Source organism: Lagenorhynchus albirostris, chromosome 9 (genome assembly GCF_949774975.1).
Source record: "Lagenorhynchus albirostris chromosome 9, mLagAlb1.1, whole genome shotgun sequence".
In the NCBI taxonomy this organism is placed as follows: domain Eukaryota; kingdom Metazoa; phylum Chordata; class Mammalia; order Artiodactyla; family Delphinidae; genus Lagenorhynchus; species Lagenorhynchus albirostris.
The window spans coordinates 24,292,887-24,364,975 of NC_083103.1; the positions used below are offsets into that span (position 1 = coordinate 24,292,887).

The window sequence follows — 72,089 nt, forward strand, 5'->3', positions numbered from 1 at the left end:
CCATTAACTCTTTTAGAAGGGATAAGCTCAAGGGCAATACTGATTCTTTTGATATAACTTATAGTCAATAAAACTTCAGAGTTCTTAATAAGAACTCAACTGGGATGGGGATTCAGAAGCTTAAAGATGAACTGAAGGGTTTTAACTGTGCTTACCTGTATCCCATTTCCCCTAATAAGATATATTACTGAAAATATAATGAACAATACAAATTTCCTAAGACACTTAGGCTGACTACTCAACTACCTTCTACATTTTATGAACTGCTTGTCGACAGAACATCTCAGTGCATGAGCCTTCTGAGAATAAACACACATTCTCATGTCTCTAAGTGAAGTCTCCCACATAACAGAGTCATATACATAGGAGACAAAAAAACTGCAGAAGCTAACTGATTAAAAATATTTAACGGATTTCATTTTAATATCAAGATATGATGATCAGAAAAACTTTCATATTCTTTAGGGATATTAGGATCTGAAAAAAAAAAGCCTTAACCAAGGTAATCAATGACACTCTACCTTAAAGCTTTAAAATAGAAGTCTCATTGTCCACATGAGATGACTGATACTGTGCATTTACTTGAAAGTACTTTATATATGGAGTCTTGCTATACCAAGAAGCTACAGGGCCACGTGTGATAATCATTTTCTTTCAACTCTGCTAGAATATGCATTTGCCCAAACAAGGCCTTCTGCAGGTAGGACAAGTATTCACATTTTATACAGAACACCTAGTACCAAGACTCAGATCTTAATGGGACTTTTTAAAAAGTTATCTGCCCCATAATGAGGCACTGCTTTAAAAAATATAGTCTGAATTGAGGCATAAAATTGAGGCATAAAAGCTTTAGATTTAGACTACAATGGTAGAATGCCAAAAAAAAAAAAAGCATAGTATCTCAAAAGGAACAAACGATTCTTTTAAAACATACATAGAAATAATCAAACTACTAACACCTTTACATATTCACAGCATCTGCACTAATGCATAGAAGTCTGAAACCTAGAAAGCATTTCTCCTCCATCCCATCTCTGAACTGATTCATAGAGATCACTGTATAAATAACTTGCTTCAATTTTGATTTTAAATCTCATGAAATTTTCTACACAGATAGCAAATTTAGTTTTATATATAGGATTGTAAGCATACATCATCTATAGGGATTACCCAGTAAATCACGAATATTTTATCTATCCCCCTAAAATACAGCAAACATATGGTTGTGGTACATCCCAGGCAGATGTCATTTAAAGCACACAAGGGGAGGTGCTAGCAGAAGAAATACTTATTTGCAAAAGTAAACAGATAACCCTTCCAATATGATGTACCACAACCACACATGAGAAAAGAACTTCTTTTATTTTAAAATAAACATTGAAGATTCCCCCCCTTCCCCACCACCCTACAAAACTTCTGAATGTGGAATGTTCAATAGCCTAACCATTTTAGTAGGTTACAAAACCAGCAAATACTCCAGTTGTCTAACGATGAACGTTTGAGAATGGTTTTGTGGGGTTTTTTGTTTTTCTTTTTTTAAAGTAGCTGAGCACCTACTGGAAAAATTCCTTAGCTAAAGGCTGAAGACTAAATTCAATTTCTGCACAGAAAATACCATTAACTTAGTAGCCTTTGCTTAATAGGTGGGATTAATTCTCCATGAAGTCCAAGTGGGATACAACAAGCAGCATTAAGTTCATAGGCACACAAAACTAGTGCTCCAACTGCTAGCACAAATTTCAACATAGTACATAAATTACTAAACTGTCCTCTTCATCAAACTTGGGACTCTCCCTATACATCTATGGGAAGGAATCACCACTTTGAATATAAATACCTCCATGAGAAATGGATAATTCAATTAGGGTTAGACAAAAGATAAGTGCAAGTACTATAGAAATAGCTGCTGGAGATAACCATAAAATTTGGAACACTAACTGCATGGGGTGAACCACATAAGCTGCTAGCTGTTGAACACCAGTGTTTCAAGATACAACTTTTATAAACATGTTTTATTTGTTTGCTTATACCATCAGAACTGAAACTACTGACTGTCGTTTCCCTAAAATAGGGAAATCAATCTAAAACACATACTGGTGCTTTTCAAAAGATAGCAATTTAAAAGGGTGGTAGCAGCAGGCATTTGATATCTTTTTCTTTTAAAAACTTTCAGGCTTCAGGAAAAACATGTGACCAAGGTTGTTACGATTATCCATTAGAGATTTTCATCAGTACCTGTACCAATTTAGGTGACAATACAGCAAGATCCAAGGATTAGTGACAGACAATGTACATCATAAGGAATGATATATAGTACCAATCCTTACAAAAGTCATTGTCAAAGAAACTGTTAAGTGTCCAAAAAGGTATCTAAATATTTCACATTAAGTACAGAAGCGGCCATCCAGATTAGATCCCTTATTTGTTGCATATTTTTCAAAAAGTGCCAATCAAAGCCTAATTTTGCATTTTGGCTTTGTCTTATACAGTATCAGCTGTTAAAAAGCAATTTGCATGTGTTTTCAACCACAGTCGTCTGGCCAGAGAATGAACAGTGCTGTGTCAAACCCTAAGGCTGGTAGCCAGCCTTATATGTGTGATTAAGGACCCATGCATAATTTGGTATGCATCTAAATGTTCAGTGCTCCAATTTAACTGGAAAAGCTGTGAAATGCAGTTGTTATGCCAAACCACACTCTATTCCTTCCATCTTCCTTTCAAGGGAAATAGTTTTGTCAATTACCACTGAATAATAGGGCTGATTTGTAGATTTTATCCAAAGTCAAGTCAATCTTGCTTTTTCCAAGCCACTTAAAATAACTATGGAGATACCACCCCGTTAAAGTATATGATGTTTTACTCCTAAGCAAGGGTGAGGAATCTGAGTATCATGTGCAAGACTCAAGATGACGTTTAGGACAGAACATGCAGAGTAAAAATAGTTTCCTTCCATATCCAGGTAATATAAAGCTGACAACTGTAGTCCTGTCTTTATGGGATGAAAACAGTCCCTTTACAATAAGTTTCCTGAAAGGGAGAACAAATAGATAATAACTCTTCTGGTAACATATTATGGTACACTGGCCAGTGTGTTTTTGGCGATTAAACATAATCCTGTGAATCAGATTAATTCACTTGCTGAGTGTTCATTTGCGGCATCCCTCTGTTGGGTCTTGGGGGCCCTCCACGACCTAGAAGACAAAAATGGCATTTGGTTTTTCTTTCAAATATTATTTATTTTGCCTTCAAGCAGATTTTCATCTGAAGTCAAGAAGCATGTGGGCAGCTTGTCACCACATTATTAGGTTTAAGAGGTCAATTCTTCAGTGTTCAAGTTTCACCTGTTCTGGAAGTTGTCATGCGCAAATTTGCTCATGTTCTCTAGCTAAAAGAAGAGTAGAGCTAATGGAGTATTCCACCAGTACTCATTCATTCATTCATTCAACAAGTATTTATTGAGTGCCTACTATGTGCCAGGCACTGTCATCAGGTGTTGGAAATAGATACAGCAGTGAAGACAGACAAGGTACCTGCTCTCATGGAGCTTACATTCTAGTGTACACTCTAGCTTACATTTCAGTAAGTAAGTAACATCATACTATCAAAATTAATAAAAGCACCAGAATGAAAAACAGACCTTATTACCTAAACTGTTAAAAAGAAACTACATAACATTCAAAATTGTATAATGACTTGTAACAGATAAAGTAACTTTTTACATGCTGTTAAAACAGATTTTTAGCTACCAGTCAACTCAACTTTCATAGAATATGCTACAAGGTGAGAAAGAACATAACCCACATTCACATGCAAATATCCTTTGATACTTCAAGTCAGTAATTCTCAAGTGATCCATAAATTTTTTTGAAAATGCACCCTTTTTGCTGGCCAGTTTCTACTAGCATTGAAATCAAAGTACTTTGTAATTCCTCCTTAACATACATTTTATACATGTTATGGCCAATATCTAGAGGAAATCTATTCAATTTTACTTCCCTCCAATCAGAGAACCATTTAGAACTTCAGACCATATGAAACGATACCTCTAATTGTTACACAGATTGACTTCCTACCCAAATAGTAAGTAGTTTTCCTATGGTAATAGACAAAAGCCAAAAACTCTTAAAACCTATAATTTTTAAGTATAGTTCTGTAAGTTAGTTAGGAATTTGGAGGTTTTGTTTCAAAGTCAGAAATAATTTGACATTTATATCACTAATAATGGTCCAAAAGGCATTGAAATTTCAATTAGTTCTATTACTTCTAAATGGTTCTCTTAATGTAACTATGGCTTATCCGGCCATTAAAGGGTTTCTGGCCCTAAAATATAATATGCATGTTTGAAAAATGAAAGAGGAATAATAAATTTATATAAATGTTTAATCTCATTCCAAAAATGTCTTACAAAAATGTTTTGGTAAGTACTTCCTAAAAACATTTAGCAGGTTTTAGGACCTGAAAAATAATTTGCAGTTGGAAAAACACTTTTTCTGAGGAGGAGAGATGTTCTAGTTTTCAAGACAGTTTATATAGTAACAGGGAAAGTCATTCAAAAAATTAAATTTGGGTTCAAGATAAGTTTTAGAAACAAAGCATTTCATTTAATCCCTAGCAACAAGTCTGGAAATGATAAATGTATTCCTAACATGTAACCTACATGCAGACTATGAACAGCTCTTCCAAGGCCAGAACAGAAGCTCCACTTAGGAGCTAGGATCACCACCACAAAATATTACCTCGTGGGGCTCCCCGTGGTCCACTCTGCCCAGAGCCTCGCTTGAAATTCTGCTGATATCCATCCTAAAAGACAAGCTAGTTAGTACTGAAGAAAAGGCAATTTTTTAATGCTTACCCATCTATCTCTATTCTTACAGTCTAACACTTGTAGAATACAGAATTCTTTATTCTTTTAGACATTTAAATATAGCATTACTACAAGTTATTCTTTAATCGTACTTCTATTCTCAAGATCAATGAGATATATTTCTCAGCTCTTAAAAATCACTGTTTTTACCAGCCTCTATTAAATGAATACCTATATTGAGTGCTAAGAAAAGCAAAAATCATTCTCCATAAGGAAGTATCTTGTACAAGGTACAAAATTAGCCCCAAATTACTTAGTTGCTCAAGTGCATCAAGCAACTACATTAGTCCCTTTCATTTGGGGTATTTAGGTCAGGTTTATATTTTATAACAATTTTACCTACCCGCTGATAGCCAGAGTAGTCCCGGGGAGCACTGAACTGAGACTGTGTATATCCACTGTTTGGAGTGTTAGAGAATGAAGGGCGGTAACCATCATATCCTCCTAAAATTTAGGACAAGAAAAAAAACAACTTTCTTATCTTCAAAGGGAATTTTTACTTTCTCATTACTGACCAAGGGAAAAACTGAAAAATTGTAAGCTATGCTAGTTATTCAAACTAATCTACTATCCTGATCCAATCTGTTTATACATTAACTGCCTTACAGGATAAAATTTTCACCCATCCATGCACATACACAAAAAAAAAATAACAGAAAATCTCCATAAGGTCTGACAATTTATAGAAAGCAATATCCCCTACAGGACAGTGGTAGACATGGGTTTAATACATACAAAAAAACTCAGTTCCAATTTTGCCAATTTAAATGACGGTATCAACACATACTAAAAATGTTTATGTTGTACATAAGAAGCTAATGCAGAGAGATACATATTTTTCCTAAAAATCATATGACATATTTCTATATATTGTGCAAGTCAGAAAAGAACAAGAACTTGCTTTCTGGGGTTTTTCTGTTTTTGTTTTTACCTCTGAATCCATTAGCAGGTCCCCTGTATCCATTCATCAAGCCTCTAGCACCACGGGAGCCTCCACGAGACACACCACGACTGTTGTAATAGGGCTGACTGCTACGTGGAAATCCAGTGTTCTGCTGGGGAGGCTGCTGGTGGTTACCAGTCACTTGATGGGTCTGGTCCTGGGAACCATGGTAAGTGCCAACCACTATAAAAGAAAAAAATACGTACTTACATACATATGTATATACACACACACAGATATACACACACAGCTCATTATAATTTGTCTGATTTCCTACATGCTTTCTGGTTTAAGAAATGTCTTACACAGTTTCCTCAAAGTTTAATTCTGTCTTTAAATTTTCATATTAACAATAGGGAAAACTACACATTAATGAAGTCCCTGTCTTTCTCCTATATTAAGCTAAAGGGAATAAAATTCTGCAACAAATTCCAAACCTTTGAAAGCGCACATTGTGTGAGAGCACACAATTCTATCCTTCCAAATGACTTGAAAGGCTATATTATTAAACATCTTCTGAGAGGCATCTGCTTATAGCACAAGAGACCCGCAACAGTCAAAAGATCTTACATACTGAAACACCTACCATCTTGTACCATTTAATTATTTCATTATAAAGCTCCTACTGGTAGTTTTCTTATTCTTTTAAATTTTCCTTGATACTTATTAAAACATACAAAAACATACTCTCCCATAGCTAAGCAGCTATATGCTAGAATACTCAATTACAAAGATAAATCAGCAGAGAGAGGCCTTCAACTTACACCCCACCCTAATACTTGAGTACATTTCAAGTACTTTTAAAGCACAGTCAATTTAGAAGAGAGTTAAATGGTACTCACACGGGCACTCAACCCCCTGGAGTGAAGGGAAGGTTCTAGAAGGTCCACACTATCTTATACCCCCTCCTCCTTCCACAATGGGGAGAAGTCTAAAATCTAGAAACCTTCAAAAATGAAATACCAAGGTACATTTCAGGTATTACCCCAATGTTCATAATTTACAGGGGAGAAAAAACAGTGCTAACAGTATCTTCGGGAGGTGAGGAAGGCATAGACCAAAGGAAGGCCCACACCCCAGGAACAAAAACAGTCAGCAGCCTTTAGTCAGCCCAATTCTCCCGTGTTTGGGCAGAGAGAACAGGTGAGTCTTGAAAATATTTAGCTGAGCTATTTTATAACCTCAAGAAACCCACATTTATTAGTTCTTCAAATGATATTTTGCAATGAAAAAGCTAGAGAATGCCTAGGAACAGAAGGGGTCATGGCTCCTTTTTGAACTATGTAATGGACCAGATACACTATTCACAGTGTGCTCTTTCTACATAAATTACCTTTTACTACGTTCCCAAAATTTTAACTTATAAGCAAATATCACAAGTACCAGTAACATTTTCTATCTAAAAAGATTCAATCAGGGAATTCCCTGGTGGTCCAGTGATTAGGACTCTGCACTTTCACTGCAGGGGGCATGGATTCAATCCCTGGTGGGGGAACTAAGATCCCACATGCCATGCGCCATGGCCAAAACATAATAAAAATTTTTTAAAAATAAAAAGATTCATTCATATGCAAGTAAAAAGTAGAAGAACTGAATTTTCGACTCACTTTTTATCAATAAGAATTCTATTATGCCTTTTGGTCAAATCTCACTGCAAGAAACTCAAAGTAGAACAATTAAAGGGTGATCTTTATTTAAAAATACCAGAATTCCTATTTGAGTGCATGTAAAGCATAAACACTAGTCCATAAAAAATAGCCAAAGATCCTTGCCAGATCCTTTTTTTATGTTGTTCCTGACTAGATACTAATTCAGATTAAAACAAAACTTCTGGAATGATGGGATACACTGCCTTGTTCAACAAATATCAGAATGCCCTCAACCTGCCAGGCCTGGTCCTAGACACAAGGGATGAGTTAGCTGCCAACACATAATCTTTGCCCATAAGGAAGTTTTAATAATGGGAAATAATAAGTAAATAAAATATACATACAAGTAAAAACATCTATACTGTATCAGGTAATAAGTGATTAAGGAAAACACCGAGTAGAATAAATGAGTGACCAAGTGAGCACATTACATTTGGACAAGGCAATGAAGGAAGGTCTCTGTGAGGTGATATCTGAGCATAGACCTAAAAGTCAAGAAGCAAGCCATGGAAACATCAGTGGAAGAAAGTTTCAGGCAAAAAGAAAAGGAAGTGTAAAGGCCGTGAGAAAGGAAAGAATTTGTGTTTGTGGCTGGTATGGGCACATAAGGAAGAAAATAGGATATACAACCAGAATCAAGGCAGGGGCCAGATCATGGATCTTGTAAACCAAGGTAAAGACTTTGGATTTCTTTTCTAAATGTAATTGGCAGTCACTAGGAGGTTCTGAACAGGAGAGAGACATCTGATTTACATTTTAAAATAATCACTCTGGCTACTGTGTGGAGAACAGACTGGACTAAAATAAGAGTCAAGGGAGACAACTGCAATATTCCAGATAAGAGCTGATGGCTGCCTAGATCAGAGTGGTAGGGTGGAGGTGTCTGAGCAAAGCAGATGGGCCGATTTGGTTTTTTACTGAAAATATCTGTAAATGTTATGAAGTTAAGTTTCATAAATAATGTGTATTTTGAAATGGTAACAAAAGTTATCTAGCCCAGTGCTTCAGTCAATTAGTAATGTCAGGTAGAATATAAGAACAAGACAGCTCGAAATCAGCTGGCACAAAGGGCCAAACTAACCAAATCAAATGATATACAGTAATTTTTAATTTCATTACACCATCTGAAAAAAAGGTAAAACAGCAAGCATGTTAGCATAATGTCTAAAGGCACCAAATACATCCGCTCTACAACCAACTTATGAACACAAGCATGCCTCATTTTATTGTGTTTCTCTTTATTGCTCTTCACAGATACTGCATTTTGTTTTGTTTTGTTTTTACAAATTGAAGGTTTGTGGCAACCTTGTGTAGATCAAGTCTATTAGTACCATTTTTCCAACAGCACTTGCTCATTTCATATCTCTGGGTCACATTTTGGTATTTCTTGCAATATTTCAAACTGTTTCATTATTATATTTGTTATGGTGATCTGTAATCAGCGATCTTTGATGTTACTACTATGACTCAGTGAGGTCTCAGAGGATGGTTAGCATTTTTTGACAATAAAGTATTTTTAAATTAAGTCATGTACACTGTTTTTTCAGACATAATGCTATTATTGCACACTTAATACGCTATAGTATAGTGTGAACAGAATTTTTATATGCACTAGGAAACCAAAAATTTCACATGACTCACTTTGAGATATTTGCTTTATTGCAGTGGTCTGGAACCGAACCTGCAATATCCTCAAGGTACGCCTGTACATGGCAATGAATAATTAAAGGAGCCTGAGAACAAGAAGTCCAGTTTTATCATTCAAAAACACAGATAGCATAACTGCCAAATTTCTGTCAGACTGTGGTTGATTCAACCTCCCTGATTAGTGATGCTGAATACTACAGTGATATGTAAGAAAAATCAATGTTGACCCAGGTCTGTCAAGAAATTAGACAATCAGAGATAGTTACTCACATCAGTCAGTCCAGTTACTCACATCAGTCAGTCCAGTAAAATTAAAGTATTAACGCCTATGGTTCTTAATAGGGTTTGCTAGCTTGTTATGGAATTCCAATTAAATCTCTTAAGAATTAAATAACCAAAGACCTAAAAAAGCTATTTATGTCTTACAAATGTAAGAAATCTAAAATATCTATATCCACATTATTATTGTGATAGGTATGACAACTGGCCAAATTATGACCTTACTTGCCAACAAGGACCTTGTTTCAACCTAGTCCACCAAATGCAGCCACACCAACTCCTTTACTGCTTAATTTTGTATAACCAACTTGCTGCCAGGTATCATGCCAGCAGGCTTCAAATAATTAGCAATTAAGAGCAAAGTTGATCACAATGTGAATAACAAGTTTAATTCCTCTAAAATCACATAATGAAATAAGATAGGATATTATGAAAACTCACTAACCAAGGGAAAATGGGCATAAAGCCTCCAAAAACTGCAATAATTCACATAGAGCAAATATGGGCTTGATTTTACTCAGGATCAGCAATGAAAAATTCATATGGTCTACTACCAAAACAAAAACTCCTGGACACTGCCACTCAAAAGTCCAAACTCTCCTAACACTGTCAATAACTGCACTGCAAAGCAAGTAGTCAAGGAGGTGACACTGGTTTTCCTACCTGTTTGAAGCTGTTCTTGCTGAAGCTCTGTTTGTTCTACTTGGTGAGGCTGACTGGAAAAGCTCTGGTTATAACTGGTTTGGTACTGATTTTGCTGTTTTAAAGTTTCTGGTTCATTAACAGGAGGAACTGGGGCATTCATATTGAACACCTATAAGTAAATAAAGTAAATGATTAGTTCTTCCCTTTATGCTAATCATTTCCCTACTTTTAACATGGCCATGGCAGATCTCAATTCTGGTTTTACCTGAAACGTAAGAAAGACCATTACAGAAGTCTCAGACATCTCTCTCTCTCTCTCTCTCATACACACACATACACACACAAACACACACACACACACACACACACACACCCCTCAGTTCATGCACTTCAATGTTGAAAATACATATATACCATATAGCACTTAAAGCAGAGTATAAATGGGGATTAAAAATCTAAAAAGACATATAATCAGAAGCCTTGGAAATGCTATTATAAATGAGAAATCTTTTTAAAAGATGCAAACCCCTGACAAAATATCACTTACAGAAATTAAAAATCTAAGAACTTTAATTTAAATAGTTATTTTATTTTTATTGATACTTTCATCAAAAATTAAGCATTTAACTCTGAATTTTCCTGTGAGCACTGTTTTGGCTGTATCCCATCAATCACAGTATTTTCATTATCATTATTTTCTAGAAATTCTGCAATTTAGAGATGCTTACTGAAGAACCAGGGTGAAGTATCAAAATGTCCATTACTTTACTTTGAGATATACTTCAGTAAAATAAAAGATTAAGCAAATATGGCAAAGTGTAAACAGTTGTTAAATCTAGGTAATGATCTATATATATAATAGATGTTATACTAGTCTACTTTTTTCATGTTTACAGTTTTGTTAATCAAATCAAAACGGTGAAACTACAAAACAAGAAGACATGGGCACATAACTCCTAAGACTCAAATTTATCTCTGGGAACAGAAAAAAATGAGAGTCTGTCTTCAATTAAATATACCCTACAGTTAGGGTAGATGCAGACTCAAGCGCAAAGTTAAATAAAGACTTTCTGTTGAGACTCTAGCATGAAGGTAGTACACACCAGGCACTTAATGTTAGTTGGATTAATTTGCTTACCGTTTGCATGGATTGGAATGGAGCTGCATTTACATTGATTCCACTGCTATGTAAAGGTTTGCTTGTCCCAGCCTGGAACACCTGAGGCTGAGAAGCAGCAGGAAGGGATGATGATGCTGTAGTCTGGTCTGTATTTAAAGAGATTGTTGCCTAAACACAAAGTGAATAATCACACTTTAGTGGTAAACTAAGCCAAGTCTACTACCCATACGTATGTTAACAAGCTCAACTATTTTATGAAACAAAAATACTACAGTGCATGCATTGGGTCCAAAACGAAGAGACACTGTATTAACAGTTATTTACCTCCACCCAATTCATGTATAATTGCCTCATCAAGTTTACATGACCTGGTAACAGAACTTGCCTGAATCTGGTCAATTGGTTCCTTTTGTGGTCGTTGCTCGGTAGCATGAGAAGGCTGGTACAAGGGTTGAGATGCTGTATATCCCTCACTTGTAGATGAAACCAAAGGAACCTACAAAGAAGTAAAGAAATCAAAGCTTCATTCTGTTATAAACCACCTTTAATACATACAGGGTTAAGAAACAGATATGATAAAGAGACTATAAAACCTAACAACTGCAAGAATATATACATTATTAAAGCTCAAAGTTAAATAAACCCTAGTCCAGTTATGAAGCTCCCCACAAATGTAGATAACATCTACACTAAGTTTTAAAATTATGAAATCTAAAATCTCAGTTCAAAATTAAAAACCTTCTTCCTTCATTATAATTATAAAACACAAGGATTAACAAAAAAATTTTTTTAGTTCATCAAAAGAAAAATAAATGTAAAGATGGAAATAAAGGCCGATAGCTAGCTACCCATGCCAGACTTGGACACTTATCAAATTCCTACCTGGTTTTCATAAACTAACTAAGAAAGAGACCCAAGAAGTGATTAAAAACAAAAAGCTGTAAAAATATTTATATCACTCTTACCTGTGTAGCTTCTGGTTGTACAGAAACTTGATTAGGTTGAGCAAGTCTAGATTCAGAATGAACTGCAAAATTGATCAAACGATACTATCATACAAAATCAAATTTCTTCAGAAATGTCTAAATACATTTACTTGCTCTTTAAAGTCAATTTTCTATAGCCAAATCCTATATAAACTTTTCAACAATCATGAAAATAAATGGGGAAGTATAGGCAGGATTTTAGCTTTCAAGTGAGCATTTTCAATTAATTGATAGTCACTGTAAGTCAACTGTCACAATGGCCTCCACTTTGTTTTGCAAAGTGTTAGTGAGACAGTACTAATGAAGAGGTGTAGAGCAGAATGGTAAGAATCAATGCTAATGTTACCCACAAAGAGCCTTTTAAAGCAGTAACCATAAAGCAGCATTACTCTTACTCAAAACTTTTAGATAATATTCAGTAACATTTTAACATTATCAACTTTCAATACAATTTCAAATGTTGCCACTGGAAAAAATAAAAACATACCTTTAAAAAGCCTATATTCAACTCAATGTGCATATTATTGCCAACTCTCACCATCCTTCCACTACACTCCCAAATCACCGTTAGATAATAAAAAATACAGTATCTTTCGTTAGCCATTTAGAAATCATCCGTTTTCACTGGAGAGTCTAGTGAACTCAGCCTTACCTGAACATCTAAACAGCTTTACAGGTTACATCAGTACTGCATGTGTTGACTAGCGCAGCTAAGAAAACTATGTATTTTCTTCCTCTGGTAGAGCTCAAAAAATGAACACTGATCCGTTTTCTACTCTTGGTAGAGAGATATGAGCTCCCTTTACTTTAGAGAAATCCTAACTACCTTAACCATATTAACTGTGTTCATTAAACATGCTATTACCAGCAACTCCTTTTATGACACTTAAGATTAACAACATTAGGGCTTCCATGGTGGCGCAGTGGTTGAGAGTCCGCCTGCCGATGTAGAGGACACGGGTTCGTGCCCCGGTCCGGGAAGATCCCACATGCCGCGGAGCGGCTGGGCCCGTGAGCCATGGCCACTGGGCCTGCGCGTCGGAGCCTGTGCTCCGCAACGGGAGAGGCCACAACAGTGAGAGGCCCGCGTACCGCAAAAAAAAAAAAAAAAAAGATTAACAACATTAAATGCGTTACTTTACATGGTTCCACTTTTATGCCCTAAATGCTGACATGCTGTAGGAAAAAAACAAGACTCAAAATTACTTAAGCTTAAGCACTTAAGCTGATACAAAGGCACCAACCATATTTAGTATGCTGCTGTTTCAAATAATGGTGTAAGACTAGTAAGAGTTTGAAACTTACTATCTCTTCCACTTTCCTCTTGAGCATTCCCTTACCCACTCCACTATTTTTTACCGACTCCATCTCATTTTTTATTTAAGTAATAAAATGTTCAGAAATTCTCCTAAAAAGCTTCAATCATCCTTCAGAGAAAGATACCTGTTAATACTAGATTTATTCTTAGATTAATTTTGAAATTTAAACAGCCAAGCAAAATTTCATTTATACACAAAAACAAGCAAAACAGGTCTACAGTTTTACAAGTTAGGAAGTGGTTACTAATGGGGCAAGGAGAGAGGTAACTACTGACTAAAAGGGAACACAAGTAGCCTTCTGGGGTACTGGTAAAGTTCCACTTTTGGGTGCTAGCGTGTTCAAGTTTGTGAAAACTCACTGTGCTATAAATTTGCTTGTACTTTTCTGTATGTCTGTATGCCAATAAAGTTACAAAAAAAAAAATCCACCACCACCACCAATGATGGAACTACAGATATTATTCATATTACAGGAAAAAACAGTAACATTTCTCATCAAATTAAAAGATACAGAGACTTCCCTGGTGCTCCAGTGGGTAGGACTCCACGCTCCCAATGCAGGGGGCCCAGGTTCGGTCCCTGGTCGGGGAGCTGGATCCCGCACACATGCCGCAACTGGGAGTCCGCATGCCGCAACTAAGAAGCCCGCATGCCACAACTAAAAAAAAAAAAAGGATCCCGCATGCCACAGCGAAGATCCCGCGTGCCACAACTAAGACCCGGCGCAGCCAAAGTAAACAAACAAACAAATAAATATTATAAAATAAATAAATAAAAATAAAAGATACAAGATCTAAAAGTTAAGCATTAAAAAGAAAAAAATTAATTTTCATAAACTTTACAAAACCTGAAAGCATTGGCTCTATACTTTCTTTCTCACATAAACATGTATCATTACTAACCTGGAGGGCAAACCAGCTGGGGCATGTCCATGTTCTGTGCTGGATTCATAGGCTGCGCAGATACAATGGCAGGATCAAGGGTCTGGTTTTCAAAATCCAGCATTGAATCCTACAAGTTTAGGTAGAATGTAATGGAATTAAGTTAAATAATGTAAACACTTAACCCTTCTGTCATAGTGTTTGACTAAATAGCACCTACCTGTATGAAATTATAGGGCCCCTGCATTTGCGCCATAAGGTCCTGTACTCGCTGTCTTCTCACGAGGGGATCTGCCTGAGCCACTGGGGTCAAAGAGTGGGGCTCTGGTACTGAAGGAGATGCAGCCTGAGGTTGCTGCTGGAGTGAATTTACCACCTAAAATGGGAGAGAAGGAGAGGGGACTGGGTTGGTAGAATGACAGAGCTCCACTCATTATCATCATGACTGGTCCCCAAATTACATACACCACCTACACTGTAAACAGAATAGCAGACTGGAATGTATTCAACCTGACCAAATTATGCCAAATTTAACACTCTGATCAATGCTATCACTTCTATAGTGTTCCCAATTCCACAGGGTCACCATGTTGCATTTCAGATTTACCTTGTAAACTGCTTTCAAGAAAGACTACCTGTTATAACTTCCTAAAATTATGTGTTTTGCTTAAACTGTTAAGCCTTCTATATTAAGCAAACCTATATATCTATACCAAATATATATCTATCTCAGTACATGATATATAATGAGCATTCAAGAAATGTTAGCTATTATTATCATCAAGCTTTGAGTTCCCATCATTTCATTCTCTCTGGCAATACCATAGGATCAAGCTCTATCACCTCATCAAAACTGTTACAAAAGCCAAAGCTCACTCTGTCATTTTTCTAGCTCTAATAATTTCTGATTATTGTTTTTAGTAATTCCCTGCTACTGAAAAATATCACTAATTTTTATTACATCAAATTGATATTCCTCTGTCTGGCTTTTAAGTCTGGGCAAGCCATATCTGTTAAGCCTGGGCAAGTCACAACCTTATTTCCTTTGTAAGCAATACTGAGCTAACAGAGCCTGGTAACCAAACAGCACTAGGGTGAAGGAGAAGTCTAAGATGACACTCCAACGTACCCCTGTAAGGTAGTCTTTCTGAAGGCTATCCATGTGGGAGCCCAGATTTTTATAGAGCAACCTGATAACAGACAAATCATGTACTTTAACAGACAGATTAACCCCATAAATTATAAATAGATATTTGTATATTTTTTTGTAATTGTATCAGCAAAGCAGTGATTATATTAAATATCCTCAAAGACAAACAAATCACCTTTTAAACAGAACAGTCTTACATGATGAGTTTGTTATTCTAATAAATGTACTAAGAATGCAAAAGACTTAACAATCTAAAATTGTTCTTAGGAGAGATAAGAATTACTAACTAAAGACAAAAGACATCAACCTTGTAACAGAGAGCTCTTACCTCAACTGTTTCAACTGTCCACTCATCTACCTGCTCCTTTTCACCACTGCTGAACTGTGTTTCTGCCATAAATTGTCTATTTACATACTGCAAAGCAAAGTAAATGTTTGAGACCTCTGTTTGAAAGGCAGAAAGGGAAAGCTAGCATTAAATAAAAATCATACCTCTGTTGATTCAACTTCACTTTGTTCAGTGTATTCTTCTGCAGGCTCAGGTTCTAAGAGGTTAAAAAATGATACAAAAGAGTGTAAGAAAACTTTTTTTAAGTTAACAATTCATTTAAATCCAAATAAGTAAACAGTTCACCATCACATAGTCTGAATTTATTTACAAAGTTATAGTTAACAGTACGTTTCTGTATTTTATTATTCTTACAATATATTCAGAAAGTGTTTTCTTTACCATTTATTCCACAATTATTTTAGTTTCAATAGTAATTATTCTGGATCAAGTATAATGCCAATAAAGCAGCATCCTAGTCTCTATTTTAATCTACTTGGTAAAAGTGGTAAGGGGGGAAAAAAATGTCTTGGGAATTCCCTGGCAGTCCAGTGATTAGGACTCGGCACTTTCACTGCCTGGGCCTGGGTTCCATCCCTAGTTGGGGAACTTAGATCCCACAAGCCTCACAGCACAGCCAAAAAAAAAAAAAAAAAAAAAGACTGCCTTACTGCCTTATATTGATCTGCAACCATAAATTCCATTGATGTGCAATGTTCCCTTCTAGTTTCAACCTAATGCTTACCATGTGCCAGGCACTGTATACATACTTTACAAATTACTTCCTAAATGAAGAACCTGAGGTACAGAGAAGTTCAGTAGGTTGCCCAAAGTTACACAGCTAATACGTGTTGTAGCCAAGATTCTATCCAGGCAGTCTGATTCTGGAATCCATGCTTTTACCCATTATAAAGTTTATGCTCCAACAACACTCCCTACAGTACTCAAAATTTTATTCATCATCTTACATTATCATAAAAGTCCTCACAGTAAGTGCTTACCTACCTATTAGTGATGTGCTAGGTGCCAGAATAGATCTCTGGTGACTGAGGAATTTATAGTTCAAGATCATGGAGTTATAATCACTCCATCATAAAAAAAACCAGAAAACCTCATACCATTCACCTCATATACTGGCATTGCAAGCAGCAATAAATCTGTGTACATCAGCCAAAAACCTATTTGAAAAACCTTACAACAGTTGCTCCCTCATCCATACTCCAGCCTAGCAATACTGCAGCAAGAGAAATACCAGTCTGTAACAATGATCAACATAAACAAGATAGGGGCTTCCCTGGTGGCACACTGGTTAAGAATCCACCTGCTGATGCAGGGGACATAGGTTCGAGCCCTGGTCCAGGAAGATCACACATGCTGTGGAGCAACTAAGCCTGTGCGCCACAACTACTGAGCCTGTGCTCCAGAGCCCGCGAGCCACAACTACTGAGCCCACGTGCCAGAACTACTGAAGCCCACACGCCTAGAGCCCGTGCTCCGCAACAAGAGAAGCCACCACAATGAGAATCCAGCACACCGCAACAAAGAGTAGGCCCCGCTCGCCGCAACTAGAGAAGAGCTCGCGCGCAGCAACAAAGACCCAACACAGCCAAAAATAAAATAATTTTAAAAATAAAACTAAAAAAAAGATAAACAACTGATATTTAATGCCTCTGGGAATTACTCTTAACATGATTTGTCTTAATATTTGGTCATGCTTAAAGTTTCTTTAAAGATCTAAGTGTACAAATATAACTAAATAAATGTATAGCTTGAACTTGTGGCAAAGGAAAGTAAAACCAGGACCCTAAACTAAAGCTCATATCCACCTGAGTACTCACCAGCTTCAGCTACCTGGTCTTCAACTGCAGGTGCTGAGGCTGCCTCTTCTTCCTCACACAGCCCATTCTGGTGGTTGTGAGTGCTGTCAAAGTAGTTTGACTGGAAAACACGCTCAACAATTTCCTTTAGAGCTTTATCTAAAAACAGAATATTAATTATAGTCTTGGACTATCTGAGGATGCCTGACTTAAAAGATTCAACATTCTACAAAATATAGTGGTAAGAAAAAAAAACCCATCAACTGTTACTTAAAAACATAAAACCATTAAATTCCAACAGAAATTTATTACAGAATAGGGAACAAGAAATTATTTGTATTAAATTTTTAAGTATTTTAAATAAGTTAGTCCAAAAAAACCCTGACAATTATCATTTATTCATTCAATAAACATTTACTTAGCACCTAACTGTATGTTAAGCAATGAACTAGGCACTGGGGCTACAGAGAGGTATGTAAAGATACAGTATCTGCCCTCACTAAGTGAACAGTCCAATAAAGAAGAGTTATCAAATACTCACAAAAACAGTAAAATTACATCTGTGAAAAGTACTACACAGAAGTACAATGGACTGGACCTAATCAGGGAGAGACCATGAGAGGCTTTTCTGGTATAAGGGCTGCAAGAGCTGGGATCTGAAAGGTGAGTAGTAGAGAGGAAACAAGTGTTTCAAGGCAGAGGCAACAGCATCTACAAAGCCCTGTACACAGGGTGCCAAATACAAGAAAATTAAAGTATGCATTGTGGCGGGAGCATAGGGAGTGAGAAAACGCATAAGGAAAGATGAGTCTGGAGAGACGGGTAAGAGCCAGAATATGCAAGGTCTTACAAACTAAGGGCAAATGTATATAAAATGTGATTAAAATAAAACCATTAAAAGATTTTAAAGAGGAATGGATGGTGAATTCAGTTAAGAGACTGCATTAGACAACAGAAAGGCAGAAAAGTAGAGAAAAAGAAGTAGATTCAAAAGATATTTAAAAGGAAAATAAAATTGTCAGAATTTGGTACGTAAAGGGGACAGGGCGGTGGGGGAAGGTTTGTGTCAGGAGTTAATCTCCATTTCCTGGCCTTGTATAGTAGATGTAGAGCAAGACCATTAAATAGGTCACTATACAGAAAAATGAAACTTCAGGGACATTATATCAAAGTATTATAAAATTAATGCTATTAAAAGTAAAACTATAGGGGGACTTCCCTAGTGTTACAGTGGTTAAGACTCCACGCTCCCAGTGCAGGGGTCCCAGATTCGATCCCTGGTCCAGGAACTAGATCCCACACGCATGCCGCAACTAAGAGTTCACAAGCCACAACTAAGGAGCCCGAGAGCTGCAACTAAGACCTGATGCAACCAAATAAATAAATAAATATTTTTTTTTAAAAAGTAAAGCTATTGGGAATTCCCTGGCAGTCCAGTAGTTAGGACTGCGCTCTCACTGCTGAGGGCCCGGTTCAAGCCCTGGTCAGGGAACTAAAACCCCGCAAGCCACACAGCACAGCCAAATAAATAAATAAATATTGACTTTTTTATATATATATATATATATATATATATATATACACATACATATACACACACACATATATATATTCTCACACACACACACACACATATAATATATATGTTTATTTATTTGGCTGTGTCGGGTCTTAGTTGCAGCACACAGGATCTTCGTTGCGGCATGCGGGATCTTTCACTCTTCTCTAGTTGTGGCACGTGGGATCAGTTGCCCAGCAGCATGTGGGATCTCAGTTCCCCGACCAGGGACCAAACCCGTGTCCCCTGCATTGGAAGGCGGATTCTTAACCACTGGACCACCAGGGAAGTCCCAATAACTATTAACTTTTGAATGCTGAACACTTCACATGTTTTCCTTCCCCTGCTTCAGAATCTCCTGCCTCAGAACTATTTTAAAAAAACTTATGAAAACTGAATGCACATAAAAACACTAATATGAGTAAATTATATCTTTCCATTAACTATAAAGATGTTACATTCCTCAGATGCAGGAATGAGGCCAGGTAGAAAATAACACCAAAACAAGCTACGGCTTAGACTTTAACCCTTGTTACTCCTCAACAGTGCTCATGAAAATTTTATCAGGCTTGACCTAAAGCTACTTTTTGAAGCTAACAAGTTTATACACGTCAACTGCTTTCTAATCAAACTTCAAGTGGGGAATTCAGTACATATTTGTAGCAGAACTAAAATCAAGAAGCCAAAAAGTTTTTTTTTAACAAAGAAATACAGACAACACAAGTTAACACACCAAGAAAATGATTTCTTACATGAAAAGACACAAAAGCATTGGTTCCTCATATTTGATTTACCCATCTCCTTAAAGCAAATACACTCCAAATTACATCATACAATTTTGCCAGAAAAAGTATAAGCTCTTTTCAACCAAATAGCTAAAAACAGGGTATAAACAGATATTTTTGCCTTAATATGTTCAAAAATCTACTTCCCTAAATCGACATTAAAAATAGCTAAGAATCTATTCCCTGACTAAGGGGTTAAAATCTAAAATTCCTAATTTACTGAGGTAGTGTAACTTAAAAATATCCTTTAAAAACAAAAAAAAATCAACAGGGCTTCCCTGGTGGCGCACTGGTGAGAGTCCACCTGCCAATGCAGGGGACACGGATTCATGCCCCGGTCTGGGAGGATCCCACATGCCGCGGAGCGGCTGGGCCCATGAGCCATGGCCGCTGGGCCTGCGCGTCCGAAGCCTGTGCTCCGCAACGGGAGAGGCCACAGCAGCGAGAGGCCCGCGTACCGAAAAAAAAAAAAAAAAATCATACAACTGCATATTTACAGTTAAGGAGTTCACATATAGAATACTGGCCTAGATATTAGCTTTTTAAAAAACATAGGAAAAAATGAATGTCCCAAATTGGCAGAAGTTTAAGAAAAACTAAAGATAGACTAAGGCTATGACCATGAGTAGAATGTACAGGGTGCAGTAAATGTTTTTCACAAAATTTCATCTGTAAGGAAAAACCAGTCCCCATCTAGTACCAAAAACAATGAAAGTCAATTTGGTATTAATCTGTCCACCTCAAGCAAAATAAGTTATGAACAAAACCATGTTAATTTAGGACTCCCATCTTTATAGATTTTTGATTGGTTGATGCTGGTGTTTTGACTTACACACAAAAAAAATTGCAAAAAATAAATAAATAAAAAGATACAAAAAGGAAATAAACCAAAAAGTAAACAGTGGATTAACGTTATTTACACAGTTCTAAAATTTCTTTAATATTTATTTTTATTTTATTTTATTGTGGAAAGAACCCTTAGCATGAGATCTACCTTTTAACAAATTTTTTTTTCAACAAAATTTAAGTGTACCATATATTATTGTTGACTACAGGTGCAATGTTGTACAGCAGACCTCTAGAATTTATTCATCTTGCTTGAATGAAACTTTATGCCCAGTGATTAGTAAGTCCCCATTCCCCCTCCCCCCAGCCCCTGGAAAATAGCATTTCCTTCTTTGATTCTATGAATTTGACTTTTTTTTTTAAACATCTTTATTAGAGTATAATTGCTTTACAATGTTGTGTTAGTTTCTGCTGTATAACAAAGTGTATCAGCTATATATCCCCATATCCCCTCCCTCTTGCCTCTTTCTCCCACCCTCCCTTATCCCACCCCTCTAGGTGGTCACAAAGCATGGAGCTGACCTCCCTGTGCTATGCAGCTGCTTCCCACTAGGTATCTATCTTACATTAAATTTTAAAGATTCTTAGTCACAAAATCAAAAGTTGTCAGTGATACTCACAGGTTGTTCCACATACAGGTTTTTCCTTCCCTTCCAGCAAGTCCCACAGGTGAATGGAGGCATGTTCATACTGCTCATTCAACCTTGTAGTAATAATAAAACAGCTAGTTAATTACCTTTCGGTTGTCTACTCAACACAACATTTAGAAATTTCTATTATCAAATACCACTATACCTCAAGCTCATGTCCCGTTCAGGGTCTGCTAACTTGTAGAACTCATCCAGCAACGACAGTTCCTCTTCTGACAATATTGGCACTCCATTCAAACCTTGCTTGAGGTCAGTTCTCACTTCGTCATCTCCCAATTTGTCCAAAACATACTGCAGCTCAAGCACAGTTTTTAAACGTTTCTGTTCAGCTTCTTCTCTCATAAGCTGCTCCCGACGTGCTGTCTTCTTTATTGTTTTCTGAATCTGCATAAGAATATAAACATAGACGTAGCAATAAGTTTTACGAAACTCCTTTACATCAATTTCAGGTCCAATGTAAATAAGACATATTTCATTCACTGAGTTAAATGAGACCCTGATATACAAAAGAATGACTCCCAACTTAAAAACAATTTAATAAGTAATCTGTTTTAAGTAGCTGCTGGAAATTCAAAATACATCTTTTCCTAGAAGGTATTACACTATGGAAATGGTATCAATGAAACAATATATTGGGGATTTGCTTCAAAATAATCTAGCAGGCAGGGAGCAAGGGAGTAGGTGTATAGATGAAATATAATTGCCCATGAAATCATGGTAACTGTAAAAGCTAGGTATAGGTAAATGTGAGCTCATTATAGTCTTTTCTTTAGTTTTTAAATTTTCCATAATAAAAAGTATAAAAACTAAAAATTTTAATTAAGGTTCTGAGACAATTAAAAAAGAAACCCAACCAACAGCCACAATAAAAAAAAATCTTATCTATGTCTATCTCTATGAAAAAATGGTTCAAAATACTAATTTAAATTGCCTACTATTGACTCACAAGAAGATGTCAAACCCACTACTCATCCCAACAATCCACCACTTCCATTCTAGGAAGAAAGGCAGGAATGAGAAAATAAGTCAAGAAAGCAAAAGTAAGATAATAAAGAAAGCCACTTTGGATGAAATGAGGAGTTCAAGTAGGGAAGACTATGAAGACTTGAAAAGGTAGGCTGGAACTAGGTTAAAGAAGCTCTTGAACCAAAACAAAAAAAGCGTTTAATAACTGTGGAAAGTGCAACAAAGGATCAGAGTTAAATAAAAGGACTGCCAATGAAGTTAAAGGCCCAGTGAAAAGTTCCTGAAAACACCAGTGTTAAAAAAAGAAGCAAAGGAGAATACAAGTATTTTCATTTACATAGTGACAGTAGCTTCAAAAATAGATTCTATATTAAATTGTATATAGCAATTCTACTTCTGTGACCCATATTTTTTTTTTTAAATCAGAAACAAGAAATTGGACAGGGTTCTTCAAGCCTGAGGCTCTGATCTAAGCCAAGTGGAACAAATCCCTACTTGGGTGTAAATTAAATTTCCCTTACTCTGTTTTGAGGGGTATCAATATTTTCCACCTTTAATCAAATTTAATAAGTAACAATAATATTAAGTGCATGAAATAGTTATACGTCAAATACGGTTATAAGCATAACCCTATAATGAGGTAGGCACTATTACTGCCATTTTTACTGTTATAAGCACAACCCTATAATGAGGCACTATTACTGCCTCTCCCCTCTCCCTTTTTCTCCCATCCTTTCCTTTCTATCCTACTGGCTCTGTTTCTCTGGAAAACCCTGACTTATACAGGTATAGACTCTTTCAAAGTCATACAGCTATTAAGTGAAAGTGGCAGAATCAGGATTCAAATCAGGCAGTTTGGTTCCAATCAGAACTCTTCATCTCTGTACTGCATTGTCTCTCATCACATAATAAACTGTTTTGTTTATTCATTTCACCAAATCAGAGACAACTTTAAATTTCAACGTTGTTATAAGCCTTTCTCCAAATAAGCTAACACTAATTCACAAGGATATCAATTTTCTGGTCTCAACTTTCAACAACTTATTTGACTTTGTTCATATTTAATTTTATCCTGTTCCCAAAGGCTTCTGTCACATCAAAAGATGTTTGGGGAAAAACACACCACTTTGTTGGATCAAGAGTTGATACAAGTGCAATATATTAGTCGGCCGCATCCCTTAAGATCTCTATGGAGAAAGTAGTTACCTATTATATCAACAGGTTTCTTTATTTTCTGATAGTTAACGGGATTGTAACATAGTCATGAGGCATAAGGAATACATGGAAGATAAATGTCTATCACGTTTATACAGTTATCTCTCCGTAGCCAAGGGGAATCGATTCCAGGACCACCCCCCACCCCACCCCCCGTGGATACCAAAATCCATGGATGTTCCAAGTCCCTTACAGTCCACACTCTGTATCTGCAGATTCAACCAACCTAGGATTTCGATCCTTGGATGAAGATCCCGTATATACAGAAGGCTGTTATATTTGCATAAATAATTTTTTAAACCAACGATACATGTCTGTCATATATAAAACTCAGTCCTTTTAAAAGGCATCTTTCAGGTGTTACACTAAACTTTACAGAATTGGAAAGCATCTTAGATATAACTGGATCCAATCCTCTCCCCCTTGCAGAAAGCTTATCAACAGTAATGCAAGAATTAAAATTCGAAGAGACAAAATTTTCTGCCCTTCTCATTTTTAATATTTCATAAACATATGCTATTTTTTACTTACATCTTGGCTTAATGCCATGAAACTCCTCTGTAGTTCTTTTGCAAACTCCAAGTTATTTGTGACTTCCTGGTACTTAGATACAGCATCCTAAAATAACAAAGAAAGAACCCGACTTTACTGGAAACACAAAGAAACACAAAATTAATTTTCCTATTAAAATTAATGAGCATAAAATCTTAATAAAAATATAACATCTTTACCAGCTGATCTTGATTAAGCCTTTCCCCTTTGTTCATTCGTTCCTGATAATCATCAAGCTTGCCCTATATTAAAAGAAAAAAAAATTATATTCCATAACTGAAAGTATATACCAGCTTAACCATGCTAAAATAACAAACCCACATAATTCTCTAAGTTTATCTCAAATCTTGCTATAAATATACTTTTTAGATATACTACAGTTTAAGTTAGTATATAAAATAGCTTTAATTGTGAGTTAAAAAATGAATTTAAATACCCCAGCCATGCTGAATGATACCAAATACTGTTATTATAAGCCAATGAAAAAAACGCTGCTTATTTTTTAGGTTTCTCAAAAAAGATATGCATCAGATGGCCCAGGCATATAATACTCATCCACATAAGTGAGGGCCACAATTTGGTGAAAATCCCAGTTACACCCAAGTGAGCATATCAGACATTTTATTAAGTGTTAAATTTTTGTCCCTCCCTCCCCCTGCCAAAGAATTCATGTAAGTGACATAAAAGAGTTTATTTTTCCTGAATAAACACACATGCATATTGTCTTTGATATGCCTCATTCATTTCCCTTGAACTGAAATAATTTCAAGCTATCATATCACCTACAGGCACAGTACACTAGTCAACAGCTTTTCTTTTATTATTTTCTCACAGATGTCATTAATGTGCGGGGGGGGGGGGGAAGAAGTTAAGCCTCTGGTTCAAGGTCATCTCCCTCCCCGCCACCCCTAAGTTGAAAACTTTGGAGGTTTCCTAGGCTACTACTATTAGATAAGCACCCCCTGCCCACCCCCCGCGGAGATACTCAGGTACTGAAGCACAGTTAAAAATTCAGATATTGTTTTAATAAGTTGAAATCTAAATTGAGGGGCGGGGGGGGGGGCGCGGGCAGAATTCCCTGGTGGTCCAGTGGTTAAGACTCCATGCTCCCAATGCAGGGGCCCGGGGTGCCATCCTTGGTAAGGGACCTAGATCCTGCACACAACAACAAAGATCTCACATGCCACAACTAAGAGCCAGCGCAGCCAAATAAGTATTTTTTTAAAAAATAAAATAAAATAAAATTTTAAATAATCACAATAAATTACAAACATATATAATACTTTACCCTTAGCAATAATAAAATAATGAAGAAACCAAATACAAAGTAAGGGTCTGATAAAATTCAGAGGCACAGAAACAAGTTTAAAAGCAACGCTAGAAAGGTGTTTTAGGTCAAATGATCCATTTTCTTTATGGCAGAAAAGACAGTAGTCAACTTTCATAGCCATTCTACCCTAAATGAAACAGCCTATCACAATTCCTTAGTTATACGGAAGGTAAATAAAATCAATACAATCATTAAAACATTAAAGGATGATGAAACTATCCAATTTTATTTAGGTGAACTATTTACACAATCAACAAGTTTCCAACTAAACACATATAAAATTCAAGTCTACCAGATGAAAATCAAGATTTTTACACTGATATGACAGGCCTAACCCCATGTGCAAAAGATAAGCTCAACTGCCTCAAACACTCTGAGGATGGAACAAAGACAGTTCATTCATTTTTTTAAAAGGGTAGGCTTATTTTTCTTTAAGAAATAAAAAACAAGTTAAGATTTGCTTTTAATTATGATTTAGGATGTAATAACAGCGTTATAATCTGCATTTCACTATTTAGAAATATACAAATAGAAGATATGCAGACAGAAGGGGGGCCTGAAATTTAGTGTCAGTACACAGTTAAAATTCTAGCAACCAGGCAAAAGAAAAACTACTATTAGCTTATACCTTGCATTTATTATCTTCCCTTTTTATGGTATTATACATTTTTCAAGGAAACTGTTGCTAGATCAGGACATTAATACACAGTGAATGTCCTACATATCCCACAAGGGATAGTTTTTTGTTTTTGGTTTTTTTGGGGTTTTTTTTTTTTTTGCAGTACGCGGGCCTCTCACTGTTGTGGTCTCTCCCGTTGCGGAGCACAGGCTCGGGACACACAGGCTCAGCGGCCATGGCTCACGGGCCCCGCCGCTCCGCCGGGGCACGAACCCGCGTCCCCTGCATCGGCAGGCGGACTCTCAACCACTGCGCCACCAGAGAAGCCCAAGGGATAGTTTTATATACCTAGATTTTTTTTAAAAAAAATAAATTTGGGCTTCCCTGGTGGCGCAGTGGTTGGGAGTCCGCCTGCCGATGCAGGGGACGCGGGTTCGTGCCCCGGTCCGGGAGGATCCCACGTGAGCCACTGCCGTGGGGCCTGCACGTCCGGAGCCTGTGCTCCGCAACGGGAGGGGCCACAGCAGTGAGAGGCCCGCGTACCGCAAAAAAACAAAACAAACAAAGTATTTATTTATTTATTTTTGGCTGCGTTGAGGTGCGCGGGCTTCTCATTGTGGTGGCTTCTCTTGTTGCAGAGCACGGGCTCTAGGCGCACGGGCTTCAGTAGCTGTGGCTCGCCGGCTCTAGAGCGCAGGCTCAGTAGTTGTGGTGCCCAGGCTTAGTTACTCTGTGGCATGCGGGATCTTTCCGGACCAGGGCTCAAACCCATGTCCCTCCCCTGCATTGGCAGGAGGATTCTTAACCACTGCGCCACCAGGGAAGCCCTATACCTAGCTTTAACTTTGTCATTTAATGTCTCGAGAACTTAAAACTCTTGAAAAATGCCTATATATATATACACACACACACACACACACATATACGTATGAAAAACAAAGATTTTTTTAAATGTTAAGAATGGTACCTGAGTGGTACAATTATAGGTGGAATCTTTTTCCTTTTTTTGTACACTTAGATATTCTGCAATAGACATATAATAAAAAATTAAAACCTTGTGCTATATAAAAGATGTTATTAAGATTGTTAGATTTCAGGATATTGTCAGGACCTTCACCTATAATAATCCTTGAGTATGAATCTATATTATCCTAGGACAAGATATCCTATAGCAGAAAAGCTCCAATTTTCTACACAACAGGAAATTTACTATTCATCTAACCCAGAGATCTATGGCAGATTACATTTTCTAAAGATGGCTCCCACGTACTGTTCTACAATGTGACCTTGGCACTTCCCCATTAAGAACTAATCCAATTCCTCTGCAATTTTATTGAGTGGATGCCAACCAACAGTGTACAGTGGAAGTAAATCCCGTATGACTTCCAGGGTTGAGTCATTAACAGCACTGCATCTCTGCCCTGTTTGCTGGTCACTAAAACCAATCATGTTTGGAATCCTGAGCTAACATATAAGAAGTTCAATAACCCCGAGGCTGCCATGCTATGAGGAAGCTAAGCCATGAAGACAGGTCTCATGTAAGAATTCTGGTCAGCAATCCTAGTGTTAAGTCATCCTAGCCCAGGCATCAGACATGGGAGTAAACAAGGCTGAGTCTTCCCAGCTGAGGCCCCAGGCATCATAGAGCAGGTCAACCCCGCTGCATGCCCTGTCTGAATCCCTGACAGGCATCTTCTGTGCTCATGATGCGATGAGGTAAGTGTTGGAGTAATCTGTCACACAGCAATAACTGGAAGGTTAAGAGGTAAATAAACAGAGAAAGCAGCTACTCTGTGAAACTCAGCTTCATAGTACACATCTTCATGGAATACTGTCATCAAAAAAGGATGCAAAAAGACCTCTGTGCAGCCAAAATAAAGATCTATGCATTAAATACAAGTAGAAAAATTGTTCATTTGGGGTTAAAATTGGTAGTATGAACTTAGTCACTACATAAATAAGGACTTGGTTGTCAAACTGACAGATCCAGCATTAACCACAACAAAAACAGAGAGGCAAAGACAGGAGTGAAGGACTCCAGACAAACACAGCTTTTTTTCTTCCCTAAGCTAGAACACGGTTCCTAACTTATAAAGTGGTAAAGACAAATTTGTGGTTCCTAACTTATAAAGTGGTAAAGACAAATTCTTTCTCTACTCATATCATCCACATAAAATGAATATTAAGGTTTTTTTTTTCCAGGAGAATGTAGTCGTTTTTCTAGCATCAGATATCTTAATCAGAAAGCCTACCACAATATTGATATAACTGAAACCTGCCCTCTTAGATTCTATCTTGAAATATCTATACTGAAAATTCAATTTAGGGTTCCTTTTTCAACTACTGAGCAGCCTGAATGTATTAAAAATTCATTTATAGCACCACATAAGAGCAAGATAAAAAATCAGGCCATTTTCCAGACTACTCAGAGTCTCTAAAGCAGAACCATGGGATAGCAGTGGGACAGACATTACCCAGTAAATGTCAAAAGACTATATAGTCATGTAGTACTAAGAAATAATTGTCCCAACAAGTGCTGTCCAGTCCTACTCTCCTGTTTCTTTGTTGCCTATAATAGTTGACAGTGTTTGTTATGTGACAGACCACATTCAAATTTAAAGTATCAGGGAGGCACTATTATCAATCATATTTCATCTAAATGGAAACTGAAAGAATGGGCAATTAAATAACTTGCCTAAGGTCATATATCCCAGAAAAATTATGTGTGCCTCAACACTTGCCCACTCTGTATTCCAGCCACCGCTACATTTCATTTCTGCCCTCCTGCTGCTGTTTTCCTCCTTTTCCTTCTCCAGAATCACAGTACACCCAGATCCTCCATTCTTCCCAAAGATTTTTTCATCACCACCAAAGTTACTTTATTGAAATGTTTTTTAAAAATTCGCTACAGGGCTTCCCTGGTGGCGCAGCGGTTGAGAGTCCGCCTGCCGACGCAGGGGACACGGGTTCGTGCCCCGGTCCGGGAAGATCCCACATGCCGCGGAGCGGCTGGGCCTGTGAGCCACGGCCGCTGAGCCTGGGCGTCCGGAGCCTGTGCTCTGCAACGAGAGAGGCCACAACAGTGAGAGGCCCGCGTACCGGAAAAAAAAAAAAAAAAAAAAAAATTCACTACAGTGCCATGAGGGTGCCATAAGATAAATATCCAAAATAGCTGTTCTCCAGAGACTTCCTGCCTGTGATAACCAAGAAATTACACAGATGGATAATTTTTTAAATATTTTTAAATTGAACAGTTCAAAAGAAATGGCAAAAGAGATGACAGACTCCAAAAAACCAAAAATTCTTCAACTAGACAACTGTAAACAGTCACAACAAGGAAGATTAGGAGAGACAACATCTTTAGCTCCACTATCTGGGAAACTATGTAACTTTTGTTCTCAATTAAGGGGATCTCCAAACTGAGGCAGAATACTTAAAAATGAAGTCTAAAATAACAAAAGTGGTAAGAACGCCTAGCTATATCTTAAATTATTTCACGTCTCCAGGCCAAATAAATCACTTCTGTAGTATTGAAAGAACCTGTAGAATGACGAATGGAAACACAGAAAGATTTCTCTTCCTCTCATCTTCCCATAATCTTCAGTGGCCCTTCTACACATTATTTCAACTCCCCAATCCCTGCATTCCTGTTCTTCACCTAGAAACATCAGTTCTGACTTTGCCCACACAGTGGTAGGCAGCTGACCCTGCCTCCAATTCACCTTCCACCAATTCAACTGAGACTTAGTTGTTAGTAAAATTCATAGAAGACAGGAAAGGTAGTAAGAATCAAGTTTCTTCAATTTTTAAAGGGAGGTAGAGAGAACATACAGTACAATCCATTGATGATTCATAACAGCTCTCTTCAAATGCTGGAAACCTTCACATGCAGAAGTCTGAATTGTTACAGAAAACAAAGTAAGTATTAAACAGTGGTGGCAGGGACGTAACTCTAACATCATGAACTTAAAGAGTTGTCCAAAAATGAAATACTTTCACTGAAAAATGAGCATTCTACCAGGCCCTAGAAGAATGATTAATGCAGAAGCTCAATGAATACCTGTCAAGACTGCAGGATTCCTGAACACTGAAGAACAGAAAAAGGATGCTAAACTAGATATTATCTAAGGTCCCACTGTAAGATAATTTTTCAGGCAGATAACTAACCAGGAGTTTAATTTGACAAGATTTTTGTCCAACTGAGAAGAGAAAAAAAAAAAGTTTCTGTAAAAACCTTCATTCCTTGTCCATGGCAGTAAATATGTAGTTAAATCTGAATGAATGGAAGCACCCTAGCAGGAAAATGAAAAAGTTTAAAGAGTTTCAGCATCACCTACTTTGAATTATATTCTTATAAAGTCTAAATAAAGCTTGTGCATTTGAAAAACAAATGATCAAAACAAAAAAAGAAAAGAAAAACAAATGATCATAGATAATCTTAACAAGTGTCTTTTGAATTATTAGTTGCTTTAACCAAACTACGCATTAGGAAGAGTTGGTACAACTGGTTTATATACTCTGGTGGGAGTATATAAATGTAGAAAGATGTGAACTGTAATTCATTTAAAATGGAGACCAAAGATTTTTTTCCCAATGATTAAGGTATATTTCAGCTATTTCTATGTGTGGATAAGAGTATTAAGGGGAATGCAATGAAATTTCTAATAATTTACAATGGTTCAAATACCAACCTATTTGCCTACTTATCAACTTTACTCACTTAAAAAAATCCTTCAGGAAAAATCCCATTTCAATAAAAAACAGTGCAAGTAAACAGTACAAAATGTACAAAAAGCATTTTCCCCCTCATGGATTAATCCATTTTAACACGGTTTTACTGATGAAGCTACAAATACTTCTATGTAATGATTTACCCAAACTAGCAAATACTGATTTAGCATATGCCCTATGCAAGGCACGGTGTGATGTTAGTAATAGTCTCTGCCCTCCAGGAGCTTACCACCTATTTAGAAAAATACATAAGGTAAGAACATAAGGCAATATAAAAATGTAAAGGAAGTGTACAGACAATGGGTAGCCCAGAAGTTAAAGGAAGCAGACTGCATGGTCAAGAAGCATACCTTCCCCTTTCCCCAGGAAATACCAATTCTGAACTCTGCTCAATAAGGTCTCTTTCATCTATGTTTTTATACTTATGCTCTATCCAACAAAAGCACTGGTATATAGCTAGTGGGAGAAATAAAAAGATGAGAAGTCAAGCACCTTATAATTCCAACTTTGGCTGACATTCTCTTCTGCTACTCCTCTCATTCGTCTCTACCGCATACATACTATTCATTTCCTCCCCCAAAAGAAACCAATTATTAAAAAATATCCAGAAGCTTGCGAAACAAGAATTAAGATGTAAAGGTTGACACACCTCTGATTTCTCTACTGGTGACGCTATCCCCAAATCTTCTGGTCTATAACATACCAAATTTGAGGAGACTGGCAAATGTGCATTTGGGGCTTACCTAAGCACAAAGAGAAACTTCAGAGTTTAAACTTTAAGAGTTCATTTCATTACAACAATAGGGATGTCTCAGTGATACCTGGTACAATGGGACTTCAGCTGTACTGCTAGTTGCTGGAGCCCATTACCTAGACAGCCTACAAACACAAATTTAACAATGAGACATTAATAAAGGTCTATCAAAGAAAAAATTGAAAGGTTTTTTCTTTTGCTTTCAACGTTTTTAAACAGAGGAACTCTTAACATTAAAGTATTTGAAGTAAAAGGCTTTACTTGGTTCTACAGGATCAGCTTAAACATGAAAAATTACACTTACGTTGCAGAGCATTACAAATTCTAATTATCCCTCTAAAACATTACAAGAGACCTTGGAATTCACCCATTTCAACCTGGGTCATTTTACATGAGCATCTCAATTTCCTCTTCTGTAAAATAAATTGGAATAAATTCTCAGATGGCTTTAAGCTCTTAAAATATCTTAGATTCTGTAATAGTATGAAAATAAAATTAAGGCCATATTGTTTAAGTTTAAACTTTTGTAAGTATTTATTAATTTTTTTTAAAGATGAAGTAGTACTAGTCTAATCCTCATCTAGTTCTAAATGTAAACTAAGAAATTAATTACGTAAAATTATGACAAATTGTATGCTTAATCTCTAAGTCACACAAAATGTATTCTGATAGAAATATCTGCCACATGGGAATGATCCTAGAGTAAAGTAATATGGCCAGGTTAAGACAATACATTCTCATTATCATGCTTAGGACTCTACTCTCATTCTAGGAAAAGGTAGTGATGTTATCACATGATGGAATTCACACCTTTTCCTTTCCAAATCCAAATTTTAAACACTTCTCTATGTCACACACTCACAGAGCACACCCAGACAGGCAGAGAGAAACAAATTAAGCATTATACTTTTTTTCTCTGTGACAAGGTGAACGCAAAACATAGTAATCTTGCCCTCTGCATTGCAGAGGAATAGTTCATGCAACCAATGGAGAAACCAACACATCAGAGATTTTAACTGTCAACAAAAACTTCAGATGTTATCCCCAAGAAAAGATTTTGCTTATAAAACAATTATGAATGCTTTTGTTCAAAATACTTAAAAGAATTCTGTACAACAGCTGCACTGAAAATTCTAAATAGAGGCATACTGCATTGCTCTGGAAAGAAATGTTATCCTTTCTAACACTGATAACATCCTTTTTCAGAATAATGTTAACTGCAAAGATATAAAGAGCAAAAAGACGTTAGGAAGTATGAAAAACAGTATACTTTGGCTATCACTTCTGGTCACCTATTGGTTACAAAACTGCCAGGCCATTGTGTTAGACAACACTGATTAATCTTTCACCTCCCAAAGTCACCACTGTCTGAACTTAATGTATCTGAAAAGAGTACAACAATTTTAAATGTCATCTATTAAAATGTCCTCTATTCTACATCAAAACTGATTACATCTTACCATATAAATGAGCTCTCTCTTGAGTTAAAATTAAGACCTGGTTTCAAAATATCATCTTGCATAGCCTAGGGCCCAGTTCTATGCCAAGAAACTGATGAAGAAAACTAGGCAATCACTCAATTCATTATTACTTGTCCTTTAATCAGGTGAAAGATTGGTGAATGGAGTTTTACACTTGACTTTTTATTACAGCTGCATTTCTTCTCTATGCTAAACACTCATGAAGTCTTTATAAGCCCAAATTTCAAAAAACCACCAGGCCATTTAGTTGCATTACATAATAGGATCATATTTCATCAAAGCTAAGCATGCATTCTCACTGGACAGATGCTTAGCTTTCCTCTAATGGCTCAACTTACTAAAAAATTAACAAATAACTTTGTTTTTTCAATGAAGTGCAATAAAATTATTCCAACTCTCTATGTCTCGTTGTGATGTTACTTATCAAGCAATAATTTTTATCAGAATACTTGATTTTAGAATCCCTGGAAAAAGGCATTTTGTCCAGAAGGCTCCTATGAAAAGGTCAAAACTAAAATACTACTCAAATATAACTTGCTTAAGGAACTGAAGTAAAAAGGAATCCAGTTATAAATAGTCTCTTCCTTTACTCCACAAGCATTTCTAAAAAGGTTCAAAACTACTTTGTAAAGTAAATCCTACTTTAGGTGTGTTAGAAATGCTCACTGTTAAAAAATGAAGCACAGTTAAATCCTTTCATACAGTAACTCATCTAGATATAGAAAAAATTCCATTTAAACTAGGAACTAGATGTGCTGAGAGGAAAACCCAAATGCCTTGAGTTTCTCAAAAAGTAAAACCTATAGTTTTAATAGTAATTAAGTCACAACATCAGTACTGTCAACTCAACTAGTTAACATGTGGCTCAGTCTATTATCAAAACGCCTCACTTAACTGTCATTTGACATTTCCGCTATCTAGCAACCAAACACTGAGAAGACAGAAGATATGAAATTCATTTCTTACTTTGTGTAGTACGTTAAATCTCCATCACTACAAGGGAATTTTTCAGTATTTACTAGCCTAGTCTATAATCTCTGCAATAATAATTACATTACTTTCTCCTCTATAATTGGGGGGAGGGGGTAGGCAATATACAGTAATACAAACCTATACATGTGAATGACCAGTCATGGTTCAGGGCCTCACAGGGCTTATGAAACTAGATTTCTAATATTTTCAGATGCATACTAGAATCTAACAGCCACCTCACAACTAAGGTACCTGCTAATCAGTGCTTGATTTTTATTATAAACACCTTACAAGAATCGTTTTTCAGCCATTAAAATATAAATATCTATATTAAGATGTCCACACTTAAAATATTACATCATTAATATTTATCTTCTGATTCCCACCCTAGAAGAAAACAGATTTCTTAGGAATTCTGAAAACAAAAACCATTCAAGCAACAACCAGATTGAGAGGATTATTTGCTGCATTAAGATATTTTTAAAAGGTACCTAAGTCTCAATTTCAAATACAGATTACAAAAACTAAATCAGATGGCAGACTCAGAAGACACTGGTCTTGGGCGTGCTTTTCCTATTACATATTTGAATGCAGCTCCTTAACAATTAAAATGCTTTTGTTGCTTTGTTAATACTGATAAATCTACTATTTAAATCATTTATAATAAACCACACAAAAGACAGAATTTTAAAACTCTAAAAATGTTTTAAAACTCCCCCCAAAATGTAAAATGAATCATTAAACACGCAATTAAAATAATTAAGGCCTAAATATCACCAGTGTTCTTCAAGTTATTTCCCAGAGCCCAAATTTTAGCCAAGTAGTTACGATCTCAACATCTTAAGTAACACTATTAGGTGTCTGGCTAATTCAACATTTTAAAATGACTTCTTCAAAATTCAAGATGCTGTAATAAATGTTTTACTAGAGGCAGACAAGCAGAACCTATTAAATGAAAGTTATTTTCTTAAGGTAAAATGCAAAAGTTTGCCTAATAGTCACAGATGTAATTACCCCATTTGTGTGTGACCTAGACTGGCTGAACACTGAATCCAAAAAATTGTGGGTGTGGCTCGATTTTTCTTTTTGGTGGGGGATTGAGGGAGGCCAGTTGGGGCCGCTGCCTGGTCTCTGCCCTCCCCCTCTGCTTTCGCTTTGTGCTCACAATGCAGCTCCTGTAAAGCTCTTCCCTCTCCCCGCAGCCGCCGCCATGTTAGACGCGCTCTCCATGTGCCCAGAGACCCAGCGAGCCCCTCCGTCTAACCCGGACCCACCCCCCCTCCCCCGAGTCCCGATCGGTACAGCCTCCCTCCCATCCCTCTTTATAGTGTCCCAGAGGGACAAAAAGCCGCTGCAAAAAATCTTCCCGGGATCGAGTGGAGCGTGAGGCTCGCGGGGGCACCCAGACAATTGAAACAAAGAAGGCAACGTTAAGGGCGCCCGTCAGATGGGGGCGGGAGTAGCAAATCGAAGACCTCCTCTAGAAGGGCCGGATGGAGAAGCCATCCTCCGTCCACTTCCCTCCCAACGGATAAGAGGGGCCACGGCGCAGGCCTCAAGTACCTGGTAACGGAGCGGACAAGCCCCAAGGATACAGGACGCAGGCCACCCCAACTCCACGAGGCGGTCGGGTGGACCCTGAACGCCCCCCACCCCGGGACCTCTTCATTTTCCCCCGCTGACCCCTCGAAGAAATGGGGCCACGGAGAGAGGGGCATCCATCGCACAGTTACGCCCGGCGACGGCACAGGCCCCCACCCTCACACAACCCAGTCCCAAAGACCAAGGGCCCGGCCCCCAGCACGAGGAGAGTCATAAAGAGACCTGGGGGCCAGCGCCGCGTCCGGGTCAGGGTCAGGTGACAAGCACCTCCCCGCGGAGCCCGCTCTCTGCGCACGAAGCTCCGGTTTACTGGGGAAGCCGGGCTTGGGGGCTGGGGGCCGGGTGGAGGGGAAGCGTCCGAGACGGGGAGAGTGAAGGCTGCGGTAGTCGGGGTCGGAGCATCAAACCCCCCCTTCCCCGCCAACTCGTGGCACCTTTTTCTTCTCCAGGTTCCGAAGTTTCTTGTCGATCACCCCGAGAATCTGCTTCATGGCCTCGGTCTGGACAGCGCCGGTGCCGGTCGTGGGGTGTTGAGAAGCCGGCGCGGCGGCCCCGGCCCCCGCCTCACTCCCGGTGGAACCCGAAGGAGGTGGCGGTCCGGACGACTTGCTGCCGCTTCCGCTGTGGCTGGTGGCCGAGGGCATCTTGAGACCGTAAGGAGAGAGAAGAAAAAACGGGAGGAAGGACAAGAGCGGCGAGTCAGGCGGCGGACGGGGCGAGACGCGGGACAAAACGCGTAGCGGGCGGGAGCTTGCGCGAGCGGGTGGGGGCGGGGACGGGGATGGGGCCGGGGCCGGCGCGCGCCGCCGGGGCAGGAAGGGGCCGCGGGCGCGCGCGCGACCCGCCAGCGGGGCGCCCGGACGGGCCTCGCCCCGCCCCCCGCCCCTCCCCCGCGCGGGCTGCCGGCTCGGCCTACCCGCCCCGGGGCACCGAGGCTCGCGCCGGGGGCGGGGCCTCGCAGGGCCAGCGGCCAACGGCCAAAGCAACGGTCCCCACCGGGGAGGGCCGGCTCTCGCCGCCCTGCGAAGAAGGGAGGGAAGAGAGAGGTCGGGGCGGAGAAGGGTGAAGAAGGGCACTGGAAATGACCGGGGGGTGGGGGAGGGGGAGACTTGAGGAGCGAGCCCCTCGCGAAGATCCAGCCGATCCGGAGGTAAAGGACACTCCGGGCAGCGGCCCGCTTCCCCTTCAGCGCCTTGGTCCGGGGTGGCGCTCACCGTGCACGCGCGGAGGCCGCTGGAGATCCCGAGTGGGCGGCTGAGGGGGCAAAGGTGGCGGTGCGTTCCGAGCAGTGTCGTGCGCTCCTTGGGCACAGGCCGCTGCGCCCGGTCCCCGCTGCACCGAGAGCCGCTGCTAGTGAGGCGGAGAACCGGGAGCGGGAGGGACTTAGGCAGCCAGCCCTCTGGGGCGGAGGGGGCGGGAGAAGCGGCGGGCGGGGGCCTTCGCGGCCGCTCGGGCTGCCCGGCGCGAACGCCTGCGGGGAAGGGCCCGCCCGGCCTCCCGCCCGGCCTGCCCAAGCCCCTGGCCTGGGGCGCGGCCGCCCGGTGCAGCTCGGCACGGCCCCCGGGAGGCTGCCAGAGCGGTGCCTGCAGTTTTGGGCGAAATCGAAGCTAGGGTCCTTCAGGCGAAGTCGCTTGACGTCCAAACGGGGACAATAGGTGTCAAGCCGCTGGATCTGGAGCTGGCGACTTCCCTGCGAAGAGCCCTTATTGGGTGGGGGTTGGAGGGGTCGGGGCGGCGGGGGGGGGCAAAGGTTTCCGCAAGTGAGGGGTGCGTGAGGGTGGGTGGTGCAGTCCCACCTTCTAGAATTCCTTCTGTATGAAGAGCATGCAAACTCCCACACCCCGAAAGGTCTGAAGACAAGTTGCCACTTCCCCCACAAAACAATCACCTGGTAACTTAGGAGGTCTCTGTAGAACGCGTTTGAAATGAGCAAGATGGATTTTTTTTTTTAAGTCTTAAAACTCTGGACTCATGTGAAAAATAATATTCAGCTCCCTTAAGATGACATGTACTCAACAGGCCTGAGTATTACGAATCAGACTTTTTTCCTTTTGTTTTAGATTTACCTAAAACTTAAGAGAATGTTAAATGAAACCGAGACATCTTTTTTTATTTTTCTCCAAGAGAATTATTACAGCCTTGTAATAAGGCTGTGAACGGTGAACAAAAAAGAGGCCAAGTGCTGGAAGAAAATGTATTAAAAGGAATATAATCAGTGGGAAAGTCAGCAACATAATGTTGTATGACAACAGTAAATGACCAATTTATAATTTAACTTTCCTGAAAAGGGGATTTAGAAAAGGATTCTACCAAACCACTGTTCCCTGGGAATAAAATGAGTAATACTGGTTAGCACAGTGTATCCTGAGGGAGCCTAGAGAAATAGCAGCAGCCTGCAGCCTCAAGATATTCCAGTTAACTGCAGTCTGTTATCTATGCATTCAAATATTCATAGAGTACCTATGTCTTAGGAACTCTGTAATGCTAGGGACTGTGAACAAAACAAAAAATTCTATATTCATGGAGCTTACATTGTAAGTGGAGAGAAAAGTAAATAGTGGAGAGGTAGAGAAAAAAAATAGGGTGGTCAGGAAGAGCCTTACTGAGTGACATTTAAGCCAACACTGAAGGAAGTGAGGAAGAAGGTCACGCACTTATCTTGGAGGAAGAATTTTCCAGGTAGAGGGAAAACCAAGTGCCCAGGATCTGAGATGGGAGTGTGCTTGGTGGGTTCAAGGGACAGCAAGGAGGCCACAGTGGCTAGAGCAGAGTAGGAGATGAGGTCAAAGACAAAAGAGGGCCAGTCAGGTTAAACCTGATAGGCCATTGTAAGGACTTTGGCTTTTACTGAGTGAAATGGGGAGTCACTGCGTGCATAGTCTTAAGCAGAGGAGTAACATGATCAACCTGTGTCTTAAACCCTCTTGCTGCTATATAAAGAATTTACAGTAAGTGTGTATTAGAAGTGAGAGGGAGGGTGGAGCAAGCGCAGAAGCTGGGAGCCCAATTAGGAGGCTGGTGAAATAATCCAGCCCAGAGATGGTGGTGGACAAGGTCAAAGTGTTACAGTAAAGGTGGTGACAAGTGGTTGGATGCTTTATAGTTATGATAGTAGAACCAAAAGGATTTGCTAACCAGTTAGGTGTGAGTGAAGTCAAAATGGACCTGAGGTTATTCAAGACTTAAGCACATGAACTGTGCTTGGCACTAAGCTAAACACTATGCTAAGCCTAGGGCTAAAAAGGGAGATTAGAATCCTTCAGCTCAGAGCAGCAATTAGTGTACTCAGCCTGACCACTAATCACTGTCAAAATCTCAGGCCTCGGGGCTTACCTGGTGGGGTGGCGCAGTGGTTAAGAATCCGCCTGCCAATGCAGGGAACACGGGTTTGATCCCTGGTCCGGGAAGATCCCACATGCCGCGGAACAACAAGGCTCACGTGCCACAACTACTGAGCCTGCGCTCTAGAGCCCGCGAACCACAACTACTGAGCCTACGTGCCACAACTACTGAAGCCCGTGCGCGCCTAGAGGCCGTGCTCTGCAACAAGAGAAGCCACCGCAATGAGAAGCTCACGCACCACAACCAAGGGTAGCCCCTGCTGCCGCAACTAGAAAAAGCCTGAGGACAGCGATGAAGACCCAAGTAGCCAAAAATAAATAATTAATTAATTAAATTTAAAAAAATCTCAGGCCCCACCTCAAATCTACTGAGGTAAATCTGCATTTTAACAAGCTCCTCAGCCAATTTGTATGCCTGGTGAAGTTTGGGGGAAAAAAAAGTTACTGCTTTTTTAGAACTTGATCACTGTCTTTAAGATCAGACACGAACTACACTACCAGACAAATTCTTCCCAAACCTACAGAATCAAAAATTCTGAGGGTAAAACCCAGCAATCTGTGCCCTCTGGGTGATTCTGATGCCTGCTAACATATGAGAACCAATGACTTGCCGACCTTTGGTGATTCAGGTTTGAGCTGAAGAGGCCTTGTGATTAGGTGTTAAGAAGGAAAGGCCTTTTCTGCCTTTCTTTCGCACATTATGAAATAGTAGTTACTGAAACAAAGATTCTGGCCAGTTAAATTAGGCTTGAAGAAAAGAGAAAGTGCATTGTTGAGAGGGAGCAGGATAGATGACAACACAGATGATGAAGACTCATTTGGGGGTTCATGTCACAGCTGACAGTATATCACGATAGGCTAGGTTATGCTGCAGTAACAATCCTGAAACCTCTGTGACTTAAAATAGGGATCTGCAAAATATAGTCCCTGGGCCAAGTGGCCCTCTGTCTGCTTTTGTAAATAGTTTGGGGTTGGGGGAGATACAGCTACATCCATTCAGGTACATATTTTTTCATGGCCGATTTCATGCCACAGGACAGCAAAGTTGAGTAGTAGTGATAGAGACATTATGATGGGCAAAACCTAAAATACTATCTCACCCTTTACAGAAGAAGTTTGCCAATCCCTGGCTTAAAACAAGTGATACACATCCATCATGTTTCAGCAGAGGGCTCTGCTCACAGCACTCACTCAGATTCGGGCTGATGGAAAAACCATATCTCAAGTGTTGCTGATTACTATGCCACGAGAAAAAAGAACTCGAGGGTTTCTCAAGTAGTCAATTAAATACTCCAGACAGGTAGACTTGTGTCTTGTGTGCTCGCACCTTATTAGCCAGGAAGAGTCACATGACCCCATCCAACCAAGAGATACTATCCTATCAGATGCCTGGAAGGGAACCAGGTGAACCAGAAATACTTGATGGACATACATAGCTGTTGTGCTCTCACTTCCTACAATATGTTATCCCAATCCCATGTCCTTGGTTTTCTGACATTCTTGTAGTTGTTTATTCAGGTCAACAGGTCCAGGAAAACAACAAATTTAAGGCAAAGCAGTGTCTTTAACTTCTGCCCAGCCCTATGCCATGGTCCCAGCAAACCAAATTTGTCTATTTCCCATCTGACAAAAAGGTGACTAAAGCTATGTTTATGTGAATTTTTAATACTTTCTCTTTTGGCCTTTTTTTCCCACTACAAAGCCATGTGGTACTTGGGGTCACTGTATCACTGAAGAAATAGGAAAATTAAAGGGTTTTCCCAGCAAACCAGTGGGAGAGCAGAATATATAAGTGGAAAACACTTTCTCCAGAAACTTTGGTATTAAAGTTATACCCAATATATTGATATTTTAATAACACCAATCTCCCAAGTTGACATTCACTTGTTTGGAGGTATTTATAAATTGTCACAACTTGAGGGGGAGGTGCTACTGACATCTAGTGGGTGGAGGCCAAGGATGCTTCTAAACATCCTGCAATGCACAGGACAACACAGAATTATTAAGGCCAAAATGCCAATAATGCTGAGGTTGGGCAACTCTGTTTTATGAGACCAAAAATATAGTCATTTGTTCCAGCACTTCACAAGTAAAAATACTGAGATGACACTGGCAGAAAAAATAATCCTTAGAAAGTGACAGGACGTAACACTGAACTGGGAACAGATAATCATCTTGCATCCTAGCAACTGATGCATAGTCATGGTCTCTTTCAGGCAATATATAGTATATATATTCATTTCATCCACTAATACGTACAGTCCACTTCAAACAATAATCGAAAAAGAATTTCCTTCAAAGTGACAACAGCCTCACAAACTTTAGAAGGAATAAAACTTTACATATCTCAAAGTTACATACTAGGAGAATATAAGTATATTATAAAGGTACTTTCTTCAGGACTGTTTCTACAATTAGTCTATGTATCGTTCAAGAATAACTTTCACATCTAAAAGAACAACTCCCCCTGCATTAATGGTTTACCCTTCAGGTGTTAATAACATTTTTTTTTTTAATGTTGAGAGTCTAAGAACTTGATTTAAAGATTTCCTAAGCACTAAGCCACTAAATTAAAGACATGAAAAATGTTCCAGAAAGGTGTAGATCCCGTGTTACTTTTTTTTTTTTTTAATTGTATAGATTTTCCAGCGAGTGTCGACTTTGCAAAGGGGAGAGGTCTGCAAGCCCCACCCTAATTCTCCAGCTTTGTGCAGTGTTTCTCGAAGGAAGCAAGCCCCCACTTTCAGAATCACCTGGGGCACTTGTGAGAATGAGCATGACCAGACTCCACTCCAGATATCGCATCTACAAACCAGAATCTGAGACCTAGGAATATGTGTTTTAAAAATCAAATTCCTCTTTGCACATTCAAGTTTGTGAATAGAAATGGGGCATTTATTTTCACAAAAATAAGTGTCATAAATGTTTAAATAAAAGTAGCTCTTTTCATGATGTCCTCTTATCTTTCTTCCCAGGAAGTGCTGTGAGGATCTCTTACAAGGGTATTGTTGGCAATCGCCAGACACATTGAAAAGGGCCACACACTTGAGTTGCTATTCAGAAAGGAGCAATCGGATTCCAAGATGGGAGAGAAAATGTTGAGGCTACAGGCTGGGGAAAGAATCCAGAGTGGTGAATGGACGGTTAGGGTTAAGGGAAAGGAAGGTGACTCAGCAAATCTGTAGCGCCTACTACTGTATATTATACTGAAAAACTGCTGGCTAAGAAAAAGCACTATTTAGCGATGCTGAGGCTGTGCCTCAGAATCACCTGGAGGGCTTGTTAACGCCCTGCTCGCGGGTCCCCACTCCCAGAGTGTCAGACGCCTCGTGCAGATGCGGGACGGGACGATATTTTACATTTCCAGCAAGTCCTCAAGTGATGTTGATGCTGCTGGTCTGGAAACCACGTTTTGAGAAGCACAGGATTAGAGGGATTTATTTATTTTTAACGATTGGAGCAAGGAAAAAAACTAAGGGGAGAAGAAACGTTTAAAAGTAATGATGACAGTAGTATACTAGAATATCATGGTTTATGCTGCTACTTGTTGTTTTGTATTTTCCTCTTCAAGAGGCCAGAAGAGAAAAAATAGATAAGGATATTGGAGAGGCTAGTCAAACTTCATTAAGAGGTTGTTCCAGATGACAGTGAGGGAAGGAACCAGCCACCTTTCCTCTAGGCTCTTCTTATATAAACCAAATGCCCCTCAAAACCCTGTCCTACTGCAAGATCATATTCCTTGGCATTCTTCTGGTTAGAGCTGGTTACGCTTCCCTTCATGAACGCTGGGCTAACATCCACCTAAAGAAGAAAGACACCAGTTCTTTAGGACACCAGGCTGGGTTGATGAGAAAAAGAAGAGGTGTTAATGTGACAAGAAATATGTTTTTGCAACATCTTCACAAGGAAAAAAAAAATACAAATCATAAACGTAGTTTTAAAAACTTTGGTTTTGGGCTTCCCTGGTGACGCAGTGATTAAAAATCTGCCTGCTAATGCAGGGGACACGGGTTCGAGCCCTTGTCCAGGAAGATCCCACATGCCGCGGAGCAACTAAGCTCGTGGGCTACAACTACTGAGCCTGCGCTCTAGAGCCCACAAGCCACAAGTACTGAAGCCCGTGCACCTAGAGCCTGTGCTCCGCAACAAGAGAAGCCACCACAATGAGAAGCCCGTGCCGTGCAACGAAGACCCAACGCAGTCAAAAATAAACAAATTTATTTAAAAAAAAATAAAAAGTTTGTTTTTTGGGGACTTCCATGGTGGTCCAGTGGTTAAGACTTCACTTTTCCACTGGAGGGGGTGCCTGTTCAATCCCTGGTCAGGGGAACTAAGATCCCACATGCCACATGGCTAAAAAAAAAAAATTCAGTTTTTTTTGAAATTGCAGGAGTAATATATCTTTACTGCAAATAATTCAAATAAGAAGTATGCAAAAAAGTAAAATTTAACACTTTAAAGTGTTGTATAACAGTTTTACTGAGATAATTTACATACCATAAAATTCACACTTTAAAAGTGTATAGTTCAGTGGTTTTTAGAGTAGTCACAGAGTAATGCGATCATCGCCATTATCTAATTTTAGGTTTTCTTTTGTTTTTGTTTTTGTTTTTTTTTTCAGTACGCGGGCCTCTCACTGTGTGGCCTCTCCCGTTGTGGAGCACAGGCTCCGGACGCGCAGGCTCAGCGGCCATGGCTCATGGGCCCAGCCGCTCCACGGCGTGTGGGATCCTCCTGTACCGGGGCACGAACCCGTGTCCCCCGCATCGGCAGGCGGACTCCCAACCACTGCGCCACCAGGGAAGCCCCTTAGTATATTTTTATCATCCCAAAGATAACATGCACCCATCATCCATCACTCCCCATTTATCCCTTCTTCCAGCCCCTGACTGCTACTAATCTAATTTCTGTTTCTATGGATTTGTCTATTCTGGACCTTCTATATAGACGGAATGTGTCTCACTTTGTGTCTGTCTCACTTATTTCACTTAGCATAATATTTTCAAGATTCACCCATGTTGTAGCACTCCTTTTTATGGCTGAATAATATTCCATTGTATGTATATATATAACAGTTTATCCACTCATCAGCTGATGGACATTTGGCTTATTTCCACTTTTTGGTTATCATGAACAATGCTGCTGTGAACATTCATGTACAAGTTTTTAGGTGAACAAATTTTCAATTCTCTAGGTATATACCTAGAGTAGAATTTCTGGGTCTTTTGGTAACTCTACCTTATTTTTTAAAAATTTTATCTTTCGCTGCACTGGATCTTTGTTGCTGTGCTTGGGCTTTTCTCTAGTTGTGCAAGTCGGGGCTACTCTTCATTGTGGTGCATGGGCTTCTCATGGCACTGGCTTCTCTTGTTGCGGAGCACGGGCTCCAGTCACGTGGACTTCAGTAGTTGTGGCATGCGGGCTCAGTAGTTGTGGCATGCGGGCTCTAGAGCACAGGCTCAGTAGTTGTGTTGCACGGGCCTAGTTGCTTCACGGCATGTGGGATCTTCCCGGACCAGGGCTCGAACCCGTGTCCCCTGAACTGGCAGGCGGATTCTTAACCACTGCGCCACCAGGGAAGCCCCAGTAACGCAACCTTTAACTTTTTGAGCAACTGCCAAGCTGATTTCCGAAGCAGCTACACTATTTTATATTCCTACCAGCAATATACGAAATTTCCATTTTCTCCACATCCTCACCAACACTTGTTTTTATCCATCTTTTTGATTATAGCCATCCTAGTAAATGTTTCTCAGTGAGAAATGGTATCTCATTGTGGGTTTGATTTGTATCACTGGGTATCTTTAAATAAGGGTTAGCTTCTTCCCTGCTTTGGATGGCTTAGATTTTGTCAGAAAGCAGGAGGTATACAACTGTATTTCAAGCTCTCTTTTAACTCTGTGGTCAGAACTGTCACAGCTCTGGTGTATACATTCCTGGTCAATGCTATGAAGTATCTAGCTAGTGAGTCCTTGAGAAAATACCAGAAGAATAATACTGGCAGTAGGTGGACACTCAAACATGTCTGATGATTAGGACTTAAACTTAGGCAATATAGATGGTCACTTACCTAAAAAGCTTGATTTGGGCATTAGGAAGACTTCTTAGCCCCTTATTACTTCTCCAACAGTGTGTTCACTGAAACAACATTTCCTTAGCACCCTGTGTGTGCCAGGTACTGTCCATGTTGACACACGATGCTGAATGAGACATAGTCTCGTGGCCTCAAGGAAAGCAGTATTGAGAAGAGTAGACAGAAATAAAATCCGGTGTAATATACCTCAGGGAGGTACTACTACACTGTCACCAAAGTAGCTAAAATTTGGAAACCGAAATGGGTGAGTAATGGTGAAAATATAGAGCAACTGGAACTCTCATACACTATTAATGGGAGTATAAAGTGACCCAACTGCTTTAGAACAGTATTTGGCAGTGTCTCCTAACATGTGAATATTCACATACCCTATAATGGAGAAATTTCACTTTGGGACATATAATACCTCATAGAAGTGCATATACATGGTAACTGAAAGACACAGCCAAGAATGTTCAAAATAACTTTGTTCTTAGTAACTAAAAATGGAAACAATTCAAATGTCTATCAGTAGTGAAAAAGGATACATAAGTGGTGTATTCATACAAAGGAATACTATACAGCCCTACAAATCAACAAACCACCATTACTAGAAACAACATGGACGAGTCTAACATCCAGAATGTTGAATCAAAGAAGCTAGACACAAGACTATGAGACTTTTTTAAATGGGCAAACTAATTTATGATAAAAGAAATCAGAACAGTGGTTACATTTGGGGTTATGTAATGACTGGGATGAAGCACAAGAGAGGCTTTTGGGGTCCTGGCAATGTTCTATTTCTTGATCATAGGGGTAGTTACACAGGTATAATTCACTTTGTAAAAATCATTGAGCTGCTGCACGTTTATGGTTTTCTCGCTTCTGCAGCTTTGTTATACTTCAATAAAAATGTCTCCTTAAAATATTTCAGTTTTTTATGAGCAAAAATACGAGCAAACCAGAAGCCTATATAAGAAAAAGAGGTGGCTCATAAATGGGATTGGTTAACTCTTTATGGGAGGGAACCAGGGAAGGCTCTCTGGAGATGTTGCCAGAGCTGGATTTTGAAAGATAAATTTTACAAGCAGACAAAAGTGGGTAAAGGAAAGAGGAAAGGCATTGCAAAGGGAGCAACATGCTCAAAAGCACGTGGAGGCATACAATTATATGGCGTATTTTAGGAATCATAAGCAGTTCTGTATTGTTGGAGTGTTAATTGGGGAGGGATGGCAGGGAGAGAGATGCAGACGATACGACTGGCCAGATAAGCAGTAGCCAGGTCGTGAAAAATCCCTTTCATCCCAGATAAACTACTTGAGCTCAAACTATAGATCTCAGCTTTTCTATGGAAATATATTCCGCTGAAGTTCTGAATAAAATGGGCCATCTCATTGGAAAAATGCACATATAAAATCTGCATGTAATCCACAATTCCTCTGATGCCTGTCAATTTGGACTCCTGCTTCATGCATCTCAGAACAGAGGCAGGATCAGATTTATATTTTAGAAAGCTCAGTGAATGCAACATGGAGGTTGGATTGGAAGTTGAGCCAGGGTGACCTGTAGGAACTGCTTAGAACAGCAAAAGAACAGATAGGGCTTGAACTAAAACAGTGCCAGAGCTGAATTCTAAGGATATTCATAGGTAGGGTCATCAAGGATTGCTGGCTGATTAGATATGAGGGTTGAGGGAGTGGTAGCTTCTGGAATTCTCCTGTGTTTCCAGCTTGAGTTAGTCATTAGACAGCCTACCAAAGACAGGAGCTAGAGGGTGTCAGGAAGATTTTGGTTAAAAATGAATTTCTTGGTGATCATTTTGAAAGGTATAGAAATATTGAATCACTATGTTGTGTACAGGAATTAATATGGTGTTGTAGCTCAATTACACTTCAAAAACAAACTTGTAGAAAGAGTCATCAAATTTATGGTTACCAGAGGCAGAGGGTTGGGGGGAGGGGGAATTAGATGAAGGCAGTCAAAAGGTATAAACTTCCAGTTATAAGTACTAGGGATGTAAGGTACAACATGATAAACGTAACACCGCTGTATGTTACACATGAAAGCTAAGAGAGGAAATCCTGAGTCCTCATCACAAGGAAAAAAAAATTTTTTTCTATTTCTTTAATTTTGTATCTACATGAGATGATATTCACTAAAATTATTGTGGTAATCATCTCATGATGTATGTAAGCCAAATCATTAAGCTGTACACTTTAAACTTATACAGTGCTGTACGTCAGTTATATCTCAATAAAACTGGAAGGAAAAAAATGAACTTTCTCAGAAAGAAGTAGACCATTAACTAACTCCTTAGGCTTCAAGTGCATCCTGATTAGTGTTGGGCCCCATGCTGCTGGCCTCTGGTGACACCCCTTGCATTTGAGGCTTAAATGCTGCAGGAACAAACCTGGACAGGAACAAATCAATTTGCCTACACTAATTCACAATGACATTAAGCCTTTGCCTTGGGAAATGTAAGCAGATTCTGACACCAGCACTCCTTATCCATGTGAGTGAACTAAATGTGCTGTGTAAGGGAAGAGCTTGAACATTTGTGTCACAGGCTCACCATGGCATTGAGCCATCATAGATGAATATAACCCTTGGAAAGAAAGATTTTTCCCCCTACTTCCAGAACTGAAATACTGTGGAGCCTAGATCATCGAAACACTTTCTTTCCCTGAATAAGGATTACCCAGGGCTATTTGGTGGACATTTGTGCCTGGTCACTGCAGATCATACAGCAATGGTTAGGGACTACCCAAGGACAGAGGACCAGTGAAGTCTGGTGTTTTACTGACAGTCACAGCAGTCAAAAAGAATATGAGCAGGTTTTCCAGTTCCATTTATTAAGACAATCTGAACCTTTGGAATGTGAAGTTATCACACAAGGGAGACAAGTTGAAGGCTCCAAGTCACCTGATTTGAACACTTAAGAGGAATGTGACCTGATTTTGAACCCCAGGGGAGTGAAACAAGATATATTGGTTTAATCAGATTTGCATTTTTAAAAGATCACTCTGGCTGTTTTATAGAAAATGGATTGGAGGGAGGCAAATATGGATGCAGGAATACAAGAGGACATTTTAATCAGTGAGGCAACAGGTGATCGTGGCTTGAACCAGAGACTGTCAGGGGGATATGGAGGGAATGGATTTAATATATATTCCATGTATGTCAGAGGGAGGATAAGTAGAATGTGGTAATTGATTCAATATGAGGGGGTGGCACACCGGCTTAGTTGCTCCACGGCATGTGGGATCTTCCCAGGCCAGGGATTGAACCTGTGTCCCCTGCATTGGCAGGTGGATTCTCAACCACTGTACCACCAGGGAAGTTCCCAAGATGTTTGGCTTTGGGATAGACAGACTGATGGCTGGAGGTGGAAGTGGGGATAATTATTTACTTTTAACATGTTGGCAGAGATGAGCCTGCATGAATGCCATTCACAGATAGAAGAAAAGGCTACAGTTAGAAGGAGGGATACATATTTAGTATGGATAGACTGGAAGGAAATAATTTTATAGATATGGTAGCCCAAAACTGAAGGAATTCTTGCATGATGGATTCTTTTTTTTTTTTTCCCCATGAAGCAGAAAGTGAGGGTTATTTCCTGAGAATGAGGGGAGATGTAAGGGATCAGAAGTTTAATAAACGTAGGTAGATGAGTGGCGGGGGGGGGGGGCGGGGGCCTGTGGGAATTTGCATTAGAAGTTTCTAGGGGATATGGATGATGCTGATTCAGGGACTGCACTTTCAGAGAAAAGTACAGAGAAAGCATATGGTTACCTCCCCAGTTGAACATCTTCATCTCCCAGTTGGACCACAGTGGCATTTCCATCACTATGTTCCAGCTCCAGCTGTGCCTCCCCCATGGTATATTTTCTACATAGTATTGTTTTCAAAGGAAAGTCAAACTATTTCAATCAGCTGCTCAAAACTCTTCAATGGCTTCTTTGGACAAACCAAGTCCCAAGTCCTCATCTGGGTCGATAACACCTTCATGATGTGGCCTCTGGATATCTTTCCAGCCTCATCTTCTACCATTCTCTGCATTCCAGGCACGCTGTCAGCTTGCTCTTCTTCGGACAGGCAAAGCACACTCCCACTCCAAGGTCTTTGCATCTGCTCTTCTTGGGAATGTCCTCCCATGCCATGGTTCTTACCTCATTTCAGATCTCTGCTCAGAAGCCACCTCTTTGGTGATTCTTTTCCAGACTATTGCATCTAAAATAGCACTGCCCTCCCACCCTTGTTACTTTCTGTCCCCTTTCCCAGCACTTATTTTTCCTCAAAGCACTTATCCTGAGCTAACACGTATTAAATCTCTATATGTCTATTTTCTGCCACCACGAGCACCCCCTCCCGCCCCTGCAGGATATAAACTCCACAAGGTCAGGGCCGTGATCTGTCTTGTTCATTTTGTATCTTCAGTACCTATAAAGGCACCCGTCACAATGTTGATGCTTATTCAATACGTGAGTTATTGATGGCTGATGTCAGCCATGTTGGGTTTGGCCAGAGTAGTGACAAAAGACCAGAAGGACAAAGTAAATGAAGATATTTGCAAAAGACTGATTGAAATGACTGACCATCCAATCAAAATTGGGTAAGAAACCAAGGAGGTGACAATGTAAAGAGAGTTAAGTAGGTATCCCAAAGAGGTTGGAGAATGATCATAATGGAAACAGCTGACCAAGCAAACTGTAATGCAAGAATCTGTGGTTGGGGAAAGGGAGGCTTATATTTGTGATATGGGAGGAAAAGCAATTTCAAAAGGCAAAGTAGAGGACAAAGGAGAAGGTCGGTGGAGATAAGATGGTCAAGAAATTGAGAGGCTTGGTTGTTAGCCATCACTCTGGACTTTGAAGTGACCCAGGATGAGCCTGGTACAAAAGACTTGAATGATGAGATGCGGGAATGGTGGTATAACTACAGGGCATGAGCCTCAAAGGAAGAGGAGTTTTTACAAGAGGGTGGGGTAGAAGTAATGGTCTAGAAATAGTGATGGATGAGGGCCTGTCCCGCAGTAAATAGATGTGAGTACAGATCCACCATCCCAGAGGGCTGCTGTCGAAGGGAGTGGGTTTCAATTAATGCAAGGAGATATGGAGAACATTCCTGGAAGGTGTAGTAGATACAGGGGAATTTGCTGGTCACAGAGCAAGTGCTCCAGAGGGCACACTGGAGAGCTGGGGTGGGGAGGTGTGTATCAGAACAGTGGGGAACCAAAACAGGAAGAGGAAATAGGGAGGATTATGGGGGTGATGGTATAGTGCAGTCATTCTCAAACTTTCCAATGCATAAGAATCATGGGGAGGGCTTGTTAAAATACAGATCGCTAGGCCCCACTCCCAGAGCTTCTGATTGAGTAGATTCTGGGGTGGGCCTGAGAATTTGCACTACAAGTTCCCAAGTGATGTGGACTCACTGGTCCAAGGACCACATTTTCAGACCATGGATATAATGGAAGACCAGTGATTAACGTGGCAATGAAAACAGGGATGAGAGTGCAGAGTAGATTAGTCCCAACCGTTTCCTGGAGGATGTCAGTTTCTGAGCTAATGGACAGAGGGCTTGGTGCCATTCACTCTAGACAGTATCGTTTTGACACCAGTGGCCTTAGCACATTCAGCATGGGGGTGGTGACTCTTTATTATGAAATCTTTAGTAGGGAGCATTCCCCTCAGGAGCTTAGCACAGAGCAGTGCTACCTAACAAATTGAAGGAGATTTATACTAAATCCATTAGAATTAGAGGCTGGCCTAAAGCTGCATCCCAGTGGAACTGTTGGGGCTGGTATCGTGAAGTCTCAGCCGTGATCTAATCAGGCGTCTGGCTCCACTGAGAAACAGTGATTGTGCCCGAAGCAACCAAGTACTGCCAGCAACCAGGGACTGCTGATAACTCTTAGGTCTCAGACTTCACAAACCGGATTATGTAAATGGAGTCACGATTACACCAATAACCCTAATCTTGATGCTCCCAGGCCTTACCTAATTGACTAGCAGGGATTCAAATAGTTTCTAAGGCTTTTCCTGAAAATATCTGGGGGGGACTGGAGAACTGAAATTTGGGATATTCATGTAAGAGTAACCTCATTGACACTTGGCTTGAGTTCTGGCAACATTTCTGAACGTAAACTCCAGAATCTCAAAGCTCCAAACCCTGACTTGGTTGATATGAAGGTGGTAATGGTATCTCTCAGATTTCCCTCCCTCCTAACGTTTGTGAAGTTCCCAGGGAAAATTACACATGTCCATGAATCACTCCTGGCCATCATTTGCTCCTAGCCTGCTGGTAGAGGGAGAAGTCATGTGAGTTCTTTCAAGCAGAAACACTAGAATGTGAGTCAAAATAATGCTGGAAGTTTAGTCTGAACACAATGCAGGAAGTATAGTAGAGAAAGGAGTGGCATTTTGAGTCAGAGCCCAGCTGACTCTCTGGGGATTGCAGATAGAATTCCCCCCCTCAGGCACCAGTGCCCTAGAGGGGTACAAAGAACTCTATAGGGTCTTTAGAGAAGGCTGATGACCCAAAGTTACACTAACTTAGCCTGTTAGTCCCCATGAAAAGAGAAAAACTAACCCCACTTCTGTAACTTCTCAAGATGAGACTGGATTTTTTTGTTTTCTTTATGTTCCTTATTTATTATTTTGGCTGCACCTCGCGGCATGTGGGATCCTAGTTCCCTGACCAGGGATCGAACCCGAGCCCCCTGCAGTGGAAGCACGGAGTCGTAATCACTGGACCACCAGGGAAGTTCCGAGACTGGATTCATAATGGGCCCTTCCCTTTAACTGACTGTGGGAAAGAAGGGAGCCACTCCTAAGTACCTTTGTGTACTCTGGCTCTGGGCAAGGGCAGGGCAAACACTTACAGAGCCAGGAACCTACCAGGAAGTGAAATATCTGTCTGGTAAGTCTTTAAAGGTTCTGAACTGCTGTGCCATGTACCCTCTGGGCAAGCTAAAGTTAACTGGAAACGAGGGCAAGTAAGCACAACTTGGCAACAGAATGTGAATATGCTCCCAGAGGTTCTCCACTGTGGAGTTTAGGGGACTGGAAATCCATTCGTTCAAATTAATATTTATGAGTACACATCAGAATAACCAGGGGTACTTTTTTTCCCAAAATACACACGTCTTTATGAGTTTGCTTTGCATAGTCCTTTAGAGGCTACTTCTTGCTTTTTATACCCTATACCTGAAATTTAGGTAACATAAAAAAGATGAGTGATGGTACCTGTATAGGATTACATGTCAAATTGGATTGTTTTTCCCAAGTCCCAGGTAACCTTCTCTAATCAAACATTCTTAATAACTTTATTTTTTGTTTTATAAATTCTTTTTTTTTTAATTTATTTTATTTTTGGCTGCTTTGGGTCTTCGTTGCTGCACACGGGCTTTCTCTGGTTGTGGCAATCAGGCTTTCTCTAGTTGCGGCGAGCGAGGGCTATTCTTTGTTGCGGTGCACGTGCTTCTTATTGAGGCGGCTTCTCTTGTTGTGGAGCACGGGCTCTAGGTACGCGGGCTTCAGTAGTTGTGGCACGAGAGCTCGGTAGTTGTGGCTCACAGGCTCTAGAGCACAGGCTTAGTAGTTGTGGCTTACGTGCTCCGCAGCATGTGGGATCTTCCCGGACCAGGGATTGAACCCATGTCCCCGGCATTGGCAGGTGGATTCTTAACCAGCGCGCCACCAGGGAAGTCCACATTTTTTTAGAAATCATTAATGAAACAATTACTAATTTTAAGAAAATAATTAAAAAATAAGTCCTAAGTAAAGTACTTTCTCAGACTTAAAAAAAAAATCTAGTATGAAGTATCGCTAGTCTAATTCTAATTGAAAGGCCTAAGTAGAAATAATCATGGCTACCGTTTCCTGGCCACTTATTATGTGCCAAGCACTTCATATGTGTTCTCACTTAATCTGCACAATAATCCAGTGAGGTGGGTGTGCTTCTACCAACAGGAGAGAATGGAGAATCAGAGAGTTTAAATGATTTAGCTAAGATCGAGAGCTATAATTTAAGTCAGAGTAACTGAGGCTTTGTCTGATGTTGGGCCTAACATTTAGAGGGCAAGAAAACAGTTCTTTAAAAAGACTGTCTATTTTAAAGTACCTCTTTCTTTAGGAAACATTCTCTGCCTTTATCTCTGTACTTCTGGCTTTGGTGGCAAGCTCTCCTGTAGGCTGGGACATTACCCTTTGGCAACCTACCAAGATTTGTCTATGTGAGAACCCTCACTCCCATTCCACTTCCGCTTTAAGGGTGAATGTCCTGACATTTGCCATGGTGCTAGATTTGAATCCCAACTTCATGTTGGTCTTAAAGACCAGGCAACCAGTCTTTTTCATCCTTCTCCTTCTCTTCTTCCTCTTTTCTCCTCCCCTCTTCCTTTTCAAAATCAATCTTCTGCTGCTTCTCTAGAAAAAAAAATGTCATCTGACACTAAAACTCTACTCAGAGCCAAAAACCTTCAAGACGTGGGGCATTAGCATAGCTTGGCTTCCGAAGCTTCGGAGCTGAAAGTCAGACTGACCTGCTTGAGCCTGAAGTTTTCTACGTTTGCTCCTGGATGCTGTCTGCTCACGCAGTTGAAATTGAAACCAAATAGGATCCTGTGGGGCTCCTGGGCACAGAGGCAATTCTATCCCCCATTTCTTGTTTGTAGGGAACAGACCCCGGCCTCCATGACCTTCCCTGTGTTCCAAAGGGCAGATTCGAACAGTTGCTAGTCAGGGAAGGGAGGGGATGTGAAGACAAGGGGCGAGCAGCCAAGAAACCACCTGAGGCCAAATTAAAGGAACCAGAGAAGCTCCTCAAGTTTAGGAGACCACCTGGGACAAGATTAAAGGCGTGCAGGCCCTGCACACACCCTCATCTTATCAGCAACCCTACCCTTGAACCGTTACTATAAAACTTCTCATCAAATACTCCCGGGTTGGGACACATAGTTTTTGAGGGGTACGAGCCTGCTGTGTCCTGCTTTGCCTGGCAAAGCAATAAAGCTATGCTTTTCTACTTCACCCCAAACTCTGTTTCTGAGATTTGATTCAGCACCAATGCACAGAGGCCGAGATTTCAGCATCAAAACCCATGCTGTGTGTAGAGAAGTTTCTGCTCAATACTGTCGCCACGGGGTTAGGTCTCACTGCTCTCTGAAACCTTGGCAGGTCAGAGTCAGGGCTAGGGCTGCTGGTCTTTACTCCCAAGGTGCTCTAAGCCAAGATCACCCCGAATTCCCTGTGCCACAGCAACTCAGCGTCATCCACACCATTGTTCTCTTAAAGTCTGCCTTTTTAGGAGGTTGAGTCAGGGCCTTCTCATAGACTCAGGACTTTCATTTTCCTCTGCATGACGCAGAAGTGAGCCCACTGATCCAGGCTCTTTCTTTCCTCATGGGGAGTTTTATCACAGTGACTGTGTGTGTGTGTGTGTGTGTGTGTGTGTGTGTGTGTGTGTGTTTCCTATCACAAGAACCCAAAGATCACCTAAATCCACCCTGGTAGATTTGAGTGACTTCCAATTTCAGGGTCAAAGGATTGAGGACTTGACCTTTTCCAGAAGATTGCAAGTTCAGGAAGGTATATTGAGATGAGGTAAGCCCAATGGTGCTGCCGAATTATCAACAACCAGCTCTCTGGTGGGAAAGTGTGTACCTGCGTGTGCATACATGTGCGTATGTTATATACATACATATATATATATTTTATTGCTATAAAAGACTAGAAGACAACATACAAATAAGATATATAATACTTATTTTAAATCCTATGTAACAATTGTAAAATGCTTTGGTTGATTTTTACCTAAATCTTACATCCATAGCCAAACAATGGTTGCAACTGACGAACAAGTGTAGTTCCAACATAAATGTTGGTAAATATTTTCCTTCACGTTAACTGGTAAGATGAAAATCAAACAACGAAGATGTGTGTCAGTACTTCACTTATTTATCAATAACGTGATTGACTTCTTTACCAAATGAGATAATGGTTTTAAAACACTGGAAGAATATTTCTTCAATTTTTTTGGTGCTATTTACAGTGTAATCGTTACAGACACCACAAACTTTTAAGTTTAAACGGTGTTGCTAATATTAGTTCCATCATTATCTTAAGTCTAGATAATTGACAAAATAATAAATCAAACCCTGATTTACAGTGTTTGTTGATTTCTGTGGTGTATATACTCCCAACATGGCCAATTGTAATCCAACAATGAGATGTTACTGAATGCAGAGTTGGAAAGGGATGCACCATAAAATACCATCATAAATGATTTCTACCATTACAAGTACAGTAGATGTAAATAACCTCAAGAAAATAGATAATATTAAAATGTATAAAATAATTAGAAAATAATGCTTTTTTTTTTTTTTTTTTTTTTTGCTGTACGCGGGCCTCTCACTGTTGTGGCCTCTCCTGTTGCGGAGCACAGGCTCCGGCCGCGCAGGCTCAGCAGCCATGGCTCACGGGCCCAGCCGCTCCGCGGCATGTGGGATCTTCCCAGACCGGGGCACGAACCCGTGTCCCCTGCATCAGCAGGTGGACTCTCAACCACTGCGCCACCAGGGAAGCCCTAAAAATAATGCATTTTGAGTATTTATTACTTGTTTTAAATATAATTTATTTAATGGTAAGTTTATATAATTTAATTTTTAATAATGATTGTTTAACTACTGGTTTGCACATTTCCTACAAATTTAACAATCAGCGCTAATAAGTGGGTACAAGCTGGCTTCTCCAACAGACTAGTCAAACCAATAACAGCAAGTTAAGTTTAGTACTATGGCTTTTAGTCATTGGGATCACATGTACATTTCCTATTTAGAGCATCTTTGATGACCATTGGTGCTATTCTTATGAAGTATTTCCAGCTCTTCACTTTATGAGCAGAAAAATATGGTGAAGATTGTACTTTCTTGCCTCCTTGGAGTTAGGGGTGGCCAAGTAACTTGTTTATCCAAGCAAATGTGAGCAGAAATAACACGTGTCACTTTGGCGCGAATGTTTTAAGAAGTAGTACAAGATTTGCCACTTCCTCTCTTTCTTTCTGCCACCAGCAACACTCCATTTAGTGCCTTCTCCATCAGCCTGTGTCCCAGAGTGAGTAGGGCCTGGACCAGACTCTCAGTTAACACAAAGTGAACATGTAGTATGAGTGAGAAATCAAATTGTTGTTTTAAGCCACTAAGATTTTTAGAATTGTTTGTTACTGTGGAATAACCTACAGGATATCCTGACTGATACAGTGTCTAATATTTGAGAGAATCTGGTGTATCAGATAAACAGACAGCTTATTTTATCTGAAATATATAATTTATTTTAGACTTGTAATTTTAACCTGAAGGATATAAGATAATTACTAACAGAATTAGACTCTCTGCAAGAGAAACTGATTTACTACATTAATGCATTTGATTTATTACATTTGTAAGAAATGCTTAAGTGCTTAAAAAGATTTTGCAAATAAGGTTATCTTTCCTATAAATTATCTGAAGTGCTTGGGAGGTATTATGCAAATTCTGTTTAAAATCTATAAATGTATTTATTACATTTGTAAATTTGAGACTAGTTATTTGGGAGAATTTAACCTGTTAAACCTTAAGTAATTGAATGTCAAAAAACATTACTAGATTTGTAACTAAATCAACACTTATAAGGTAAACTTTAAAAACCTAAGAAAACATGTTTTAAATATACAATTTTTTTAAAAAATTTATTTATTCTTTTTGGCTGTTTTGGGTCTTCGTTGCTACACACGGGCTTTCTCTAGTTGCAGCGAGCAGGGGCTACTCTTTGTTGGGGTGTGCGGCCTTCTCATTGCAGTGGCATCTCTTGTTGAGGAGCACAGGCTCTAGGCGCACAGGATTCTGTAGTTGCAGCACGCGGGATCAGTAGTTGCAGTGCACAGCCTCTAAGGCACGTGGGCTTCAGTAGTTGTGGCACGCGGGCTCAGTAGTTGTGGCTTGCGGGCTCTAGAGTGCAGGCTCAGTAGTAAATATACAATTTTAATAAACTGAATATTAATTTAAAGCCCAAGTAACTGTGAACTGTCCTTTTCAAGCAAAGCTACCCTCCTTGATCATTAAAAAAACTCACACTTGGGGCTTCCCTGGTGGCGCAGTGGTTGGGAGTCCGCCTGCTGATGCAGAGGACACGGGTTCGTGCTCCAGTCTGGGAGGATCCCACGTGCCGCTGAGCGGCTGGGCCCGTGAGCCATGGCCACTGAGCCTGCACGTCTGGAGCCTGTGCTCCACAGAGGGAGAGGCTACAACGGTGAGAGGCCCGCTTACCGCAAAAAAAAAAAAAAAAAAAAAAAAAAAAAAACACCTCACACTTAATGTGAGTTAATGACCATTCTTCACACTTCAGGATTTATTAGAAAGAATATTCAACTAAAACTTGAGACCAGAATTCTATTTCTGGCCTAGCCAACAAATAATTAGTGTCCTCGAAGAGGCTTTTATCTATCTATCTGTCTATCCATCTATCTATCAATCTATTTATTTTTTACTTCAAGACACGTTTTTTTCCATTTCATTTTTTTCTTCCAGCCTTATTGAGATATAATAAACGTACAGCACTGTATAGGTTTAAGGTGTCCAGCATAATGATTTGACATAGCTGGTAAGTTCTACTGGTGCAGCACCACGGCACCTCCTGTGTCAGCCAGGGAGCCATGGCCATGCCCTCTCCAGCACAGTCTGGATCTCAACTTTAGTGGCCCTGGGGGCTCGGCCTTCAGTGTTCTAACTCAATCCTAGGGGTGAGGGCTATTAGATATTACACAATAGACCTGCTGTTAAATATTATATCTGCTATCTTTCTATTCCTTAGAGTTCCCCTTAATTCTTACTATCCAATCCTCATCACTCCAAACCCTTGTTATAGTTAATAATTCTTTATATTAAACTTTCCCTGCTACAATTACTCTAAGGTTTATCTCCCCTGATTACACCCAGACTGATATACCTTGGTACAAATCATAACTTATACCCTGCTATCTTACCTCTCAACCAACTCAAAAAGTATAAACACATACATTGCATTTTTTTAAATTAATTTTTATGGAGTATGGTTGCTTTACAATGTTGTGTTAGCCTTCACTGCACAGCAAAATTAATCAGCCATACCCTGCCTTTTGGACCTCCCTCCCATTTAGGTTACCACAGTGCGTTAGGTAGAGTACCCTGTGCTATACGGTATGTTCCCATCAGTTGTCTATTTTATATATAGTATCAATAATGTATATGTATCAATCCCAGTCTCCCAATTCCTCCCAACCCACCCCTTTCCCCCTTGGTATCCATACATTTGTTCTCCAGGTCTGTGTCTCTATTTCTGCTTTGCAACTAAGATCATCTATACCATTTTTCTAGATTCCACATATATGAGTTATTATACGATATTTGCTTTTCTCTTTCTAACATACTTCACTCTGTATGACACTCTCTAGGTCCACCCACATCTCTACAAATGACCCAATTTCATTCCTTTGTGTGGCTGAGTAATATTCCATTGTATGTATGTGATATCTTCTTTATCCAATCATCTGTCGATGGACATTTAGGTTGCTTCCGTGTCCTGGCTATTGTAAATAGTCCTGCTATGAACATTGGGGTGCATGTGTTTTTTTGAATTATGGTTTTCTCTGGGTATATGCCCAGTAGTGGGATTATTGGGTCATATGGTAGTTCTATTTTTAGCTTTTTAAGGAACCTCCATACTGTTTTCCTTAGTGGCTGTATCAATTTACATTCCCACCAACAGTGTATGAGGGTTCCCTTTTCTCCACGCCCTTTTCAGCATTTATTGTTTGTAGATTTTTTTATTTTTTTTTTTGCGGTACGCGGGCCTCTCACTGCCGTGGCCTCTCCCGTTGCGGAGCACAGGCTCCGGACGCGCAGGCTCAGCGGCCATGGCTCATGGACCTAGCCGCTCCGCGGCATGTGGGATCTTCCCGGACTGGGGCACGAACCCGTGTCCCCTGCATCGGCAGGCGGACTCTCAACCACTGCGCCACCAGGGAAGCCCATTTGTAGATTTTTTTGACGACGGCCATTCTGACTGGTGTGAGGTGCACTTTAATACCTGTTTGACAACTGAATTGTCCTGGAGTTTTACTTCCTCCATACTACCCCTCCCCCACCAAATCCTTCTTGATATAACCTATACTCTAGTCTCACAAATTATGATGCTGATCTATAGACAGACCGTGTTCTTCCACACCCTTGCAGACCCTAATTCCTCTCTGCCTAGAATCTTTCCTTCCTGTCATGTCCTTGAAGAATTCCTACTTTTTCTTTAAGACCCAGCTGTAATATTATCTTTTTGAAGCTTCTTTGGTAGAGTTATTCAAATACCTCTATTGTAGCATTTAGCACGTATTATTTTATTTTCTCCAATATTTATTATCTTCAGTAGACTATAAACTTGAAGACAGGGGCTGAGTCTTGTTAATCTTTATAACCCCAGCTCCCAGGACAGTGCCCAGCTCATAGTAGGACATCAGTACATGTTTGTCAAATGAATCAATATGTCAGCATATGATGCAAGAGATGGAAAATTTCAAAGCACTATCATCTATGATAATGGGCTATGATACAGCTCAGCAATTCCTTTTTGATCAAATTATAAAAGTTATGTCTACTCAGAGAATCAATTCTGCTTTTGCAATTATCAGGACCTCCAGAGTCTGACTTCCTCTAATTAGCTGGAAACCAGAACATGGTCTCAAGCTTTTATCCCTAGACCAATAGTCAAGATGCTCTTCCCAGGCCCAAGGCCTTTCCTCAGTTCCTTACCGAGGAAGGCTACGTCAAGGACCAGGTGTCTGTAGCTAGACAGATGGGGCATCTCGGTGAGTTAACTGAGTTAACTTGGTGAGTTAAATGGCTTTCTAAATTTCACTTTCCTCATCTACACCTACCTCATAGATGAGGATTAAATGAGATAGTGTAAGTAAAGCCTGCAAAGCGCCAGACACCAAATGATCACTCAAATGTTAGGTGTTATTAACATTCCTTTGTGCCCAGGTTTAGCCACATTCAAACAACAGCTCCTCCATGTTGTTCTTCCTGGACTGGACATTTGGACATCGATCCCAGCCTGGACATTCCAATAGTGCACTCCTATTGGAGTGCATTCCTACTTGGAGATCTGGATACCAGTCTGCCCAGTCTCTGCTATAGAATCTAACCATTTTAGAATTTGGGGCATCCCCAGTTCATCTCCTTAGAACCCAACTCATGCAACATCTCAGATTCACCTTTGTCCTCGGGCAATTGTCTAAGTCACTACCTTGCTCGAAATCCACAACCTTGGCAAGTCATTCAGGACCCTTCAAGTTTCTCTTCAGTCTCCCTTTCTAGCTCTTGTCCTGCCCCACTCCCTTCCTCTTTACCCCACAGCTGACTACAAATCTAGCATATACACTGACTGTACAAAAGTAGCAAAGGCAGAAGACATTTCAGTTCTTTTCTTCCTCAAAGTAGAGCTTGTTGGGAAACTTCTGATCAGAAATAAATGATCCTGGGGTTTCATATAATTGATGCAGAAGTATGTGTGCTGCTAACCAATGTTTGTTTTTCTGCTTTTGTTGCCTGGAGAGGAGGAAACATTGGCTAGAGCTTTTCTATGCCTCAGAGGCTTTGGACCAGCCTCTTTGGCTTCTTCCACTGGTAACTAACATTATTATGGGGAGCCTTTACCCTTCAACGTGGCCCTGAAAGAATTCAAGTCCTGGCCTTGTCACTTGCTTCCTGTGTAAGCATGCGCAAGTTTCTTAACCCCTCCAAACCTCAGTTTTTCCATCTATAAAATAGGTATGATAATAAGAATAATAGCTACTAAAAGAAAATTAGATGATACACATAAATTACTCAGCACAGTACTTGTACAGAACAAGCACCCAACTGAGAGCTAGTTCTAGGTTTGTTGTTGTTGTTTTACTAGGGTCCAGATGGTCTGGAAATGATAAAAGAATAACAGCTGTATCACTATGGAGAATAGTATGGAGGTTCCTCAAAAAACTAAAATTAGAGTAACCATAGAATTCTGCAGTCCCATTCCTGGGCATCTATCTGGAGAAAACTGTAATTTGAAAAGATACATGCACCTCAATGTTCATAGCAGTATTATTTACAATCGTCAAGACATGGAAACAACCTAAATGTCCATTGAAAGAGGAATGGATAAAGAAGATGTGAGATATATATATATATATATATATATATGATGGAATATTACTCAGCCATAAAAAAGAATGAAATAATGCCATTTGCAGCAACATGGATGGACTTAGAGATTATCATATTAAGTAAGCCAGAGAAAGACAAATATCATATAATATCACTTATATGTGGAATCTAAAAAAATGATACAAATGAACTTATTTACAAAACAGAAATAGACTCACAGACATAGAAAACAAACTTATGGTTACCAAAGGGGATAGTGGGGAGGGGGAGAGATAAATTAGGAGTTTGGGATTAAAATATACACATTACTATATATGAAATAGATAAACAACAATGACCTACTGTATAGCACAGGGAACAATATTCAATACAGTATCTTGTAATAACCTATAATGGAAAAGAATCTGAAAAAATATATATATGTATAACAATCACTTTGCTGTATATTTGAAACTAACACAACATTGTAAATTAACTATACTTCAATTTAAAAAAATGGTTTAAAAAAAAGCTGCTACCATCGAGGGGATGCCTACACAGACCTGCAGAAAAAAAAAAAAAGCCTTCATAGAGGACTTTGGCAAAGGTAAATTTTGAACAACTGGGTGATCTTTCCAGGGATTTTAGGGATACTCAGAAGCTCTAGACTCATACGCTTGGGCATTTTTTTCCAGATGCTGCAGCATTTAAAAAATTATGATAAAATATACATAACATACAATTTACCAGTTTAACCATTTTAATCTTAGGCATATTTTAGGGATATCCACAAACCATGCAAAATGATCAGTGATTAGTTAGGACTCTTTATATTTCAAGTCATAGAAAATTCATTTAAGTAATAAAGGGAATTTATTGGTTTATTTAACTGAAAGTACAGTGGTATCTGATTTTGGGCATATATAAATATAAATATAAATATATATATATATATATATATATATATATATATATATAAAATTTTCTTTTCTGGCCATGCTATGCAGCTTGCAGGATCTTTGTTATCAGACCAGGGATCGGGCCCTCAGCAGTGAAAGCACAGAGTCCTAACCACTGGACTGACAGGGAATTCCCTGATTTGAGGTATATTTTGATCCAGTAGCTCAAGTGACTTCAACTAAGGACTTGTTTCACTCCACACTTTTCCTCTGCCCTCTGCTAGGCTGGCTTTATCCTCCACAAAGTGGATTCCTGGCAGCTCTGGGCCCCCAACTCTCAGTAACATTTTGTTACTGATTACCAAGAAGGCCAGGCCTCTAGTTTTTATAATCACTCTTCATGGGAAGAGAGTTCCCAGTGATGAAAGGGAAACTCCCCTCCCCTCCATCCCCTACTTCCCCCCTTTCCCCTCCCCCCATCACAAGGTCTCCTTGCATCTAGTCTAAGATTGCATTGTGTGAGCCTACAGGCTCTTTGGTGGGACTAACAGCAGACTCTGGGAGGGCTCACACCAAGGAATATTTCTCAGAACTTCTACTGCCTGTGTCCTTGCCTCCGCAGTAAGCCACAGCCACCCCTGCCTCCACAGGAGACCCTCCTAAACTAGTAGATACAATTCAAGACTGAGTGAAAGATCAAGCGGCAACAAAATCTGAACTTGAGGGCAGACAGCAGAAGCAAGAAGAACTACAATCCTGCAGCCTGTGGAACAAAACCCACATTCACAGAAAGATAGACAAGATGAAAAGGCAGAGGGCTATGTATCAGATGAAGGAACAAGATAAAACCCCAGAAAAACAACTAAATGAAGTGGAGATAGGCAACCTTCCAGAAAAAGAATTCAGAATAATGATAGTGAAGATGATCCAGGACCTCGGAAAAAGAATGGAGGCAAAGATCAAGAAGATGCAAGAAATGTTTAAGAAAGACCTAGAAGAATTAAAGAACAAACAAACAGAGATGAACAATACAATAACTGAAATGAAAACTACACTAGAAGGAATCAATAGCAGAATAACTGAGGCAGAAGAACAGATAAGTGACCTGGAAGACAGAATGGTGGAATTCACTGCTGCAGAACAGAATAAAGAAAAAAGAATGAAAAGAAATGAAGACAGCCTAAGAGACCTCTGGGACAACATTAAACGCAACAACATTCGCATTATAGGGGTCCGAGAAGGAGAAGAGACAGAGAAAGGACCCGAGAAAATATTTGAAGAGATTATAGTTGAAAACTTCCCTAACATGGGAAAGGAAATAGCCACCCAAATTCAGGAAGTGCAGAGAGTCCCATACAGGATAAACCCAAGGAGAAGCATGCCGAGACACATAGTAATCAAATTGGCAAAAATTAAAGACAATGAAAAATTACTGAAAGCAGCAAGGGAAAAACAACAAATAATATACAAGGGAACTCCCATAAGGTTAACAGTTGATTTCTCAGCAGAAACTCTACAAGCCAGAAGGGAGAGGCATGATATACTTAAAGTGATGAAAGGGAAGAACCTACAACCAAGATTACTCTACCCGGCAAGGATCTCATTCAGATTCGATGGAGAAATCAAAAGCTTTACAGACAAGCAAAAGCTAAGAGAATTCAGCACCACCAAACCAGCTCTACAACAAATGCTAAAGGAATGTCTCTAAGTGGGAAACACAAGAGAAGAAAAGGACCTACAAAAACAAACCCAAAACAATTAAGAAAATGGTAATAGGAACATACATATCAATAATTACCTTAAACATGAATGGATTAAATGTTCCAACCAAAAGACACTGGCTTGCTGAATGCATGCAAAAACAAGACCCTTATATATGCTGTCTACAAGAGACCCACTTCAGACCTAGGTACACATACAGACTGAAAGTGAGGGGATGGAAAAAGATATTCCATGCAAATGGAAATCAAAAGAAGGCTGGAGTACCAAGTCTCATATCAGATACAATAGACTTTAAAATAAAGAATGTTACAAGAGACAAGGAAGGACACTACATAATGATCAAGGGATCAATCCAAGAAGAAGATATAACAATTATACAAATATATGCACCCAACATAGGAGCACCTCAATACATAAGGCAACTGCTAACAGGTATAAAAGAGGAAATCGACAATAATACACAATAATAGTGGGGACTTTAACACCTCACTTACACCAATGGACAGATCATCCAAAATGAAAATAAATAAGGAAACAGAAGCTTTAAATGACACAATAGACCAGATAGATTTAACTGATATTTATAGGACATTCCATCCAAAAACAGCAGATTACACTTTCTTCTCAAGTGCACATGGAATTTTCTCCAGGATAGATCACATCTTGGTTCACAAATCAAGCCTCAGTAAATTTAAGAAAATTGAAATCATATCAAGCATCTTTTCTGACCATAATGCTATGAGATTAGAAATCAGTTACAGGGAAAAACACATAAAAAACACACACACATGGAGGCTAAATAATACATTACTAAATAACCAAGAGATCACTGAAGAATCAAAGAGGAAATCAAAAAATATCTAGAGACAAATGACAATGAAAACACGACGATCCAAAACCTATGGGATGCAGCAAAAGCAGTTCTAAGAGGGAAGTTTATAGCTATACAAGCTTACCTCAAGAAACAAGAAAAATCTCAAATAAACAATCTAACCTTACATTTAAAGGAACTAGAGAAAGAAGAACAAACAAAACCCAAATTTAGCAGAAGGAAAGAAATCATAAAGATCAGAGCAGAAATAAATGAAATAGAAACAAAGAAAACAATAGCAAAGATCAATAAAACTATAAGCTGGTTCTTGGAGAGGATAAACAAAATTGATAAACCATTAGCCAGACTCATTAAGAAAAAGAAGGAGAGAACTCAAATCAATAAAATTAGAAATGAAAAAGGAGACGTTACAACAGACACTGAAGAAATACAAAGCATCCTAAGAGACTGCTACAAGCAACTCTATGCCAATAAAATGGACAACCTGGAAGAAATGGACAAATTCTTAGAAAGTTATAACCTTCCAAGACTGAACCAAGAAGAAGCAGAAAATATGAACAGACCAATCACAAGTAATGAAATTGAAACTGTGATTCAAAATCTTCCAACAAACAAAAGTCCAGGACCAGATGGCTTCACAGGTGAATTCTATCAAACATTTAGAGAAGAGCTAACACCCATCCTTCTCAAACTCTTCCAAAACATTGCAGAGGAAGGAACACTCCCAAACTCATTCTATGAAGCCACCATCAACCTGATACCAAAACCAGACAAAGATACTACAAAAACAGAAAATTACAGACCAATATCACTGATGAACATAGATGCAAAAATCCTCAACAAAATACTAGCAAACAGAATCCAACAACACATTAAAAGTATCATACACCATGATCAAGTGGGATTTATCCCAGGGATGCAAGGATTCTTTAATATATACAAATCAATCAATGTGATACACCATATTAACAAGTTGAAGAATAAAAACTTTATGATCATCTCAATAGATGCAGAAAAAGCTTTTGACAAAATTCAACACTGATTTATGATAAAATCTCTCCAGAAAGTGGGCATAGAGGGAACATACCTCAACATAATAAAGGCCATATACGACAAACCCACAGCAAACATCATTCTCAATGGTGAAAAGCTGAAAGCATTTCCTCTAAGATCAGGAAAAAGACAAGGATGTCCACTCGCACCACTATTATTCAACATAGTTTTGGAAGTCCTAGCTATGGCAATCAGAGAAGAAAAAGAAATAAAAGGAATACAAATTGGAAAAGAAGAAGTAAAACTGTCACTGTTTGCAGATGACATGATACTATACATAGAGAATCCTAAAGATGCCACCAGAAAACTACTAGAGATAATCAATGAATTTGGTAAAGTTGCAGGACGCAAAATTAATGCACAGAAATCTCTTACATTCTTATATACTAATGATGAAAAATCTGAAAGAGAAATTAAGGAAACACTCCCATTTACCACTGCAACAAAAAGAATAAAATACCTAGGAATAAACCTACCTAGGGAGACAAAAGACCTGTATGCAGAAAACTATAAGACACTGATGAAAGAAATTAAAGATGATACCAACAGATGGAGAGATATACCATGTTCTTGGACTGGAAGAGTCAATATTATGAAAATGCTATACTACCCAAAGCAATCTACAGGTTCAATGCAATCCCTATCAAATTACCAATGGCATTTTTTACGGAACTAGAACAAAAAATCTTAAAATTTGTATGGAGACACAAAAGACCCCAAATAGCCAAAACAGTCTTGAGGGAAAAAAGCAGAGCTGGAGAAATCAGACTCCCTGACTTCAGACTATACTACAAAGCTACAGTAATCAAGACAAAATGGTACTGGCACAAAAACAGAAATATAGATCAATGGAACAAGATAGAAAGTCCAGAAATATAGATCAGTGGAACAAGATAGAAAGCCCAGAGATAAACCCACACACCTATGGTCAACTAATCTATGACGAAGGAGGCATGGATATACAATGGAGAAAAGACAGCCTCTTCAATAAGTGGTGCTGGGAAAACTGGACAGCTACATGTAAAAGAATGATATTAGAACACTCCCTAATACCATACACAAAAATAAACTCAAAATGGATTAGAGACCTAAATGTAGGACCGGACACTATAAAACTCTTAGAGGAAAACATAGGAAGAACACTCTTTGACATAAACCACAGCAAGATCTTTTTTAATCCACCTCCTAGAGTAATGGAAATAAAAACAAAAATAAACAAATGGGACTTAATGAAACTTCAAAGCTTTTGCACAGCAAAGGAAACCATAAACAAGACCAAAAGACAACCCTCAGAATGGGAGAAAATATTTGCAAACGAATCAACGGACAAAGGATTAATCTCCAAAATATATAAACAGCTCATGCAGCTCAATATTAAAAAAACAAACAACCCAATCCAAAAATGGTCAGAAAACTTAAATAGACATTTCTCCAAAGAAGACATACAGATGGCCAATAAGCACATGAAAAGCTGCTCAACATCACTAATTATTAGAGAAATGCAAATCAAAACTACAATGAGGCCTCACTTCACATTGGTTAGAATGGGCACCATCAGAAAATCTACAAACAACAAATGCCGTAGAGGGTGTGGAGAAAAGGGAACCCTCTTGAACTGTTGGTGGGAATGTAAATTGATACAGCCACTATGGAGAACAGTATGGAGATTCCTTAAAAAAGTAAAAATAGAATTACCATATGACCCAGCAATCCCACTACTGGGCATATATCCAGAGAAAACCATAATTCAAAATGACACATGCAAAAAAAAAAAAAGAAAGAAAGAAAAAGAAAAGACACATGCACTCCAATGTTCATTGCAGCACTATTTACAATAGCCAGGTCATGGAGCAACCTAAATGCCCATCAACAGGTGAATGGCTAAAGAAGATGTGGTAAATATATACAATGGAATATTACTCAGCCATACAAAGGAAGGAAATTGGGTCATCTGTTGAGACGTGAATGTATCTAGAGACTGTCATACAGAGTGAAGTAAGTCAGAAAGAGAAAAACAAATATCGTATATTAACGCATATATGTGGAACCTAGAAAAATGGTACAGATGAACCAGTTTGCAGGGCAGAAATTGAGACACAGATGTAGAGAACAAACGTATGGATACCAAGGGGGGAAAGCAGCGGGGGTGGTGGTGATGGTGGTGTGATGAATTGTGTGACTGGGATTGACGTGTATACACTGATGTGTATAAAATTGATGACTAATAAGAACCTGTTGTATATATATATAAAAAAACTACTGGAACTAACAATAAGCATGTTTATCAAGGTCACAGGATATAAGTCCAATCAGAAAAATCAATTATATTCCTATGCATTAGCATGAACAATTAAAAGCTGACATTTTTAAATAAAAAAAAAAAAGATTGCATTGTGTGCCTATTTTGGAAAGACCATGGTGACCAAGGCACATAGGGTGGCTTAAGCCAATTAGAATCCATCCTAGAATTGGAGCTGGGGTCAGTCCCACCCAAACCACACAACTGATAATGGGGGAGGGGTACTTCCCTACAAGTAAAACCTGAGGGCTATTACCAGCAGAGGAAATGGCCACTAAACACTTTGTCCTAGCCTCCCAAGAGTTCCCGCCCACCTTCCCAAATAAGGTAACTTCATATGTTTTTTCTCTCTCATCCATATTCCAGCAAAATCTTCTCCCTCGCTGGTAGTCTGGCCTCATCGTCCATTGCTGTTCATCTAATGATAGGATGATGAGATGTGGATAGTCCTGACCTTGCCAAGTTTTAAGTTATCAACTACTCCAGAAGGAAGGTTTCCTTCAATGAATCGAAATATAGCTGGAATTGTCGACCCAACCCAACAAAAATTGAGTTACCATGTGCCCTGAAACTCAGCTTTGAAAATCTCACTGCCTATAAAAGAAGAAAACTTTAGAATCTAAAATCAACTTTAGACTCCAGACCTGCAAAGTCTAATGGGTATGGCCTTAATCTTGTTGCACACTAGCTTAGCACCCTGAAAACACAAAGCAGGACAGGAATAAAGATGCAGATGTAGAGAATGGACTTGAGGACACGGGGAGGGGGAAGGGTAAGCTGGGACGAAGTGAGAGAGTGGCATGGACATGTATACACTACCAAATGTAAAATAGCTAGTGGAAGCAGCAGCATAGCACAGGGAGATCAGCTCAGTGCTTTGTGACCACCTAGAGGGGTGGGATAGGGAGGGTGGGAGGGAGACGCAAGAGTGAGGGGATATGGGGATATATGTATATGTATAGCTAATTCACTTTGTTATACAGCAGAAACTAACACACTATTGTAAAGCAATTATACTCCAATAAAGATGTTAAAAAAAGCATTTTGAATTTTTTACTAAGAATGTGTATGCTATTACATGAATTGAGCTGGTCTTCTGCTAATCTTTTCAAATCCACACATTTCTTCAGAACAAGGGACTTTTGTTTTTTGTGACTCTGACACACTTTTCTCATGCTCTCTCTGTGAGTTGCAGTGCTTGCTTCTTAAAAGATTTTCTTTCCAAAGAGGAGGACCAAAAGTCGTAACAATTAGGAATTTGCAAGAAAATAATCAAATTATACTTCAATATTGATTTCTAAAATTGCTTTTAAAGTTAAAACAAATGAACATGACCAATATTGATAAATGTCATTTTGGGTTTTTTGGGGGTTTTTTTTTTGCGGTACGCGGGCCTCTCACTGTTGTGGCCTCTCCCCTTGCGGAGCACAGGCTCCGGACGCGCAGGCTCAGCGGCCATGGCTCACGGGCCCAGCCGCTCCGTGGCATGTAGGATCCTCCCAGACCGGGGCACGAACCCGTGTCCCCTGCATCGGCAGGCGGGCTCTCAACCACTGCGCCACCAGGGAAGCCCAATAAATGTCATTTTAAAGAGTTTTCATTTAGTCTTTTAGAGGTGAGTGCTCGTTTCTGCTGCTCTCTCTCAGTTACCCACCTCTGAGGTGGAAGACCTGCCATTTACACCTGGTGACTATACCTGATACATAACTGCTCACTGGTGAAAACCTACTATAGTTGCAGGCAAAGCATCCAAAAGGAAGTGAACATCATCTCAGTACTGATTAAGCATAACGTAAGCAAATGACAACATGATTATTTAAATCCTTGACGTTTAAGTATCTCGGACCATATATACTTCAGAAATGCATGGCATCTTATGATTTAATATTTTATTACTTTGTGGGATGACCACTTTCTAGTCAAGTCTAGCTAATCTGATTTCAGTGTTGCGACCCATTAAAGGGTGAGAACTTATCTGGAATCCATGTAATCATACACATTATGTATTGTGTATATATATTGTATTATATTCATATACTCTCTTTTACTGTTTTCTTTTTTCTCCTCATATATAATAGTTGAGTTAAAATTTTCATTTCAGCACATATTTCTTTTTTTTTTTTTAGCACATATTTCTTACTGAAGTTGACAAATGAGGGAATAATATAAAGTTTCTTTTGCTTTGTAAAGTGTAATCTTTTTAAAAACAGACTTACTGAAGTATAAACGACATACAATGAGCTGCACATATTTGAAGCATACAATTTCCTAAGTTAACATATACATACGCTCATGAAACCATCACCAATAATCAAGATAGTGAACACATCTACCACCGCCAGAAGTTTCCTCAAGCCTTTTTTGTAATCCCCTCTGTGAACCCCCCTCCCAAGCAACCACTGATCTGCCTTATGTCATTATGGACAGAAAGTTTAATACAAATGGAATCAGACAGTACGTACTCTTTTGTGTTTGGCTTCCTTCACTCAATAATTATTTTGAGATTCATCCATGTTGCTCTTTGTATCAACACTTTGCTGCATTTTATTGCTGAGTAGTAAGGAATATAGAGTTTTAACATCTGACCTTGAAATTCATAAAATAGAAGCTCGTTAATTCTGTTTAATCTTTTACTTGAATATAATAACAGAGGATGTTTTTATCAAGGTATTAATAGTATGTCTGAAATGTATTAAGTATGAGGCCTTATAACTCCTTTTCATGGGATAGCAGGTTTAGTCTGTGACTTTGATTAGGTTGTCTTAATATTACAAACTGTATGCAGTAGGAGAAGGTTTGACATTGATTTAAATGGTAGAATCATGGAATTTCATGATTTAGAGGGAGCTTTGGAGATTATTTATACCAACTGCCTCTTCATTTTATACATGAGGAGCTGGATGCCCAGACTGGTTAAGGGGTCTGTCCAAGGTCATACTGAACAAACTTCTTTCAATATTATTGGAGGGAGGTGAGGGGGGTTGTAGTGGAGGATACAGTCAGTCCTCCTCTTTGCTATCGTGGCCTCCTCTCATCATTCCTGGCTGCAGACCCATGAGCTTCTGTCTCAGCCTCCATTTGGCCCCCAGTCAGTGGTCCACCCCCTCTGGTGTCCCACCAGCTTCTGGGATGGGGAGAATGGCCTTGCTCCAGCAGAGCAGGCTTACCACAGCCCCTTGATGCTTGAGAGCAACTCAGAAAACCTATACTTCAAGACTGCCTCTGTCTGACCCAGCTGAGCAACCAAATTTAGTGGATGTGATGTGACCACTCTCCTAGTTGCTTTAGAACAGCTGTCAAGGTGCCTCCTTCCCAGAGACCCAAACAGACAGCAGGGCGAAACACTCTTGCTGAAGCCCAGAGAGGGAAAACTGGACCCCATGTTTAAACACTTGGTTTGCTTCCTATTCTTTATCCTCCCTCTAATAACACTTCTGGGGCCAAGAAAGGGCAGGCTTTCCCTTCTTCGTCTTCCTTGGAACTCAACAAGCCGAGACCTTGATAAATAAAATGGAGGTAAAGGAAGATGTGCAATCCTCTCTTAATAGCCTGACTTGCAAAGCTAGAGTAGTGCAGAAAAATCCTTTTTTCGAGTGTCAGAGCTGGTTTTCGTCTCTGCATTCCTCTGTAACACTTTTAATCTCCCCAGGCAGAAGGATGCCTCAGGAAGACTAAGGTGAAGATCATGTACTCTGACAAACTAAATATAAAAGCACATTAATAATTTTCAAACTATCAGTATTACCTACATTCCACTTGCCACCAAAGTGTCCTAATTAATACCTACTTACTCAGACTTACAATAAAATTACACCTGCCTAAGATCCAGAGACCCTCTCCCTCCCACAATCTATCTTCTCTTCACTACAATGGTGATAACAGCTAACACTTAGGAAAATGTACTATGTGCTATGCAGATTATCTCATTTAATTCTCCCAACAGCCCTATGTGGCCAATACTATCTTTTTAAAAATTTTATTAAAGTATAGTT

The 72,089-nt window shown here is 39.5% G+C and overlaps 1 protein-coding gene across 10 annotated transcripts; it reads right to left on the minus strand.

Moving 5' to 3' along the window:
• Positions 1–395: 395 nt before the first annotated feature.
• Positions 396–37,064, minus strand: CAPRIN1 (cell cycle associated protein 1). 10 transcript variants are annotated; one of them, XM_060159433.1, is made up of 19 exons: positions 36,904–37,063; positions 36,124–36,333; positions 24,380–24,442; positions 24,180–24,266; positions 21,613–21,851; positions 21,438–21,520; positions 17,650–17,787; positions 15,976–16,028; positions 15,812–15,898; positions 14,554–14,709; positions 14,355–14,463; positions 12,113–12,174; positions 11,533–11,643; positions 11,166–11,315; positions 10,046–10,196; positions 5,796–5,990; positions 5,208–5,308; positions 4,737–4,800; positions 396–3,191 (listed from the first exon to the last, which is right to left on the minus strand). In XM_060159433.1, the coding sequence occupies exons 2-19, from the start codon at positions 36,331–36,333 to the stop codon at positions 3,127–3,129; spliced, it is 2,124 nt and encodes a 707-aa protein (XP_060015416.1). In that variant the 5' UTR covers positions 36,904–37,063; the 3' UTR covers positions 396–3,126. The 10 variants fall into 10 exon arrangements, 2 of the variants coding, with proteins under 2 accessions (XP_060015416.1, XP_060015417.1); XM_060159434.1 differs by lacking the exon at positions 15,812–15,898; XR_009542386.1 differs by lacking the exons at positions 396–3,191; positions 4,737–4,800; positions 5,208–5,308 and adding exons at positions 7,415–7,458; positions 9,098–9,159 and having other exon boundaries at positions 5,856–5,990; positions 36,904–37,064.
• Between the last annotated feature and the right edge of the window lie 35,025 nt (positions 37,065–72,089).

What these genes read in the sequence shown, in the direction of transcription:
- CAPRIN1 (XM_060159433.1), bottom strand. Translation starts at nt 36,333, where the DNA reads ATGCCCTCGGCCACCAGCCACAGCGGAAGCGGCAGCAAGTCGTCCGGA. An exon ending in GGAACCTGGAGAAGAAAAAG is followed by an intron (nt 24,443 to 36,123) that starts GTGCCACGAGTT and finishes CTTTTAATATAG; the next exon opens with GGCAAGCTTGATGATTATCA. An exon ending in ACCTGCTAATGGATTCAGAG is followed by an intron (nt 5,309 to 5,795) that starts GTAAAAACAAAA and finishes CCTAAATTTTAG; the next exon opens with GAGGATATGATGGTTACCGC.